The 69,938-nt window shown below is 40.8% G+C and overlaps 1 long non-coding RNA gene across 1 annotated transcript; it reads left to right on the forward strand.

Annotated features, from left to right (window-relative positions):
• Window positions 1–25,357: 25,357 nt before the first annotated feature.
• On the forward strand, window positions 25,358–55,039 carry LOC138744025 (uncharacterized). Its single transcript, XR_011345206.1, has 3 exons — window positions 25,358–25,532; window positions 53,111–53,184; window positions 54,990–55,039. It is a non-coding gene; the product is annotated as an uncharacterized lncRNA (long non-coding RNA).
• Window positions 55,040–69,938: the final 14,899 nt, after the last annotated feature.

Raw genomic sequence — 69,938 nt, forward strand, 5'->3', positions numbered from 1 at the left:
AAAACGTAAAGGAAGAGAAAGGCTAAAGGCGACTCAGCCCATTGATCAACAGTAAGAACATAAAAACATAACAGACAACCGAAGTCCACTTGGCCCTTCAAACCTGTCCCATCACAGAATTTCATCATGGTTAATCTGCCCCAGGCTTCATCACTGGTGTGCCATTTCCGTGCAGCCCTCAATTCCCTGATCTCCCTCCACTTTAAATTTTGCTAATATTCTGGACCCCCCTGCCCACCAGGGAAGAGAATTCCAGGTGTGTGATCACTTCACGTTCCAAACTTCCTGTTGCCCTCCCCCTTTAATTCCCGTCTCGCTCCCATTTTGACCTGTGCCCAGAGACAGTGAGGCCCAAAGCAAGTTCGAGAAACAGCACCTCACCTAGGTGCATTGTAGCCTTTTGGACTCAAAACTGAATTCTACACTTGATGTTTCGATCTATATCATTATGTAATATTTGCATATCTTGTTTTTTTTCTCTCTGGGAGTAAATGACTTGCCCAGTCTCTCCTGCTAGGCATATCTCCCTGGATACCTGCAAATTATCTCGGCAATGTCCAAACAGATGGGATTAATATTTATTTCTCAAGTTTCCATTAACCCCCTCATCCGTGTTTCTCTCTTTCCCTGCCTCTCTATCTCCTCTCTTGCACCTCTCTAACGCCTTCCCTTCACTCTCCAATCATAGAGCTATCCTTGACCCTCTCCCCCTCTCACTTCTCAGCTTTTTCATAATCTTAACAAGACACATTGGGATACATAGACCATACATTACATCCCAGTACAGGCCTTTCGGCCCACAATGTTGTGCAAACCTATATAAAGCTACTCCACCACAATCGAATACTTCCCTAGCTCACATTCATACTTCTTGATTTTTTAAAATCCCTGTGTCTACTCTAGAGACTTGAATGTCCCTCTTGTACCAGTCTCAGTCACCATCCACCCCTCTATGTAAAAAAAAAACTTAACTCTGACATTTCCCCTAAACTTTCCTCTCCTCACCTTATTCAGATGTCCTACAGTATTTGCTATTGTTGCCTTGGGAAAAAGATGCTGGCTGCCTGCCTATCTACTGTTCACCCAGAAGCAATTGTAATTCTTGTTATCACTTGCAACTTATTGACTTTGGTTTGGTCACATTTGGAGTATTGTGTGCAGTTCTGATCACTGCATTACAGGAAGGATGTGGAGGTTTTGCAGAGGGTAGAGAAAAGGTTTGCCAAGTTGCTGCCTGGATTTGAGAGTGTTAACTATAAAGAGAAGTCAGGTAAACTTGGATTGCTTTCTCTGGAGATTCAGGGGCCTGATGGGAGTATATAAAATTATGACAAGTATAGCTAGAGGAGCTAGTCATAGTTAGTTTTCCACTATGGAAATATCAAACACAAGAGGCATAGATTAAAGGCAAGAGGGGAAAGATTAGACGAGATTTTACGTGGTCAGTTTTTTTTACATGTAGATGCCTGGAAGACTCTACCTGGGAAAGTAGTGGAAGCAGATATAACAGCAGACTTTGAGAGGTATTTAGACAGGCACAGGACAGGCAGGGGATGGAGGGAAATGGATCATATGCAGGAAGATATGGTTTAAGTCTTGGCTTTGTAATTGATAATATTATATATTTAAGCATATACATCGAGTCGTAAAACCCTCAAAGATCACTCAAAAAATGTTGGTCAGCTTTGACGCCAGCTATACTTTTGAGTCCATAAATTCACCATAAAGAACAGATTGACATCGATTTGGCATATAAATCAATGTGGAAGCACCTCCCCACCACCGGCACCACCATTTCCTGACACCTCCCCACCACTGGGCACCACCATAACTGCTCCTACCTGGGACCCTGATGTTCCTGTCACTGCTCCTGCCTGGTAAGCTGAGGTTTTTTTTACTTACTTAATTTACAGCTTTTTTACTTGCGATTGGGATGTTTTTAAAAAAAATTGGGTTGTTCCTGGGAGGCCCAGACAGCCCGAAAAGTGGGGGTCGACTTGTACACCGGATATACCATAAAACCATTAAAATGAGGCTAAAAATGGAGGTTGACCTCTGATCCCACCCCTCCATTCAATTAACTCACCTGACCGTGGGCTTTAGCTCTCTGATTCCCATAACCCTTGATGGTCCAATCATAGATTTAGCCAAGGCTTTGTTCCTTGAACTACTGTACCATTGATCATCAAAAAAACTTTGCAAAAATCCTGTGAATTAAGCATTAGAAAATACTCTCCCTATGTTCATGCTGAATCAACAGTAAATTCCTTACAGTGTTTTTTTTTTCTTTTTAACTCCAGCAGTTGGACGCTAAGTGAAGTGTGACATTAGATTTTATTCCCCCCAAAACGAGCACACTTTCTGTGGATCCATGGTCATTTTAAGGAAATTGGTTTTGGCTGTCAATCCATAAACATGTCATTTTTATATTAGTTGTCAATACTCCTTCTGAAAGTACTGTTAAAATAAACAGTTTGGTCCATCAAATCAATTTCACTTCTTTCTAGCAGCCTTACATCCTGCAATTGCAATGCTTGCTCTTTCTACCTCTTGAATGAAGAAGACAATGAAGCCTTCAAATTAATTCTGATGTCACAGATATTAATTTTGATGTTTTTCATCTCTGGACAGAAAATAAACACTGAAGATAATGTTCAACAGGAAAGTCTGCATACGCTGGGATTGAGTGCTGTATATAAAAGTGCTGGAAAAATTCAGCAGGTCATGTAGCGTCAATAAAAAGCAAAGGAAGTAAAGTAATAGGAAGTAGAAGGGGTAAAACACAGGATTCTGTTGACATCGTGGTTAAGTGAAAAAAAAAAACCATACAAATGCTGGAGAAACTCAGCAGGTCAAACTGTGCCTTGTTGTAGCAAAGGTGAAGATACAAAGGCTCAAGCCCGAAACGTTAGTAAAGTATCTTTGCTACAACAAGGCACTGTTTGACCTACTGAGTTTCTCCAGCATTTATGGGTTTTTTCAATAGGACGTAAAGGGTAAATAACATTTCGGGCCTTAGCTTGTCAGCGAGGTAGGGTATCTTACCTCGACTCGGGCTCAGGGCAGAAATTTTGGTTCCAGTTTTCATCCTGTAGATGTTGAGTTTCTCCAGCACTTTTGTGTATTGTGCTACAGATAAAGGTAGTCAACCAGAAGAACACCATGTTATGAATACCAATTTTAATATTTTAAATCCACAAAACCATAGAAGTAGGGAATTGAATCACATCGAATGATTTGTTTGATACAAACTACATTGGTAGAACTAGAATGGGCTCATTCTACTGTTTGGAACTTTTGGTGTCTTTATCTTTACCTGTTATTTTTAGAGAGATCACTCAAGACTTGTTTGTGTGTAAAACTTTATAGATCATTAACCATACACTGACAGGTGTAATTCATATTGTTAATCATTGTTTTCAGAAGGTGTGGAAATGTCGGTAGCAATGAGGCAATTTGACCTTTTCATTATTGAGGCTCAATGATGGTTGTTGAAAGCCGTTTCGCTAACATTTCACAATCGTGGTCCTCATCCAGCTGAGTTTGAGAGCTTTCTGTGAACAGAATCATAACTTAGTCCCAGCATAGCCCTTTGCCCCCCCCCCCCCCCCCGCCCCATTGAGTCCTTACTGGCGTCTATGATTTTATTGAGTCAACACTCTGAATGTGGACATTGTGTTAGTTCCCTGGTTTATTATGTCTATTCGTCCACAGAGCTTTTGGATGTATTCTGATAAGAATTCAGTACAATATAATGTGGGGTACCTTGGATGAGATGATACGATTTAATTGTAATGCATCTTTTTGACTTTTAACATGTAATATGTATGTATTCTGTATTTTTGGATGTGAAATTTCATGTTAATAAAAATATTGAAAAATGATGTGTTTCTTTAAAGAAAGCAAACGAGAAACATTCAAGGCTCAAGGTTCCTTTATGAATACTCAAAGTTTGTTTACTCTTGTTTGCCCTGTAAAAGTGCACAGAGAGGTGCCACTCGCCCAGTGTCTATCAAGAAAAGCAATAGTCTTTTCAGAGACGTGGCGTCCCTGTGGATGTCACCACCTTCTCTGATACCACCTCCTGCCCCACAGCCTTCTGTTCATTCTGGCCCAGCAGTGAACCCAAGCTCCAGGCATCAAGTCAACCCCCTCAGCCCCAAAACTTCCAATCTACTTAGGGCCCATGATCGGTGGAAAAGCTTGTCCCTTGAAGTGAAATGGATTAGCTTTCTCTCATTTTAAATAAAACATGTTCTGGACTTGCCCTAATGTGGAAAAAAAATTTGTATAGACATCTTTCAAACTTTATCGGTGATTCTCAAGGTCAAATTAGAACCTTGCCCTTTAATTGCTTTATTCAATTCATTTCAAGGAGATGATGTTTTACTGACTCCAACACAAAACTGAATTTTATCGTTTACTTCATTGAAAGTTGGACGTGCAATTTTGATTAAATGGAAAGATGTTACTCAATCTACACACACGCAATGGTTCAGTGATATCATGCCTTATCTAAGTCTAGAGAAAAAAATTAGACGTGCTATTAAAGCCCATTTATGGACTGTTAAATTTAACCTAAAGAATTAGAGGTTGAGGTGCTCTGGTGCTGTGCTCTCTGGTTCCAGATTGGTGCCACCTGATTTCCATGTATCTTTTTTTTAAGTGGTCAGGGCTAAACTGAAAAAAATATGTATAAATAAAATAAAATTTTGATTTTTACTTACAATAAGACTTGAGTATGCTCTCAATAAAAAAATTGACCCCATAGACCACAAAGTCCTGCACGTTTTTTACTTAAATAATTACGCAATGCTTATTTGAACATCACAACTGGATGAGCATCCATCATAATGCATTCCAGATTGCAACTACCTTGCACAGTAAACTGTAGCTTTCCCTTTAGCACTATCCCCCTACTCATTTTCTGAACTTTTGCTTTATTGTTATATAATGTGTTTATTCTTGCACTACCCACTTGTATTATGCATTGAGTTGCCTGGATAACAAAGTTGTTTCTCTGTATCTTAGTCCAGATGGCAATAAACTATTCACTTTAATTCAATTCAATTCAGTTATTCAGTCATTCAATTGTATAGCAACTCGTTTGATCTAATTGAATCATTCACTCATCACATTCTGTGCCTCCTGCTCCTTGAACACTGCACACATTGGGGTTACTTATACCCTGTCAGTTCAGTTCCATTCAAGTTTATTGTCACCTGTGCCAAAGTGCAGTTAGTAGTCCAGGCATAGAACAGTAAGTAAAGTGCAGTGCAGAGTGCAGGTACAGAGTGGTACAGAGCAAAGGCAGCCTTATTTTCCAAGTGTAAAATTTGTTTTGGAGTATGATAATGGGAGGGAAGAAACAGTCCATGATCTGGTGGTGGTGAATCAGAAGTTAAAGGGAGTGTGACTGGGGTGAGATGAGTCTTTGAGGATGTTTGCTACTTTTCTGAGGAAGCAGGTAGATGGCAGTTGATGGAAGGGATCCTAAAAAAAATTCATGGAAAGAAATGAAAATACCTGTACATCAAACCTTTCTTTACTCGAGTTCAAATTCAAGTTTATTGTCACATTTATCATGTTACAAGAGGAAAGTTAATTTTGTGATCAATCCACCTGCTCAACCTATGCAGAGTACAATGTAAACATGGTAGGAGTGCAAAGTAACAGTTAAAGAGAGACATTAGTTTGACAGAACAAAGATAATATTATTTTACCTGTATGAGGTTCCTTTAGGAGTCTGATAACGGTGAAAAATAAACTATCATTGAATCTAGTGGTGCGTGACTTCGCACTCAAAAACATTTTCCCAATGGAAGGAGTGCAAAGACAGTATGTCTGAGAATGATGAGCCTTTCAATATGTTGGCTACTTTTCTAAGGCACTGCAAAGAGTGGCTGGTTGACGGAGAGTGAGTGGAGGGTTGTATGATGACCTGAGCCACGTTTGCAAATCTCTGTAGTTCCTCGTGGTCTTAGGAGGAGCAGTGCACATACCTCTTTCTTCAGACTCATCATGTTAAAGATCCCCCTGTACAACAGTGGTACCATGCCCAAATATATATTGGGAGTTTTTAGGCACACAGATGGAGAGAGTATATCATCGGGGACTGAGTTTGCTGCCTTGTGCAGCCAATTTCTTGATCTTGTCCAGCTCTGTGAAATCTCCACTCTTTTGTGCTCTACTCATCTTCAGGACACTGAATTGCTAAGAGAGCTGTAGGGTGAATTGGAGGAGCAGAGGAACTCTGAAGGGATCAAAGTCTTTGTAGTTAAAGCCATCTCCATGTTAGGTGGGTCTAGAAAATGAGAGGAAAGAGAAAATCTGAGGTGAAATTGTAAGGGAGTGAAAGAAGATGATAGGAGGATGTGATGAAGAACTCAGACCTGAAACATTGGTTGCCGTTTACCTCCCAGAGATGTTATATGACCTGTTCAGAGTCTCTAGCACTTTTGTGTATTGCCCTACAGAGTCTGCAAACATTCTGGATTTCAGATTGATAGGCACCTTCATGACATCTCATACAATCCTGAGATTCTTTTTCCTGTGGGCAAGACAAAATTATCACTTATTGGCAGTGCAAATAATAACTCACTCAACATACACATGTAAACAAATTAAGAGATGTAAACAAACTGTGCAATACAGAGAGAGGGGAAAAAATCAATAAAGTGCAAAAGTAAGAGTCCTTAAATGAGTCCCTGATTGAGTTTGTAGCAGCTGTTCATGGACCTGGTGGCGCGAGTATTGTGCACTTATACCTCTTACCTGATGGTAGCAGTAAGAACAGAGCGTGTGCTGGATGGTGTGGATCGTTGATGATTGATACTGCTCTCCGACAGCAGGTTTCCCTGTGATGTCCCAAGCTGTGTCCATTACCTTTTAACAGAGCTTTATGCTCAGGGGTATTGGTGTTCTCGTACCAGACCATGATGCAACTGGTCAGCACACTTTCCACGACAGATCTGTGGAAATTTGTCCGTGTTTCCGATGTCATACAAAACATCTGCACATTCCTGAGGAAGTAGAGGCACTGATATGCTTTCTTCATAATGCTATTTGTGTGGTGGGTCCAAGAAAGAACCTCTGAGATAGTGACTTGCAAGAATTTAAATTTGCTCACCCTCTCCACCTCTGATCTTGCAATGATCACTGGATCGTACACCTCTGGTTTTCCCTTCCTTATGCCAACAATCGGCTCCTTGGTTTTGGTGACATTGAGCGTATGGAGAACACAGAGAAGCAATTATAGTAGTGGATGATTGCTTCTCACACTGGAGGCCTATGATTGGTGGTGTGCCTCAGGGATTGATGGTGAAACCATTGTTGTTTGTTGTCTATATCAATAATCTGGATGATAATGTAGAACATTGGATCAGCAATTTTGCTGATGACACTAAGATTGGAGGCGTTGTGGACAGCAAAGAAGGCTTTCAAAGCTTGCAGAGGGTTCTGGACCAAATGGAAAAATGGCCAAAAAGTGGCAGATGAAATTTAATGCAATAAAGTGTGAGGTGTTGCATTTTGGAAGGACAAACCAAGGTAGAACATACACAGTAAATGATCGGGCACTGAGGAGTGTGGAAGAACAAAGGGATCTGGTAATACAGATACACAATTCCCTGAAAGTGGTGTCACAGGTAGACAGAGTTGTAAAGAAAGCTTTTGGCATCTTGGCCTTCATAAATCAAAGTATTGAGTACAAATCTTTGATGAGGCCAAATTTGGAGTATTGTTTGCAGTTCTGGTTGCCAAACCTCAGGAAGAATATCAATAAGATTGAAAGAGTGCAGAAAAGATTTACTAGGATATTGCCAGGTTATAGGGTAAGATTATTCCTTGGAGCATAGAAGAATGAGGGGAGATTTGATAGAGGTTTACAAAATTATGAGAGGTATAGACAGAATAAGTGTGACTAGGCTCTTTCTACTTAAATTAGGAGAGATAAATACAAGAGGACATGGCTTTCGAGTGAAAGGGGAAAATTTAAGGGGAACATTAGGGGGAACTTTTTCACTCAGAGAGTGGCAGGAGTTTGGAACGAGATTCCATCTGACGTGTTAAATGCAGACTCACTTTTAGGTTTTAAAAATAAACTGGATAGATACATGGACAGGAGAGGTCTGGAGGGTTACAGAATGGGTGCAGGTCAGTGGCATTATTGGTATGATGTTTTTGGCACAGACTTGAAGGGCCGAGTGGCCTGTTTTTTTTTTGTAATGTAGTGTTCTATGGAGTACATAAATTAGTGAACATAATTAAGGCAAAATAACTAAGAAAACAGTTATTTATTCATGTCATTTCCCCCCCATGGATTCTTCTTTATGGATTATTAAATGTTGCAGGAATTTACTTTGTACTTATGATGTTGGTGTATTTTGCGTACATATGTTGCTGCAGCAGTAAGTCTATCTGTGATTGTACTTTGGTCGATGACATTAACCCTCTTATTTTAAGAGAAACCAAAGTTTTATTTACAGAAGAAAGAACACTGAAACCTGGTACTAAAGAGCTTACAGCATTTCTTATTTTCAGCCTTCCCTCCCCCCCACACCCCCTCCCACTTCCACAATTCATTATTATGAGGGATCACAGCCCACTATTTGACTATTTATAAATCTTTTAATCTGTATTGTAAGTTGTAGAGTGACTGGCAACTCTGGCATGTATTGTCCATCCCCAGTTGCCCTTTGTCAACCATATTAATCAATGATGGTTTGAGTGTATATCATATTAGCATTGTTTTTCTGCCAAGTTTATATCTACAGGTATTTATTATTCATACTTCTGTTACATAGATGGGAGATGTTTGCTGAAAATTAACATGATATTAAGCCAATAAATACATTTGTCCTACTCTGCAATTAATTTTTGAAAGATTTATCATGTACAAGTACTTCATCCACCAAACAATACTTGTTAAAGATTTTTCACATTGACAAAAAAAGCCCTGAAGTGTTTGATATTACATTGACCAAAGCTTGTAAATCACAGATCTTGTCAGTTCATGCTCACTCAGGATTTTAATAATAACTGCAAGAAAAAAACTCCTCTTACACAGACATCAATAAACCCTAAAATTCATCAATTACTTTGCACTGCTTTGCAAATATTATCAACAGGAATCCTGAGGTCCTACATTTCCAATCCATTCTGATCATCCTTTAATCTGCTGTTGTGTACATTGGCTCCAGTTCATGCAAACTGTGTAATATCTCATCGGGAAGCTGCTGAAGTCTGATAATAAATATAGATCTGATTTACTGTTTATTGTAAAAGACCAGGAGTGAAAGCTGGTACACAATTGGGGGACTGATATTGAAGCCTCTCTTGCTTCCGTTTTAATTCTCTAATTCAAATAGAAAGTTGGAAATTTTTAAAGGGCACTTGTGAATCTGCCTCATTTTTAGCAGCCATTTCAAGTTGTACATATACAACCAGATGAAACAGCGATTCTCCGGACCACAGAGCACGCACATACAGGTACTTGCCAACTTACAAACTATTTGACTTACGTCCATCTGCACATATGACCGAATTTTTAAAATATACATAAGAAAAAGTATAAAGTTTATGCATTTTATGTTGCATTTGACAAACTATAACAGGGATAAAGGGCATGTAAGAGCCAATATGTGCGCACTTACTTTGTTAGTCAGCATCCCGGGGTCCAAAGGCTGGGCGTGGCCATCTTGATTCCTGTGTGCATGCACGAGTCTTCAGTTGATGCATCTGCAGCAAGTTTGTGTATTGGAGTTCGTTTGCCACGTGCATGAGAATTAAGGGTGCAAATTCAAGGGTTTTTAACTCTGGTGCATGTGCTAAATGAACTCCAATATGTAAACCCACCATGCTGTGCCACCCGAGGACTCCCGCAAGCGCACAGAAATCAATGTTGCCGTACCCAGCCTATAGACCCCAGGATGCCAATTATAAGGTAAGTACAAAGATTTTGGCTCTTAAATGCCCTGTATCACTGTTATAGTTTGTCAAATACAACAAAAATCTATGATGAAAACAGATTTGATTAAAAAGTTTGCTTTAAGACTTTGGTACTCCACACACATGGGCAAAATTCCGACTTAAGTCCATTCTGAGATACGGCCGATCCCTTGGTCCCAATTACAGTTGCAAGTCGGGGACTACCTGTAATACATTTACCACACAGCATATAACAATCTGATTTCAGATTTATCAATGTAGGTACATATATGTACCCTGAGGGTAAGGCTGATTCACCACTGTGCACAATGTACACATGTAAACAAATAAAGAACTGTCCATACATAATGAAATGTAAATAAATTGACTGTGCAATACAGAGAAAATAAAAATATCAGTACAGCGCAAAAGTAAGATTTCCTGACTGAGTTTGTTGTTGAGGAGTCTGATGGCAGAGGGGGAGCAGCTGTTCCTGAACCTGGTGGTGCAAGTCTTGTGGCCCCTATACCTCTTTCCTGATGGTAGCAGCAAGAACAGAATACGCATTGGGTGGTGCGGATCCTTGAAGATTGGTACTATTCTCCAATAGCAGTGTTCATGCAGATGTTCTTGATGGTAGGGAAGGTTTTGCCTGTGATGTCCTGAGCTGTGTCCACTACCTTTTGGAGGGCTTTACGCTCAGAGGTATTGGTGCCCCCCAACCAGACTGTGATGCAGCTGGTCAGTGCACTTTTCACCACACGTCTGCAGAAGTTTTCTGATATCATACCAAACTCCTGTGAAAGTAGAGGCACGGACGTGCTTTCTTCACGATGCCATTGGTGTGTTGGGTCCAGGAAAGATCCTCCGAGATTGTGACTACCAAGAACTTAAATTTCCTCACCTCTAGTTTTCAAATATACATACCTGAATACATACATACTGTACATACGTACATAAATAACAGTATATACCACTTAAAATAAATAAATATATTTGTTCATATAAAAATTCTCGAATAATTTACTCAGTATCATTCAGAGACCTTTTGCTCTGTTTTCTTATGAGCAAGTCTGTGCTCCCATTTCCTTTGTCAACTGCATGATTTTTCTCTCTTTCCCAGACCTTAGTAGAACTTCATTTAAATTTAAATTTAGACATTCAATGCGGTAGCAGGGCCTTCTGGCCCACGAGCCCATGTCAGCCTCAAACCCCAATTAACCTACAATGCTCGTACATTTTTGAAAGGTGGGAGGAAACTGGAGCACCCGGGGAAAACCCATGCAGACATGGGGAAAAGAGGAAGATGCACTCTGATAAGAGGAGGGGGCTGAGGAAACTGCACACTGATAGGAGAACGGCGAAGATTAGGGTAACATTTTATAGTAACATTGCATGAGGCCTTGTCAGTACAGGAGTAGGATAGAAAATTAGCATGGTGGGAAAACTAAGGGCCAAGCTTATTCATTTAGGGTCAGAGTGGAAATCAAAGCACATCATTGTATTTGTACATTGAATTGGCAATGGCTAAGTTTTTAATCAAAATTTGGACCAAAGTTTTGGACCCATAAGACCATTAAACAATAAGAAGTTAGGGCAGAGTTAATCTTAACTGCAAGATCATGTGATTTTGAATAGAGGAGAAACAGATTATAAGACGATGAGACCTAAGAGCTGAATGAGGCCATTCTCCTGTTGAATCTGCTTTACCATTCAAATCATTGTTGAAATATTTTTCCTCTCAACTTGTTCTCCTGCCTTCTCCCTGTAATCTTGGTCACTCTTTCTAATCAAGACTTACACTGATCCCACACTAATCCCATTTTTTAAAGTATACCTTAATTTTCATAAACAATACTTCCCCTCCATACCCCCCCTCTCCCCCCACCATCTGCATACTCAGGGGGATCTACAAGAACAAATCAGTCTACCAGCCCCTGGTTCAATGAGTGTGGGAGTAAACAGAAGTAGCTGGAGGAAATCCTTGGGGTCACAAGGAAAACAAGAAAACAGCATTCAAGTTCAGCGTCAAAGCTGGCTCTGAGCTGCTGAGAACCATGGAATGGCGAGCTGTGTCTTTATGCTACCCAGAATTATTTTCAATGAACAAATCCATTTTGAGAAGGGCAAGACTTGGATCCCATATTGTTGTTGAGCATCAAAAGAGTCATGGGACAGGTATGGCACAGACGGAGGCCATCATATTTCTAAAAGTTCTCTCAGTATTGCTGAAGAAGACGGCACCCACTACAATATTTAAATAAAATCACATTTAAGATAAATGATGGTATGAAAATGTTAAAACTGAGCAATCCTTGTTCTTCAGTGTTTAACTACTCTGGAATTGGGTGCTTTAAAGAGCAAAAAAAGTTTGATTCTAAGCTTAAGATTCTGACTCGACAGTGCAGAAAAATTCATTTCAAGCCCTTTGAGTGTTTGACCCTCCTGGAGCTGCCAGCTTAACTAAACATGATTAGTGCTCAATTAAGGAAATTGCACGCATTTGTGAAATATCATTTGGAGTTCAGTGTTTGGAAAGTGAGGGCAAGTATAAATAGAATCTGACGTTGGTGGGATTCCCATTGTTCTGACAAGGCCATGTGCAGCTGTGTCAAAACAATTGTGAAAATATAACTCATTGAGGTGGCACCTTAACTCAGAAAAGGTTAGACTTAACAATAGCCTAAAAGCATGGTTCATGCAAAATCTGCTGCAAACCTCAAAAGGCTGCGACAGTCCTCGATTGATTTCATTCCTTATGACAATAGCTTAAGCTGCTTTACCATAAATGTGCTAAGTTTCTGTCTGTAGACATGACCATTACACCCAGGGTTTATCATCAGGTCACCTGGAACAGGTGACACAAGTTAGTTTAAATACCTGCTCCTGACCAAAAGCTTTCAGACTTGGGAGATAAAGGCATGAACAATCTCCACTAGTTTTTTTTTTCTTCTGTGGGTTCTAATCCATGCTGCACTAAGTATTTGGCAGTACATTGAGCAACCCACTTCCACCTGAGACTTAAAGGGACATTGATGGGAAGCTGAAAGAAAAAAAATAGAAAATGCTGGAAAATCTCAACAGGTCAGGCAGCATCTGTGGAAAGAGAAGCATTTTGATCCATCATAAGAAATGAGAATGAGAAACAACTGAGTCAAGTTGTTCAAGTAGGGGGTCAAGGAATTATTGAGGAACCCTACCATCCATCATACAGTATCTTTAACCTACCATGATCAGGAAAGGGGTACAGGAGGATCAAAATCAGGGCAGTCAAGCTGGCAAATATGTAACTTCTACCAGCATGCTGTGAGATTGATGAACAGTATCGTGTAAACTTGGTTTTCTTATTAATTAAATTAAGTAGATTAGAATATTTGTAATCCAGAATATTTATATATTTATTTCATATTATATCTTTATGTATGTATGTGATTATTATGAAGAAAACTGAGGTCCTCCATCAGCCAGCTCCCCACCATGACTACCAGCCCCCCCACATCTCCATCGGGCACACAAAACTCAAAACGGTCAACCAGTTTACCTATCTCGGCTGCACCATTTCATCAGATGCAAGGATCGACAACGAGATAGACAACAGACTCGCCAAGGCAAATAGCGCCTTTGGAAGACTACACAAAAGAGTCTGGAAAAACAACCAACTGAAAAACCTCACAAAGATAAGCGTATACAGAGCCGTTGTCATACCCACACTCCTGTTCGGCTCCGAATCATGGGTCCTCTACCGGCACCACCTACGGCTCCTAGAACGCTTCCACCAGCGTTGTCTCCGCTCCATCCTCAACATCCATTGGAGCGCTCACACCCCTAACGTCGAGGTACTCGAGATGGCAGAGGTCGACAGCATCGAGTCCACGCTGCTGAAGATCCAGCTGCGCTGGATGGGTCACGTCTCCAGAATGGAGGACCATCGCCTTCCCAAGATCGTATTATATGGCGAGCTCTCCACTGGCCACCGTGACAGAGGTGCACCAAAGAAAAGGTACAAGGACTGCCTAAAGAAATCTCTTGGTGCCTGCCACATTGACCACCGCCAGTGGGCTGATAACGCCTCAAACCGTGCATCTTGGCGCCTCACAGTTTGGCGGGCAGCAGCCTCCTTTGAAGAAGACCGCAGAGCCCACCTCACTGACAAAAGGCAAAGGAGGAAAAACCCAACACCCAACCCCAACCAACCAATTTTCCCTTGCAACCGCTGCAATCGTGTCTGCCTGTCCCGCATCGGACTGGTCAGCCACAAACGAGCCTGCAGCTGACGTGGACTTTTTACCCCCTCCATAAATCTTCGTCCGCGAAGCCAAGCCAAAGAGAAGATAAGAAATGTATTATGTGTGTATGTGTGGACAAATGGTCTGGGGAAATGCTGTTTCATCAGGTTGTATATGTAGTGTCAGATAATAATAAATTTGAACTTGTATAGAGTCCACACAAACAGAAATGGGTGGCAGATGTTGAAGTTTTTGTTCTACATCTTGTATCATGTACATATACACCAAAATTCATACTTGCTGCATCAGCAGTTTACGTAAAAATTAAATTAAAAGGCACAATAAATATATGATAGATAATAAATATTCACACACAAAAAATGACTAGCAATACTGAAAACAGTCCTGTTCTGCTGTCAGAGCAATATATGGACAGAGGAATTAAGTCCAGTAGGGCCATTACAATGGAAGATAAAAGATGAAGTGGTGTTTATTTGAGCTAGTATTGAGCCTGAATGGAAATAGAGGGGAGCATATGTCCCACTATATATCAGTGGTGCTGAGGTAGAGATGGTGGAGAGCTTCAAGTTCTTCAGAATACACAATCACCAACAACTTGTCCTGGTCCCAACACTCTGATGTTGCAACCAAAAAATTGCACCAGAGACTCTACTTTCTTGAAAACCAGAGGAAATTTTCCATGTCCCAAGGTTTCTTGCTAACTTTCACAGATGCACTGTAGAAAGTACCCTGTCCTTTTCAGGTACAGGAACTACTCTGCCAAAGACTGCAACAAAATGCAGAGTCTTGAATGAAGTTCAGTCCATCACACAGAAAAAAAACAACCTCCCCTCTATGAGCTACACCTCTTGCTGTCTCAGGTGAGCCATTCCCCCCCCCCCCACCCCCCCTCCCCGTCCCTCCCCCAGTCACACTCTCTTCATCCCCTTCCATTTCTTAGAATATACATGTGCTAAAAATATGAACATCAACATCCAAGGACAGCTTCTATCCCTGCTGTTTTCTGACTCTTAAATGGATTACGCACTGGCAAAATATGATTTTTTTGGGTTGTCTTTTGTGACCATACTTTTCTCTATTCTCTCTAGTCAGTTTTTTTTAACTCTCTCCAAGCCTGTACTATTGGACGACTCGTAACACATCCCTACATTTATTTATTTGTGGTTTTATTTATTTTATTTATTTACCTGCTGTATGAGTTTACGTTCCTAGATAACTCAAAACAAACTCTCTTACCATATTACGGTACATATGACATATAAATTCAATTCAATTCAAAGTTGTCTGTGACTTGTGTTGTTATAATGAGGCCCAATACATGATTGAGGATCAAGCACATTAAGTCCAGGCAACTATCAAAAAGATATAATTCAAACATAGAACATTACAGTACAGGCTCTTCAACCCACAATGTTGTGATGACATAAAAACCCTCTCAACAAAGTAAACTTTCTCTAACTCACATCCAAACCCTCTATTTTTATTCCATCCATGTGCCTGTCGAAGAGTCTTATAAATGTATCAGCCTTCACTGCCACCCCTGGTAATGCCATTCAGGCACCCACTGTTCTCTGCGTAAAATAACATGCTCCTGATGTCTCTCTAAACTTTCCTCCCCTCACTTAGTACAGACATCCTCTGGTGTTTGCAACTCTCACCTGGGCAAAAGATGATGGCTTTCCACCCTATTTATGCCTCTCATAATTTTGTAGACCTCTATTAAGTCATTCTTCCACGCTCCAAAGAGAAAAGCCTTGCTTTTCTGTTATCCTTGCCTCACAAGACACATTCTCCAATCCATTCAACACCCTGGTAAATCTCCTCTGCACCCTCTTCATAGCTTACACATCCTTCCTGCAATGAGGTGACCAGAACTGAAAACAATATTCCAAGTAATTCCAAGGGTTTGCACCACCCTTTCCATGTTCAGTTGGAAAGAGTGGAAAAAGGATTCAAGGGAATGTTATTGGGACCGATAGGTATGAATTTCCAGGAGAAATTGGACATGCTGGGTCTTTACCCCTTGGGTCAAATGAAGCTGAAGAGAGATCTTATGGAGGTTTATAAGATTGTGAGTGACATAGATTTGAAAAATAGCCATAATCTTTTCTTTTTTAAAATTCCAGGATAAGGAAATCTAAAACTAGAGGGCATAGATTTGAGGTGAGAAGGGAAAGACTTAAAAAAGGCATCTTCACATAGAGGATGGTGGGTCTATGGAACAAACTGCCAGAGGAAGTGGTAGAGGAGGATGCAATTCTAATGTTTAATAGACATTTAGGTAGGTAGATAGATAAGAATGGTTTAGAGGGATAATGGGGAAACACAGCCACTAACTTGGCCGAAGGGCTGTTTGCATACCGGAGAACCCTATGACTCAATTTGCAGCTCGACTCAATATCGAATTCTCCAACTTTAGATTTCTGTTTCTGCTTTTTTTGAGAAACTGACATTTTTTTTTTCTTGCCATCCTTTTTTTTTCCATCTATTTTTCTGTATAGTCTGGCCAGCTGGATATACCCAGAGCAATTGCCCAGATATTCAGGGTTATTGCCAGGATATTGTCAGCCTTCTCCTGCTTCACGTTTGTATCACAATGGATGTCAACATTTGAGATGTTGGGCAATAATGAGACAAGGAGAATAAGGAGGCTCTCCTTTACAGTCACCACAATCCACGATGGCACATCCTTAGAACTGGTTGGAGCAGCAGTCGACTGAAGTGCCCGGGGTGGGAACTGTTCCTATTGCAAAGGGGAAGCGGGTGCAAATATTTTCTTTCTTTTTAACATGTTCAAGGGCTGTCTTTGGACAATCATCTCAACAGTTCCCCAAGTCTTGTGCTGTCCTGTGAAATTAAGGTTGCCATTTTAATATTTTGATAGAAATATGTCTTGCTTGTTCTATTCAGTGCAAGCTGTACAATCGTGCAGTGAATGTATATCCTATTGGATTTAAGACAGCATTGAATATAACCATCCCAATCTGTCCTTGCTCAAACAACATCACAGTTCTTGTCATTTTTAACTTGTGAAGCACCTTCTCTCTTAGATACAAAATGGTAATAATTGTCAAAGAAAACTTTGTATCCTGATCTTATTGCTTCATTAACCTCTTATCTATTGAAGGCATCCAAGTGAGACGCTGCTTCAAGAAGGCAGCCAACATTATAGAGGATCTCGTCATCCTGGTCACAAAATCTTCTCACTGATGCCTTCAGGCAGAAAGTACCATAGCCTGAAGCCCAGCACCTCAAGGTTCAAGAACACTTTCTTTCCAATGGCTATCAGGATCTCGAATCTGCCCTTTGTATATTAATCAGGGAATGTTCCAACACTATTATTGGAATGCCACTTTTTTCTTCCATCATGCTAACTATGAATATTATCTATCTGTCTTTTGTATTTTTTTAACCTCTTTTTAATTTAATTTCATGAATATTATTGCATTTATTTTTAGTGAGGTTCCTGTCTAGCTACAGCAAGTATCAATTTCACTGTACATGTCCCAGGTAAAATGCATTTAACAATAAATTCATAACCATTCATATTAAATTTAACTTTAATTTAGAGCTATAGCATGGTCACACAAGCTCACGAACCTGTGCTGTCTAAATGAAACCATGTGACCAATTAACTTATTATCCCTGTACATCTTTGGAATGTCTGAGGAAACCGGACCACCTGGAGGAAGCTGACAGGAAAGTTACAGGGAGAACGTACAAACCCCTCCAGACAGCGCCGGATTCGAAACTGGGTCGCTTGTGATGGAACAGTATTGTGTTAACTGCTCTATTTACTGTGTCGACCTCTCACTCAGCTCACTCGGCAGAGGGTGGATGTGTGAAACAACAGAGGAAGGCAAGGCACTGAACCTTAGCTCTGCATCTGAGCATCAAGACTATATGAGTACCAAGGCTACAGATAGGGACTCGTTGCTAAAAGACTCTCATAGCTAATAAGGGAAGGACTTCTAAGTTGCAGTATTTCAAGAAATTAATGGAAGACAGAAGTTCTGATGGAGGGTAACTGATGTGTAACGTTGATCTCCTCAGGGACATTGCCTGGCCTGTGGAGCGTTTTGCTCTTCACTGAGTTTGAGTTCCAACATCTTCAGTTTTTATGCTTCAAAGGCCTCAGTTAAACTGGTACTCCAGTGTGTAATGTAAAAGACTCTTATAGAAGAGAGGAACATATGTTAACATGCTTATAGATAACAATAAAGTTCAAAGAGATCAAGGGTTGATAGCTTAGTGGGCCCATGAAAACATTTTTGTTTCTGAACAGCAGAGCCTAAAGTAACTGAATAGCTTAAAGACAAAATATCTCCAATAATTAGAGCTCATCTTGAAATTTGTGGAGAAGCAGGTTGAATTAATTATCATTTAATGTAATCTTGCAAAGTTAAGAAAAGTGTTATTTTAAGTTCTATCATATGAAAGCTTATTTTTCAAAGTCACCTGGACCCAATCATATGTAAGGTATTGTTCCTAGTCGAAGAATCCTCTATTTGTGGCCAATGCAACCACATTTTGCTTTTATTTGTTCATCAGTTCCAAATGAGATCTTCCTCCTCATACTTATCTACCAGCAGGCAGACACTATTCATCCCTCTGCATGCAGAGATAAGATGAGAGGTCTTGATCCATGTGGTTCTGAGACAGGACCTCAATTTCTCACTGCCTGCATTTTAATCAGATTGCTATCTCGTTGCCACCAACCTCATTGCTCCCCCCTCCCCTGAGAGAACCTGTCAGCGGAGAGAAAATAAGCTTGCTCCATTTTCCACCAAAGGGTTATTTTCCAAAACACGCATAAATTCAGCCCACCTTGTGAGAGCTCATCTACCCTTTCCATCACACAAATTACTTCTGACTTTTAATTTATTTCTCAAGGAAATAGAAAGCTACAGTGTGACAACAGTCAATAGGTGATAATCAACAAAGCTATAATCACATTGTTCCTGCAGTTGTGGGCCACATTTCAGTCTGGTTTAATAGGTCCTCAGACCACACAATTTGTAGATAGCGTGACAGGTGCTATTTTCTTGGCTACAGCCACGTCTCGATTTGAAGCGTTCTGGTTAATAGCAATGGCAAATGACAGTAGATTTCATTTTCTCCCCGGAGCAGGAGATTAAACAATGAGCACTCCCCACCCCCCCCCCCTCAAAACCTATTCTCTTTCTCCTGTCTGACTTTGCACCATTAGAAGGGATAACAGAACTGAAGACTAGGGGAGGGAGGCATAATGTTGCTGAGGTGCTTTGAATCTAGTAATTTCTGACAGAAAGAATCAAAGGGTGCAAGAGGGTGGAACTAGGCCCTTTGGCCTATCAAGTCGATGCTGACCGCCAGACATCCATTTGCACCAAGCCCACTTTATTCTCCCTGCATTTCCTGATGAAGTTTCTCCCTGGGTTGGGAATATGACCACGGATTCTGGTGCCTAACTGTGCATTGCACTCCAGAATTCAATCAAACCAACCTTAATAGGTAAGCTGCAATGAGGATAATTCAAGAGAAAGTTTAACTTCAATTCGTTCCGTTTATGGGCAAAGTTCTTCCAATGGGTTTAAAACCTGCTAAATAGCTTGCAAATATATCACATAGTTTAAACTGACCAATTGGAATTACCCATGGCATCTTCGGCGGCCTTGATGTGTCCAACTGGTTGAGGCTACTTAGCATATTCCACTCAAGCACTGGTTTCATCCTGACCTGGTTTTGAACCGTGAGTGTTCTGAAATGCAGAAAGCCACATAAAATGGCAAACCCAGCCAAGTCCATTACAGCCACCGACCATTTGTCCATTATCACTGAACACACTGGATCAGATCCTTGATGTTCCTAACCACTGGCACCATTGCCCTTTTATGTGTGGAGCAGTTTCCTCACAGATCCAGTGACCTTAGTTCGATCCTGACCTTTATTCAAGCTACCTTTACACGTAGCTTGTATATTTTACTTGTGGCCATGTGGGATACCCCCGAGTGCTTCAGTTTCCTCCCATATCGCCAAGATGTGCTGGTCAATTGGTTGATTGGCTGCTGTAAATTACTACCAGTAGAGGGATTAGGAGGAATTTGATGGGTATTTAAGAGAGAAAAGTTCACAGAGAAGATTAATGGGATTGGTCTGAGAGTTGATACAGACTCTGAATGAACTTATTCTATGAATTGAATTGATTTTTTTTATTCTCATGTGTGCTGAGATATAATGAAAAGCCTTGTGTTGAGTGCTATCCAGGCAAGACAACCCACATGCACATGGGCAATGCAATAATAAAGCCAAATGCAGGGTGTTGTGTTACAGTAGCCCTTTTTCCACTGGCATCCCTGTTAATTGGCCATGCAGTGTCCTGGGATAGGAAGCCATTTATGCTATTTCCACTGGGCCGTCATTAACCAGGACACTGACTGCTTTTCCACTGAACACAACTCATCCCTGGGGATCGGAGAGTCAACCTTCGAATGGAATAGAATGGATGGAAGTTGTCCTTTTTCCACCAATCTAACCAGCACGCCTGCGTCAGCTGGTGATAGGGATATGAGTAGGGGTAGAGGCTATCAATTCCAGGTGTGATTTGACACCATTTGATGTCAGCATGCTGATTGTTTTCCTTTTCCACTGGACCCTTAACTGGTTAATTCCCCATTAATTCCTGGGACAAGGTACCAGTGGAAAGGGGGCTAGAGAGTCAAATAGTGCAGTGTTACAACAGCATCGAGTCCACGCTGCTGAAGATCCAGCTGCGCTGGGTGGGTCACGTCTCCAGAATGGAGGACCATTGCCTACCCAAGATCGTGTTATATGGCGAGCTCTCCACTGGCCACCGTGACAGAGGTGCACCAAAGAAAAGGTACAAGGACTGCCTAAAGAAATCTCTTGGTGCCTGCCACATTGACCACCGCCAGTGGGCTGATATCGCCTCAAACCGTGCATCTTGGCGCCTCACAGTTCGGCGGGCAGCAACCTCCTTTGAAGAAGACCGCAGAGCCCACCTCACTGACAAAAGGCAAAGGAGGAAAAACCCAACACCCAACCCCAACCAACCAATTTTCCCCTGCAACCGCTGCAACCGTGTCTGCCTGTCCCGAATCGGACTTGTCAGCCACAAATGAGCCTGCAGCTGACGTGGACATTTACCCCCTCCATAAATCTTTGTCCGCGAAGCCAAGCCAAAGAAAGAAGAAGACAAAGACAAAGTGCTGGGAATATAGAAAAATGCAGTGCAAACAGAGCAAGCATATATTTTATAAATCAGAAGTCCTTCGAGGATCTCTAAATATGGATCTTCTGGCTGCATTGCCCCTGCACCTGTTCTGTGGGAAGAAGAGTGACAAAGCTTCAAATAGTGAGAACAAAGACTCTTCCCATTCCCCCCATTTCCAGCTGGAGGCAAATGAAAGGCTAGTCACTGTTTCCTCTCACTCTCTCTCTCTCTCTCTCTCTCTCTCTCTCTCTCTCTCTCTCTCTCTCTCTCTCACTCACACACACACACACACACACACACACACACACACACACAAACACACACACACACACACACACACACACACACACACACACACACACACACACACACACATAAATGTACGACTGAAAACAAGCATTAAAAATTCATGGAATTTTTTTTTAAATTAAAAACAGGAATGAGTTAATGAACTGAAGACATAGAACATGATAAATTTATCATTTATCATTACTTTTCATTACATACTGTCAATTAATAAACTGTAAAATAAAGAAGCAGAGATGTTTACCTCAATTTGCCTATGAAATGAAGTTTGGAGATCTCATTAAAATATGTGAAGCTGCACGAAGATTCGAGATAAGGCAAGTGCGGAGCTGAGGGACCCGTTAACAAGTGTATCTCATGCCTCTGAGGATGGGCACCAGACTTGATCTTTTCACCAGAGACAGAAAGAGACATCATGTGAGTTCCTGCCTCTGGCCTTTGGCCCCTCAACTCTGACTTGTTCCCATCTTCACCGGGTCCATGCTTGAGCATAGAATACTGGAACATGCTGCCATGGAACATTGTCTAACCATCTGCATCTTCCACCAGGGAGGTTATAGATGAAGGGCTGATAAATGGGAGAGGTACAGATGGGATAGTTGATGGTCAGCACAGTCCTCATGTGTCAAAGGACCTGTCGGTGTGCTTGTATGTTCTAGGACCCCCATGACTCTGTGCCAGCAGTGCTGTTTCCAATTGCACTGCTTAATGTTAACAGCAAAACTCAAGTCTGCCCCCCCAAAAATAAACTCTATTCGCAATAAAACTATGTACAAATGAAAACTATTCTGATTTCGTATCCATAGTGGCATGTTCATACTTTTCATTACTCCTTATCTAATCATCTATGTCGCACAGTTGCCACATCCATATTCCTTGTAGTTACTCGCCCCTCTCTTGTTTGAGGGGTTTCCTTTCTCATCTCAGCCCTTTAATGTCCAGGATTCTAGACTGTGGTCTTTCCTTAAAAGCCTTCACTAAACCACAGTGCATCCCTCAGCGTCCCTGTGCCAGTCAGCAACATTACCTCAGCAACATCTCACTGCTGGAAAACAACATGTTTCGGACAGACCAAAGGGTGTCTTTCACTGAGCTGAGGATCTTCCAGGAACTCTTGATAGAAAAGCTCAAGTTGATTTGTCTGTCACAGAACACCAATCAAGCAAACACCTTTTTCATAAAAGTGAGTTGCTTGAGAGAGGAGGACAAATTGCAGGCAAGTGGGATGGAACCAATTATCTCAGTGGGGAAAGAAAGATGACTTAGATGTAGGGGAAAAGAAGACACTTGTAAATGTCTTTTAAATACAACGATCAACGGCAAAAGCTGCAAAAGTAAGCACATGAAGACAGATAAACCGATAGTGGAAGATGTCCTATGGTCATTCTCAGTCTCCCTGTGGTAGAGAGCTCTCATGTTGAGAAATTAAGAAGAGCTTTAATATTTAATGAGCTGGATGTATTTTGAAATGAATCAGTTTACCTACTCCTCCTTGTCATCAAACTCCTGTAAAATGATTTGCAGAAACCATGGAGCAATTGCATTCCACCAACCTAATTGATATCGAGCTCCATGTAATTGTAGAATTGAACAGGCAAGTGGCTAAGTCTCTTAATGGAGATACTCCAGTCAAGTCGAGCTAAATTCAATGTGAAAGTTGTAAGACTGAATTTCAGGATTTGAAAGTGAGGACGGAGCTGGTTGGAGCAGACGGGAGTCACCCGGGTGAGAGATGAGTTTTGCTCACAACCGTTTTGCCATAGTGGTTGGGCAGAATTTGTGACGACTGTCCAGGAAAGTTTTGTCAACTAATGTGTGGATAGCCTAAATAGAAATCAGAAGGGCAAAGTGAAGACAGGTGATAACTTTGGCAGATGATTAAAAAAAGTTCAATATTCAGTGTAAAGGTAGGGAGAGATTAAGGCCCCCTCAAGGATCAACGTGGTTTTTCATGTTTGGAACCCAGAAGATGGGCTAGATCTTGGATCAATATTTCTCAGTTGCATTACTGTTGAGAAGATTATGGAAGCTTGGGAACAAAATAGTGATGTCCCAAAACATACTAATATTGCAAAAGAGGGGATGCTGGCAGCTCAAAGCACATAATAGTGGATAGATCCCCTTGACCTGACTAAATGTATCCCAGGAGGTTGTGGAAAGCCAATAGGCTGGAATGCTTCTTTCTGGAGTGCAGAGTGATCTTGGAGAGGTGTATAAAATCATGAAGAGTGTAATTAAGGTGAGTGTTCACAGTCTTTGTACTGGGTTGGTGATCTAAAATTGGAGGGCATAGATTTAAAGGGAAAGAGGAAAACTTTAAAAGGGCATGAGGGGCAACATTCTCAGACAAAGGGTAGTGGTATATGGAATGAGCGGCTAGAAGTGGCAGAAGAGGCAACAATTCTAGTATTTGAAAAACCATCTGGATTAAGAGGGAAATGGGCCAAATGAAGACATGGGTCTTTCTCAGGGAGGCTTCAACATTGACAGGTTAGGTTGAAGGGTCTGTTTTGCAAGCTGTAGAACTCTTTTGTTTCTAATCACAACTGAGCTAAACTTTAGGAAAGGCCTTGTCCACTCTGTCAAGTAGAGGTGACAAAACCTGGGAATCTTCTGCAGAAAAGCAATGTTATTCTTTTCATTATGTATCTGTCAATTAACATCATGAGAAACACAGTATCTGGTTATAATTACATTGCTGTTTCTACAAAACTATTTGCAGTGTTTTCAGTGTTGCAATATTTAAGAATTAATTGTATGTGCTGTGAAACAATCTCAGTTTATGAAAGGCACTATGTAAATGCACATTTCTTGTCTTCATTGAATCCAGTGTGGTGTCCATTCTACTTTGGTAAAAGGATTGGGTATTATTCACTCATAATAAGAAAGGTCACTGGGTAAAGTTTACTTGATGAAGTTGATCACTAATAATGCCCCAATGACCCACATAGGGTTATTCAAGTTCAAGTTTATTATCATCTGACTGAACATATACAACCAGACGAAACAGCATTTCTCTGGAACACAGTGCATATGCATGCACACACACAATATAAAGTGCATAATAAACATATCTATGTATATATATAACCATATAACCATTTACGAAGCGGAAACAGGCCATGTTGGCCTTTCGAGTCCGCACCGGTTCACTGAATTTGTGCGCCCTCTAATGGTCCCGTTCTTCTTCTTCTTAACCAAGGTTCCATACACCTTCCGTACATCTTACCTGTAATTCAGCTCCTTTATATAAAAAAAGTTAGACAGAGTTTAATTAAACAACAGGTCTTAGATAACTTGCTCCTGTGCCTCCTTCTTGATGGTCGTGGGTCAAAGATACTGTGTGCTGGATGGAAAAAGTCTTTCATCATTCTTTGAGCCCAACTTTTTTATATTTTTTTTATTTTTCACACTATGAACCATAGTGACCAAAATACACACAAACATTTCCCTCTTGAATATACACAGTGTCATTTTCTCCCCTTTTCCCCCTCCCTCCTTCATCCCCCCTCCCCATCCACTCAACCTTCAACCTATATGATACATTAAACCCATTAAACAATGTCATCACACAATGAAAATAAACAAGAAATTTGTGTCTTCTACTTTTACATACTGGATCAGTTCATTTTGTCTTCTTCTCCATCTGTCATTTTAGGGGGTGGAGGTTCCTACTTGAAGCAACCAATCAATGTCGTCAATAGAGGAAAGGAGAACCCAGTAATCTTCTCGGCCATTGCGATGATCCTCTGTATTGACTTCCAGTCTGATGCTTTGCAGCTACCATACCATGCAGACAGACAGGACACTCAACTGCATTCCTATAAAATATTGCCAAGGTAGGTGCCGGTAACCTTGCCCTCCTCAACCTCTTTAGGAAGGGTAGGCACTGATGTGCCTTCCTGACTAATGGGAGGTGTTGTGGGTCCAGCATAGGTCATCCTTTACATGCACACAAAGGAACTTTGTGTCAAACTGTGAGATTGTTCAATTTATTCAGAGTTTCCTTAACATCACTCAGATATCGATTGAAAGGAAGGGTTCTTGAGAACCCCAAAGCATGTTCTATTTTTACTTCATAGCCTGAGGAACTACCCTGGGAATGAACATTGGCTGTTTATGACAGAATGATGTCATTATTACAATGACTGTCATTCACAGAGCGCTTCCACATATGCGTGGGGCAGGTTCTGGCCTGCATTTCCTGGTATGGTTCCCTGGCGTGGGGCAGGTTCCCTGGCGTGGGGCAGGTTCCCTGGCGTGGGGCAGGTTCCCTGGCGTGGGGCAGGTTTCCTGGCGTGGGGCAGGTTCCCTGGTGTGGGGCAGGTTCTGGCTTGCATTCCCTGGGTTGGTTCCCTGGCGTGGGGCAGGTTCGCTGGCGTGGGGCAGGTTCCCTGGCGTGGGGCAGGTTCTGGCCTGCATTCTCTGGTATGGACATACATTAACTTTTTATCATCTGATTAATGTGACCAAAATGCAAGCAGCAGGCTGATGTCAGGAAAGTGGATCATATTCAATTAATTACAGGTTTCAGAACCATCACAGATTACAATGAGAAGTTAAAGCAATTTATGTGAAGGAATTGAGAAGAATAAAGTGTGCAAATTTAACATTTTTTTTTGTTTTATTTCCACTTTCACTTCAATGTGGGTCAATCCTCACAGACCATGTTAAACAATGACATCGTTTTCCCTTTCAGATGTATGTAGAGAATCTTGCCCCTGATTATATCTTTGTTATTGGTGGGACCTTGCTGTGTGTGAACTGATTTTCTTTTCCTTGATTGTTCCATTGATTATATGTCATGCAAGCTTCATTGAGAAATCTCTCTCTCCTGATCTTGTGAAAGTCACTGCTTAACTGGATTGAAAAAAGAAAGTCTGAAAATGCTGTGATTTTAGTTAATGCATAAAAAGAGAAACTCAGCCAGTCCTGTGGCGTGTGTAGGAGGCAAAGACATACAACCCACATTGACTGTGCCAAAGTTATATTTTCAAGATTCAATTTTTGTTATAGAAACAAAACTGTCATATTACATGAAATTTCTTTTTGCCTACTGCAAGGCAGACAGGTTCGCCACCAGCAGGAATTGCCTAAGTGCCTCTTACAGTCAGAGAGATAGAGAGAGGAGCAAGAGAGATTCCCCAGAGTCACCGAGTGTCCATAGATTCGCCTCCAGCACTTCCGCAGCAGCCCCCGCAGCCACACAGAGTCAACTCCAAACCATTGGGAACCTGAGCTCCAGATCCAAACCCCTAATAAGGTCAGGGACACTTCAGCGCCCTGGGCACCTCCTCGCATCCTGGTTCCAATCCCTGGCACCCCTCCTGCCAGTCTTCAGCAGTCAGCAGCCCGGCACGAGCCTCCTGATAGCAGTCTCCAGCAGCCCACAGCTTCCGCAGCTTCCTTACCTCAAGTTGCCAGCAGCCCACCGCATGCGCTGGTCCATCAGCCGCAGTGTCCCCTCACTGGTCACCGTCCCCGCGGGTCGTCTCCTCCACTTCTCCCTCTCAGATGGAGGGAGGGGGTGGTAAGTGGTCTTCCCATTTGGAAACATTTACATTTTAGCTATGGCCCTTTTTGCCTGAGAATCATTCTTGATTGTACATTGTATAATGTACATGTGCACAGAGATTCTTACTTGCTGCAGCTGAACAACCATTTCATTCGTAAAACCACCATAATTGCATTAAATGAAATCGTATAATACAAAAGATCATGACATCTAATCTTACGTGTCGTGGTGTATGTGAATGTGGCTGATTAGACCAATTTGGACTCATAAATTTATTTTGCACAAACATCCAATGTGTAAAGTTACTGCAGTATCTGTGGTACTTGATTTTCGAGTCCCTGATATCCTCATTTGACCTAGGGATAAATTCTGTTTGATAATTATTCTTGAAAGCACCGTCCCGTGTTTTACCAAAGAGCAAATGTATTCACAAGTTGCAATTGTAATGAACAGACTGGACACTTTATTTAAATCTATAAGAAATGTAAAATCAAATTGTACGTCAAAAACAGAAATAAAGACCATTTAATCTTCAACCAGCACCATTTTTCCCCATAGTGTAATTTCTTATACAGAACCTAGAACAGTACATCACAGGAACAGACCCTTTCATCTATGTGTCTATGCTGAACATGATGTCCAAATTAAACTAAAAATTCTGCTGTTTGCATATAACACTAGTCATCGAAGAACACTTTTGAGAGTATTTTATGGATTTTAGGCTGCTGATCACGAAAATTAACTTCCTTTTTTTTAGATATGATCTATGTTTTGTGATTCCTTGTCATATTTTAAGTCTGCTAGTAAATTGCCCTCAAATTATAATTCATATCCCCCCCCCCCCTACTTTTCCCAGCATGGTAGCCTCTGAAGTTCTGCCTCTGTTTCTAGTTCTTCCACTTCTCCAGAAAGCCTGTTCCAGGCACCCACCACTCTCTATGAAACAAAACCTTCCCTCCCTCATCTTCAGCCCATTGCCTCCAGTTTGTTACATTTTCCCCCTCTGGAAAAAATATTCTGATTTCAATGCTTCTCATAATTTTTATTACCTTCTCTTCGATCGCCCTTCACCCCCTGACACTGCAGAGAACACCTCCCAAGTTTGTCCAGCCTCACACCTCTAATCCTGGTCAATCTCTTCTGCACTCTCCCCCAAACGTCTGCATTCTTCCTGTAATGGAGCAATCAGAATTCGACACAGTAAGTGCAGCCTAACCTTTATATAGAGCAGCAACTTGACTTCCTTACTTTTTTACTTAGAACTCTTCATTGCTGTAGACACACATTATGTTACTTAGAATGCAGGTGATTGCCCTGAAATTATAATAAAGAACGGCCTGAGAATTTAGTAAAAATGTTTGGTTTTCAGGCAGTCTTAAAATCTTAAATTTGACACCCGTTTCTGAGGACACCTGATTGATGGAGGCATTTAGGTTGACCTGCCTTACTTTGGCATATCCAGCAGATTTACAGTTCAAGGTAAAAATCCAAACTGAGAACTCTGGCACAGAAACTTCACCATAGTTAATCAGTTTCCCTATTATATTAAGTACAACTGCAGGAACATTTGGAACAGATATTTTCCAATTTTTACAGCATTGCCAATAACATAATTTAAAAGGTTCTTTTTGATGCATCTCATGGCATTTTACACACGTTAGAACCATAGAAAACTACAGCACAAAAACAGGCCCATCTCGTCTTGCAAACAATTATTCTGCATACTCCTAATGGCCAGACCATAGCCCTCCATTCCCCTCCCATCCATATACCTATCCAATTTTTTCTTAAAAATGTCAAAATCGAACCTGCATTTAACTAACAAAAATAAAGTGATCAATAGAGGATACAAAAGTTCGGTCAAAGAGAAATGTTGAGGAGTATAGAATGGAGATATAATGATTTAACTATATAACAATTACAGTACGGAAACAGGCCATCTCGGCCCCTCTAGTCCGCATTGATCTAAATGATCTCCCCTAGTCCCACCTACCCGTACCCTGTCCACCACCCTCCAATCCCCTCCCATCCATGCACTCATCCAACCTTCTCTTAAATGGCAAAATTGACCCTGGCGCAACCACCTCTTCCAGAAGGTCATTCCACTCAGCCACCACTTTCTGAGCGAAGAAGCCCCCTCTCATGATACTTCTAAACTTCTGTCCCCTAACCCTTATCTTAGGACCCCCTCGTTCCAATCTCACCTCCCCTCAAGGGGAAGTCTTTATGGAGGTAATCCAAAATCTGAGGCAAAAGCTACTGAAGAATATATTGTATAAAATGTAGCAATCTCAATGTCCAGAAATAGAGGAGAGCAGAGGCTCGGGGAGCTTACAGAGATTGGAGATAGACAGTGTGTCAGAGAAATTTAATAACGGGGTGAGAATTTTAAATGCAATATATAAAAGGGCTGGAGAAACTCAACAGGTCATGCAGCATCCACAGAACATAAAAGATAACCAACCTGGGCCCTTCGTCAAGCACCTGACCCCAGCATCTGCAGACTTCCTTGTTTAAAATTGGCATAATATTGGACTGGGTCTGAGTGAGTGCCAACAGGCAGAGATTTGATGAGTAAATGAAAATTGGGTGAGGTTTGAAACAGGAAGCAGAGAATGTGTACTGACCTCCCCCCTCTCTGTGTCTCCACCTCCCCCCCCCCCACCCCACACCCTTTAGAAGCCATCACAGCTCTAAACAATCTCCACACACTGTGGGAAACCATAATTCAAACATTTCAGAGATGAGAATGGGGGGGGTGGGGGAGGGGGCGGGGTTATAGGTTAATTGGGTGTATTAGGGCGGCATGGGTCGTGGTCTGAAAGGGCCTGTTATGGTGCTGTATGTCTAGAGTCGGCATCAGGAGAGATCTAATCGGGGCATTAGGGTAACCGTGGTGGGGAAGGGGTCACAAACAGCCATTCGAGAATTCACTCAATGGGGGGGAGGGGAGTGGGTGCCTTACCTGCCATGGACCCCCCTCCATCCGCCACGCCATCACACTTCCCACTCCCTCCAGCATTTCAGTCATTTTGGTGGCACCCGCTCTGATGGCATCACCCAGTGCAGTCCGCAACCCTGTTGTGATGCTAGTACAGCTAGGGGGGGTGGGGGGGGGGGGTCCACAATAACTCACTGGGGCCTCCCATGACGGCAAGCCTGTGTATTGCTAAATGAAAGTCTTTCCTGCACACATTTCACCTTGTTAAGTTCACATGCACATATCCTTTAATAGGAGTCAAATTTAAATTTCCGCACAGATTCCCAAAGGACAAAGATTTCAGGACCTCGTAATATTGTACCAAGCAAAATTATCTGTGTTCACAGAGCTTTGGGAATGACTGGGATGCTAAAGTTTTTATATTAAAATTAATTCACGAAGCAATGTGATTATTGGTGACTTCTGCTGCTACCAGAAAGTTCAATTTTCTCTAATTATAATTACAAAGCCGGTGAAATATAATTACTCTCCTTTTTTCTTGCGTTGGTCTCAATTGGACCTGGAAAAGGTCAGAAGTTGTTGTTGCTACATGCCTGTTTCAATTGCAGCCTCGTAAATAATGAGCTGCCACCTAAGGGAAAGGATGTTCCCTCTTGACATAAATTAAATAATTAAATACAAAGTGAAAGCACTTTTGGTGAGGAAAGTTTCCCCGCCTCCTATGGAATGGGATTGAAACATTTGCAACACAACGGTTTGTGAAGTGTAACCACCAGGTCTTCCAGCACACAGTTTTATTAAAGATTTCCAATATAAGTGCAGTAGCTTACAGACACTTGAGATTGACACCTTGTAAAATCATTCACACCAATTTTGATTGGTGTCTTACAAAACTTTTTAGTTTCCTCGTTAAAGGTTTTGATCCTTTGAAGGTTGTGGTGTATTAATTAACTTATTATCCCTTGTAAACCAGTGGGTTGGACGAACTATCCAGGAATTTGAATTCAAATGTTGGTCATCCTTCAGTTCAAAGAAGATACATTGTTGTGCAGTTCATCTGTGGACACGAAAGTGACTTTGCGGTCTCAGTCTGGAAGCGTAGAGTCTAGCACAATGGGAGCACCTGAAGTCCATTTTCGTAATAACTGTAGCTGCTGCTTTGTGACACCGTTCACGGTTTTCCATCAGTTTTTGTCTTCAGAACTGATGTGGTCTTCCTCTCTCAACCGCCGCAACTTCTAGTTCTCTTGACTGGATGCCACAGTAACGTAGGGTTTCCTTCACAGCATCTTTATTGCATGGACGACCTTGAGGTCTCCTTCAGTTCACTATCGAGCAGCTGCAAGGCATATGGTGGTCATCTAATGACGTGTCCCACCTACCTCATCTGGGCTCTGATGATCAGGAATTCAGTGCTGGTGGACTTCACGTGACCCAAGACCTCCAGGTTGGAGACACTATCTTGCCAATGGATTTCAAGGATGGAACAAAGGACAAGCATGTTGAATTTCTCCAGTTGTTTGATGTGATGTCGGTTCAGAGTCCAGGTCTCACATCAATATAGGAGAGAAGGGATGACCACAACTCTCTAGACTTTCAATTTTGTGGAGATGTGGACATTGTGTTGATTGAGCACTCTGGCATGCAGCCTCCACAGTGCCTGGCTGGCCTTGCTGATCCTGGAGTCATGAGTTGGGTTAACTGAGATGAATCTCACAACAGAAATCTGTGCATGTAGGAATTTTAAGTTTCTGATTGCTTATGTAAGGCTGGCCTTCCCAGTCATGGCTCAGATCCTGAAAAGTGAATTTGTTGCATTTTGGTGGTTTGCTTTCAGAAACACTGGAAGAAGGAAAGATTGTAACTCAAGATCTCCCAAAGGCTCAACAGCAAATGAAACATTTGGTTTTGAAATTCAATCACTGTAATGTAGGGAAAGTAGCAGCCATGTTGTGTAGCAATCTGTTAAAGACTAGGGCATCTGAAATGTTGATGAGGGATGAATTTTGAAAAAAAATAATTGATTAACCAATCACTTATCATTCTGCATTCTGGGACCTTACTGTGCAGAAACAGATGCCTTCTGCTTGAAGGCAGCGGTGAGAGTAGAACGTGGTCAGTGATGAAAAATTTGCATGGAAAGAATATGAGAAAGAACTGATGGAATTGCTGAAGGAAAGTGGAGCAGTCTTAATGGGCTTAATGACCTTTTTCTAACAATTCTCTCATCCAAGCATTCGTTAACATACAAGGCAAAGAAAATCATATTCCGAATATAGGTGATGAATTTCAGAAATAGAGGAAATGCAGCTGGATTTTCACACTGAGGATAAATCCCAAACTTCTAGGTAAAGTGCCTGGTGCCTGTGCTCGTGTTTGTTTCCCTGTTGTCTTTCTTCCCTCAACGGGTTGGATCACAAGCAGCGAAAAACTGCTGTTACTGTGTTTGGATGAGAGGTGAGTTAATAGATGTCTACAAAATTATGAGAACCATAAAGAAGGTAGACAGATAGCATTTTTTTTTCCCAGGGTGGGAGTAGCAAACACCAGAAGACATCTGTACAAAATGAAGGGAGGAAAATTCTGGGGTGACATCAGGGGTAAGTTCTTTACACTGTTGTTAGCGCCTGGAATGCATTGCCAGGAGGGGTTCTGGAGGCTGGAACTATAGAGGCATTTAAAATAGACCTAGATAGACACATGGATGAAAGAAAAGTAGAGTCTTATGAGGTAGGAAAGTTTGGTTTTGGTAGGTACATTTGGATCAGCACAACATGTGGGCTGAAGGGCCTGTACTGTGGTGTATTGTTCTATGTTTGAAGGCATCAAATAGGGAGATGGTGGCTGGATATAAAAGTAGCAATTACAGGGAAGGAGAGCCTGTTAGCATCAACGTGTTCCTAATTACTGATCTTAATTGTTCAGAATTATGTCGGTGGCAAACCCCACCTGTTTCCAAGTGACAACTGGGCATCCGGGAACTACTCCTGGACACCACAGATCAAGGAAAATGCCCAGAGATTTGAAGACGGCTCTCAGAGATGAGGAGGGACTGATTCACATGGATCAGTGGATATGTGGAATCTGTGGAATAACTTGCAAATGAACCTGTAGAGGCTGCCTCAATAAATGTATTTAAGATGCAGATAAGTAGATTTTTAAACTGTGGGGAATTAATGGATTGGGGAACAGGTGGATAGGTGGATCTGAATCTGTGTTGAGATAAACCATTATCTTATTGAATGGTGGAGCTTCTCTTTTCTGATATGCACTGAGGGTAAGCGAGATACAAACCAGAGGACATGGGGAAAGGTTTAGGGGGAACTTCTTCACACAGAGAGTAAGTAGTGGGGGTGTGGAACGAGCTTCCTGCTGAAGTGGTAAATGCGGGCTCAATTTTAATATTTAAGATGAATCTGGACAGGAATATGGATGGAGAGGTTTGGAGGGCTATGGACTGGGTGAAGGCCAATGGGACTAGGCAAACAAAATGATTCCTCACAGACTAGAGGGGCTGAGATGGCCTGTTTCTTCGCTCCAAAGAGAAAAGTTCTAGCTCTGCTAACCTTGCCTCATAAGACATATTTTTCAATGCAGGGAATATTCTGATATATCTCCTCAGCATCCTCTCCATATCTTCCACATCTTTCCTCTAATAAGGTGACCAGAACTTATTTTAAGTATGGTCTCACCACAACTCCTGAACCCAATCCTCTGATTAATGAAACCCAGCATATCATAGGTATTCTTAACTGTCCCATCAACCTACATGGTGACTTTAAGGGATCTATTGATTTGGACCCCAAGATCCCTCTGTTTTTCCACACTGCTAGTATCCTAACATTAACCATGTATTCTGCCTTCAAGTTTCACCTACCAAAATGCATCAACTCACACTTATCCAGATTAAAATACATCTGCCACTTCTCTGCCCAACTCTGCATCATGTCTCTATCCCCTTGTTACCTTCAATATTATTCATAATATCTCCAACCTGCAAATTTACTGACCCATCCCTCTACTTCTTCATCCAGTTAATTTATAATAATCTCAAAGAACAGGAGTCCCAGAACAGATCCCTGTGGAATTCCACCAATCACTGGCCTCCAAGCAGGATACTTTCCATCCACAACTACTCTCTGGTTTCTACAAGCAATACATACAGCTCTACAGTCAAAGTTCCCTGGATTCCATACCTCATGACTTTCTGACTGAGTCTCCCATGGGGGAACCTTGTCAAATGCCAAATAAAATCCAAATACCCCTCATATACTGCCCTACCTTTATCGATTTATTTTGTTACTTCCTCAAAAAGCTCAATTAGGCTCATGAGGCATGATCTACCCTCACAAAGTCACGCTGACTATCCCTAAGAACAGTGGACTGCTCTAAATGCTCATAAGTCCTGTCCATAAGAATCCTCTCCATTAGTTTTCCCATGGAATTATACATTGTACTGATGTATTTGAAAATAAATTCTCATTTATTCATTCATTCGTTCATTGGTTACTTCATTCTTCCTCTCACAAACCCCATCTAATTCTCTATTGACTCACTGGTCTATAATTCCTTGGATTCTCCCCATTACCTTTTTGTAAACAAGGGAACCACATTTGCCATTCCCCAATCGATTGTTGTCACTCTGTTTAATGTAACTTGTAAACTGCTACAAGCAAGACTTTCGTGGAATTATACTTTGTACTGATCTATTTGAAAATAAATTCTCATTTATTCATTCATTCATTCGTTAATTAATTACTTCATTCTTACTTTCTCTCAAACACCCATCTAATTCCCTATTGATCACTCTGGTTGGGTCTGTTTCAATTACTTCACACAGATACCATGGTGACCTCTCCAACCAACTCAATTCCTGAGGCATGGATTATCCAGCAGTTAGGTTTCCCACTACTATACCAGGGTTAGCAATATGAGCAATTTGCTGCAGGCCTCTCCAGTCTAGACAATTAAGGACCTTAATTGCAGGATACATCACTGTGTGGTACAGGACCTGCTCTGCCCAAGACTGCAGAAAACTGCAGAGAGTGGTGAATGCAGCTTAGACCACCACTTTCCCCTTCATTGACTCCATCAACACTTCCCATTGTTTCTTAAAAGCAGCCAACATATTAAAGGTCTCATCTCACCACAGCCACATTCTTTCCACCCCCCTTTGGGAAGAAGATTGATGAATGTGAGACCATACACCACCAAATATAGGGTCAGTTTCTTTCTTATCGTTAGCAGACTCCTGACTAAACCTCACACACCAGTAAAGTAATGTTGTCTTTTTTCTGATCTAACTGATCCATATCCATATCTGTTACTCTTTAATTTGTAAGTGTACTCTGTACCATACCTTGACGAAGGGCTCAGGCCCGAAATGTCGGTAATATATCTGTACCTCCTATGGTCGCTGCAAGACCGGCTGAGTTCCTCCAGCATCTCTGTGTTTTGACTCCAATCACACCACCTGGAGACTTTTGAGTTTCACTCTGTACCATGTTCATGCACTCTATGTTGGTTGACCAGCTTGATTGCTCTCATAATGAACTTTCTCACTGTAGCTTGACACATGCGACATTAAACTTGAATTTGAACTCAAGAAGAAAGAGAATTTGTGTATAACTGTAAATTAATGTTTATTTTCTCTGTAACAAAACTTTTTGTTACTCAAAATTTTTTATGATATTTTTTTGCGATTACATTTCTGTGAAATTGATTGAGATGACATTCTCTGCCAAAATTGAAATGTAAATTCAAGGATGTAGAAATATTAGCTCCTGCAATCTCAGCTAATCAAGCACTAACTCATGGATTAAGTCTCAAAATTGCACAGAATATATTTTGGATTTGGATGTGAGCTCACTGGCCATAAGGGATAGACTGACTGGTTAAAATGTTGAACCCAATTCTTCTCTAGAGATACTTCTTCCACTTTTGAGAGTGCCACTGGTCATGTTTTGCACTCACAACGTGCCATGAGGCACTAACCGGGAGGAAGACAACCTAACAGAGAGACAAAATATTGTCAGTGGAGAGACAATGCAATATGCTGTATATAGAGGGACACAGGTGTCCCCACACAAGAAACATTGAAGATTAGCATGCTTATGTAGAAATAGGTAGGAAGGCCACTATTGCAATTGAGATGGAGTTCACATGTAGGGAAGACAGGTCTACAGCAGATGCTATCTCTCTGCGCCCCCCCCCCCCCCCACTTGACCCGATAACTCCTGGGCACCAATGTCAGACTACTATGAATTGACTACAGCTCTACTTCTAAGACCAGAGTTCCCAGTAAACTCATCCTCAAATTGTGAATCCTTCAGTACTCTTCTCTGCAATTGGATCCTGACAGACTTCAATCAGAGAAGATATGTAGCAACATCTCCACGCGATTGCACTCAGCACTAGTGTCCTGCAAGGATACATTTACAGGCTCCTACCACTTACCGTTCTTCCTCTACAGCCATGAATTTAAAGGCAAATAAAGGTTCAAATCCAATCTCGAACTCATTGATGACACCGGAGTGGCAGGCCAAACAGCAAATAATGATGTCACAGGAAACAGAAAGCAGATTGGTCCAAGGAAACATTCTTATTCACCCTCAGCTGATCATAAATTTCAGGAGACCACATCAAAGGAGCTGAAGTGAAAGAACAGATAGCTTCAAGTTCCCAGGAGTAAAACTTCCAATGACTTGACCTGGACTTGGCAGTCAAGAAGCCACATCAGTGCCTCGACTCTCTAGAAGACTAAGGATGTTCGACATGTCCCGCTTGTCCCTCAACACAGGTGCACCATCGAAAGCAGACTTGCTGGATGCATCACAGCGTGGGATGGGAGCTGCTCTGCTCAAAATCGCAAGAAACTACAGAAGCTGATGAGTGCAGCTCAGAACATCACATAAACCTCCATCAACTCCATTTACCCCCAGTGCTGCCTCTGTAGGGCAGCCAACATACAGCAGGACCCAACACAATCTGGGCACATCCTCCTTTTATTCCTCCTATTACAGAGAATGTTCAAGAGTGTGAAATCCTGCAGCATCAGGTTTCTTGCCCACTGCCATTAGGCCCAATGAACAAAGCCCTCAACAGAATTAGATTCAGAAACAGAATTAGGTTTGTTGTCATGAACGTGTCATAAAATTTATTGTTTTAAGGCAGCAATATTGTGCAGGACAAGGTGCAAAATTACTATAGATTACAATTCTATAAATACAAGATTTGAAACAATAAAAAATACTAATGCAAAAAACAAAAAAGTGAGATATTATTCATAGGTTCATTGTCTGTTCAGAAATCTGATGGCAGAGGGGAAGAAGGTGTTTTTGTAATGTTGAATGTGTGTCTTCAGGCTCTTGTACCTCCTTCCTGATGGCAGCCATAAGAAAAGGCCATGGCTTAGCTGGTGAGTGTCCTTGATGATAGAAGTGCTCTGACACTGCCAACACCTTCTATTAATTGATCCTTTTCATTTTAACACTATGTAACTATACTCTTGTCCTGTTACTTTGCACTGTCGTATTAACATCAGTCTCCTCACAGAAGAACCCTTCTCACGGTACTAGGCATAATGTGACCATAAACTTGAAACAAACTTGAAAAATATTGCAAATTCAAAAGACTTTTAGACAGGTGCATGGAGAGGAAAGGTTGAGAGGGATTTGGGTAAATGTAGGAAAGTGGGACTTGCTTAGGAAGAAGACTTGGTTGGTGGGCTGAAGGATTTGTTTCTGGGCTGTAAGGGTCTTTGACTCTAACCAAGGAAGTGGACACGACCAATAGTTTGTGATGCTCTAGAACTTTTACAGGAAGGTTTGAGAAAAACAAAAAATAAACCTGGAAACTTGAGAAGAAAGAATTAGGAGTTAAGATTTGGGGGCTGGGCTAAAAGAGATGGGATAGGATATTGGCATGAAAGTTAAGGCTGTGAAGGTTGGGATCAAGGTGAGATAAGCTTTGTCACTCTGAATGAAATGGAAGAAGATTTTGAAGGATTGTATTTGTTGACGGATACGGAAGCATTAACCCCTTCCAGCATTGATTATACATCCCTCAAGTCAGTCTATTTGTTTTCAGATGGCCGTTGAGATTTCACCAATTTGGTGGGTCTCAAAACACATACAGACAAGACTGGGTAAAGCCAAAACATTTCCTTCGATGAAGGTAAATGTGAACAATTTGAATTTTTGTGGTAGTCTGGTAATTTCATTATTGAGATATACTACTTTTATTCCAGATTTATTCAACAATGTGTCACAAATAATTGGTAAATAACAAAGTTTTCATTTTCTATCACTTTCAAGACTAAAGAGGGTATGTAGACCTGAATTGTAATCACCAAGGAAAAGAAATAAGCCTAATGCGAAAATAATATAACCTTTTAATGACAGCGACTCTATTATAAATATTGTCTGATTCAAATTTCCTAATTACTCTTGACGTGGTCTCATTGGATCTTTCATGGACCCCGAAAATGGACTTGGCTCAGATTTAAGGGTTGCCTAATAGGGCAGCACTCCTGCAGTTGTACATTGATATGATTTGATCTCTCCAACAAACAAGTTTCTTCACAATCTGATGACAGATTATTGACGTGAATACTTTTACTGAAGTTTGTGCAATTTTGCATTGGTCCTAATTGTTTGTTTTCTCCAACAAAATCCAATTAATGAATTCAGACTCAGTCAGATCAAATGAAGCTCATTGCTAATACTAACTTCTGATTAAATACAGCAGCCAGCAGTGACCCAGGATTGCACAGGGCTCACAGGCATGTGGTTTCCTGAAAGCAAAAGAAATTCACAGGTTTGATTCATGTGGGAAACAATGTTTACTACTGGCTCCTCTGGGAGACATTAAAACCTCCTCACTTGAAGTGTAAACTCCCAGTGATATTTCAGGTATCGAGGGAAGAATGAGAGAGCGTGAAAAGGAGGCAGAATGAGGTATGGAACAGACATGCACGTGCACACATGCAAATGTACATGTGCGCGCTCACACACACACGCGTGCACGCAAGCGCTGGCTATATGACTTGTCGATTCAATATGATCCTGGCTGATCTGACCATGAACTCAGTTCCACTCACCTACGAATCCTCTTTAACTCTTAATTCCCCACCTATTCAAAAATCTATCTGTGTCTCAAGTATATTTAGCGAGGCAACCACTATTGCTTCTTTGACAGAGAATCCACAGATTCACCAGCCTCTAGGTGGTATGGTTGGCGCAGCATGTTTACAGCGCCAGCAATTGGGATCGGATGTGGGTTCGAATCCAGCACTGTCTGTAAGGAGTTTGTACGTTCTCCCCGTGTCTGCGTGGGATTTCCCCGGGGACTCCAGTTTCTTCCCACCCTTCAAAATGTACCGGGGTGTAGGTTAATGGGGTGTAAAATTGGATGGCACAGACCTGTAGGGCCGAATTGGCCTTGTTATCATGCTGTATGTCTAAATTTAAATTAATTTTTTTTAAAAACTAGTTCCTTCTTATCTCTGCTTAAATCTGCTTCTCTGAACCTTGAACTTATGTCCCCTAGTTCTTCTCTCTCCTGTGTCAGTGGAAACAACCTTCCTGTTTATACCTTATCTATTCCTTTCATAATTTGATATGTTTCTATCAGATCCCCCTCAATTACAATGGGTATCACCCTAGGTGACTCAGTCTTTCCCCATAGGATAGCCATCTTATTTCCAGAATTAATTTACATAACCTCCTCTGCACCAAGTCCGTATTTCTTTTCTCAAGTAAGGAGACAAAAACTGCATGTAGTACTTCAGGAGCGGCCTCACCAAAACCTGTACAGTTGCAGCAGAACCTCCTTCCTCTCAGATTTGTTCCCTCTTACAAATAAGGGCAACATACCACGTTCCTTCTTGATGACTTGCTGCACCTGCAAACAAATATATTGTGATTAATGTATTAGTGATCCCAAATCCCTCTCCATAATACTATGCAGCAATTTTTAACCATTTAAGAGGACTTGATTATGAATCTGAAGTCATGGGTTCAAATCCCTTCAAGGCAGCTGGGGATTCAAGTTATTAAATAATTCTCAAGTATTTTAAGGGTGGCGTGATTAACGTATTAAAGCACCAGTGACGAGAGTTCGAATCCAGCGCTGTTTGTCAGGAGTTTGTACATTCTCCTCAAATCAGCGTAGGTTTCCTCCAAGTGCTCCGATTTCCACCCTTCAAATCATACAGGAATTGTGGGTTAATTGGTGTATTTGGGTGGCACGGGCTCAAGGGATGGAAGGCCTACTACCCTGCTGTATCTCTGGATTAAAAAATTTAAATTTATGGTTTTAATAGCAGTAACCATAAAACAAGTGAATAGTCAAAAAATCCATCTGGTTCATTACTGTTCTACAGAAAAGGAAATATAGCATCTATATTTTGGTATTGAAACGTTTTTCCAGATCCAGGACTATATTGAGCAATAAATAAATAATCTGCTGGAGGAACTCAATGGGTCCAACAACATCAGTGGGAGAAAACGAATGAGTCGATGTTTTAGGCTGGAAACCTTCACCAAGGTTGACCATTCTTTATCTTCCACTGGTGTTGTTCATCCCACTGAGTTCCTCCAGTAGATAGTTTTATTGCTCCAGATTTCAGTATCTCCAGCAAGTCTACATGGCAAGCTGCCTCCCCTGTTCAAGAGTTCGTTGGAAATGGACAATAAATGCAGAGGTTGTTCGTAAATGCCCTCATCCGATGAACAAATGGGTTAAAAAATAGGCACACATTTCATTTGTGACAGCAGCACTAATCTTAGGTATATTTTGATTATTTGTGGGATTCATTTCTCTAAGTATTCTCTCAACACTTTTTCTGTCCCTATCTGAAGTAATCCATTTCAGCCAAATTATCGTCTCCTCTTGCTTCTTAATTCCTCCCTAATGAAATGAAATTTCCTTTCAATAGGTGCTTGCACAAAACCAGATTATTTCAGTCCTTTACAGTGGTTAACAATTACATTTACATATACATTTAGACATACAACATAGTAACAGGCCCTTTCGGCCCACAAGGCAGTGGCGTCCAATTGCACTCTATTGACCTACAACCCCCGGTACATCTTGAATGGTGGGAGGAAACTGGAGCATCCGTGGAAAACCCACACAGACATGGGGAGAATGTACAAATTCCTTATAGACAGCACGGAATTCGGACCCCAGTCGCTGACACTGTAGCAGTGTTGCATTAACTGCTATGCTTACTGTGTTATGTGTGTATAATAAAGAACTATATTGTCCAATAGGCAATGTACGCGGTTGATACGGAAACAAAATGGAGACTACAATGGAAGTTGAGTGCATTGTTGGTTGAAGCAGGTTGAAAAATAAAGTTGTTTCAGTGTTAAAGCCATGCAAGTTTGTTCTTCTTCAAGGAACAAACATAACAGTTTGTACATCTTTGTACAGCAAACTCCCATTATATAACAACCATTTATTTTTTTCAGAATCTTGGAATCCCTTGAAAAGACTAGAATTTTTACAAGCTTAATAACCTTGAGATAATAGCCATGGGCAGCCTTCTCAGACAATAGCGTTCTTATGGAGATTCTGAACGAGAGATGAATGGAATTTTTTGAAAAATCTGAGTCTCTATTTGCTCCACATAAAGGGCATGTCAACGACTTTCCTATCATTGAACCAGTCTAAATGCCTTTTAAACATAGTTTTATCCACTTCAACTACTTCCTCCGACAACTCATTCCATGAACTCACTTCCCACTCTATGAAAAAGTTGCCCCTCTGATCCAATTTAAATCTATATCCTTTAATTTTATACTCCCCTCCCCTGAGGTAAAGATCATGACCATTCTTACCTCTGCCCCCCACCTCCCTCCATATTCTATGATGTCACTTTTCAGCCTCTTTCACTGCAGGGAAAACTGTTTGTTTATTTTTACCTAATTGTACATAAACACAGCTCCTTCATCCCAGTTTGTCCAGTTAAATAAGAAAATCTGCTGATCCAGGAGTCTGGTGTAGCACACAAAAGTGATGGAGAAACCCAGCAGGCCATGCTACATCCATAGAAAGTAAAAGGCTTCAACCCAGCCTATTCAGTTTTTCTATCCCCAAATAACTCAAGCCCCAGCAACATACTTGTGAAACTTTGCTGCATCTTCTCCAGCTTAATTCCATCCTAATAGTATGGTGACCAGAGCTGCACTCACTATTCCAGAGATGTCCTCACCAATGTTCAAGGCTCCTTTTATTGTCACATAATAATATAAAAAAATGTATAATATACTTTATATACTCCAACCTTAGCCTGCTATGAGGCAGACAAACAGTCATCATGAACATTCCTCAATGCCCCTATCTATAAGAGAAAGAGAACCAAGAGGTTCCCTTCATGGACACTGAGTGTCCATGGATTTGCCTCTAGAACTCCCACAATCTTAGCAGCCTCACAGCCTCGTGTTCCATCCACTGGCAACCTGAGCTCCAGGTTGGAAGTTCTCATGTGGTTGTAAAATGCCTCGTCTTTTTCACTGCCTTGTCCCCACACTTTCATGGAACTAAGTTCTGGCACCCTGATGTCTCTCTGTTCTACAACACTTCCCATGGTGCAGTCATTTACTGTGCCAATCCTGTCCTGGTTCAATTTGCCAAATGGCATCACTTTGCATTTGTCTGGGTTCAATTCTACCTGATATTCCTTACATAATTATTTTGTATTATATTGTATGCATATAGGTGATTATTATGCGCTGTGTGAGAAATGTATTATGTATTTTTGTGTGCGCACTGTGGTCCAGAGAAATGCTGGTGTATGACCGCAGGCGCTGAAGGCTTCCTGATCATATCAGAGGTTTGGATCTAGAGTTCGGGTGGCCAACGGACAGAACAGAAGTCTGTGCGACTGCAGAAGCTGCGGGAGGGCTGGAAGCACATCCACGGACACTCAGTGACTCTGAAGGGGCCCTCTTTTGCTTCTCTTTCTCTTGCACTGTAAGGGGTGCCAGGTAACCCCAATGGTGACTCCTTATGGTAGGCAGAAGGCAATTTCCTGTAACATGACAATAAAAGAACCTTGATTCCTGAATATGTATAGTCAAACGATAATAACTTGAATTTGAACTTTACTTACTATCCTAGTGAATCTCGATCCTGTTGTACCTTAGATGATTTTCTTCATTATTCTCCACACCCTTAATGCTGGTGCCATCTGTAGCTTATAAATGATCCCATCATAAATATTGTAGGAGACATGTATTATATAACTCCTTTAAAAGTTTTGTAATATTCATTAAAATTACCAATAGAATCATATAAATACAAGTCCACAAATAACTTCTAGCAAGAAAATAGCAAAGAATATAAGACATGAAATAGGTATAAAAAATACTCCAAAATATTGTGCTCAGTTACGAATTCTACACCCTAATAATGTTACAATGCTTTATCTCCCAATGGTAACTGTGAATTCAACACAGTTCTAACTCAGAGCTCATTCCGACATTTGCTCACCCTCAGGTGGTCACAGCATCTTTGAAAGTTGTTAAAATGTATCCCACACTCATGACTACAAAAATCATACCCACAGTGACTCAGTTCACACAATTACCCCAACTAAATCTTTATCCTCATCTTGTCTGTTTGTAATTAAAGTTCATGAAATTGGCTCCTTCTCAGTCCTGTGTCAGTAAATTGTCATCTTCAGGGAACACCATACTGTTTAACACTTTGAATATAATCACACAAAGATATTTTAATATGGAGTTATCACCAAGAATAATTCGCTAGTGAACATTTCCAAAGACATTTTAATATTTTAATTTGAGGTACAGCACAGTAAAAGGTACTTCCACTCATAAATCCACACTGTCGAAATACACCCATGTCAGCAATTAACCTACTAACCCCATACATCTTTGGAACTTGAGCTCAAACCAGAGCACCCAGACATGGGAACAATGTACAAACTGCTTACAGATAGCAGTGGATTTGAAATCTGCTTGCTGGTTCTGCAGTTTTGTTATGTTAACTGCTATACTAATTGTGCTGCTCCATTAGGAATGTTCTGGACAGGCTGAAACCAAAGTTGATATGATAGTATGGCATCATATCATCATGCCATGGACTGTCCATGGCAATGGACAGCTGATCACCTTCAGCTCACAGCCTTCAAATTCAACTGTTGTGCTTGTTCTTTCAAGAAGAATGACTTTACATGTGTTTAACACTTAACCAATTTTATTTTTCTTGAGCTGGTTCAACCAACCTATAGTGACTTCCAGCTGACAACCAGCCATATGTCACTTCCAGCTTCTGGCAAACTGCATGCATTAAAAAACCCAATAACACAAACACAACACTATGTCTACAACAAAAGTATCTACACGGTCAGTCTCTTTCCACCAATTGCATCTGTGACTTCTGGCTTCATGAAGCTGTTCAAGTTCATTCAGGGCATTCTCAAGATTTGGCTGAATTTCAGAAATCCATGAAGAAGCTCCTGTTTATCAGCAAGTTCACGAACAGTTACCAGTAGCTGTTGATCTTGTTGCAATTTCTGTTCCAGATGTTCCTGTAACTATTTTTTTTGTCTTCTAGCTAGCATAAGAAGGCATCCTTATTTTCCAACTCGTTTTCCAGTTTGTCATTCATGCCATGCAATGATACATTGAGGTATCATTTCTCTAATGTAGTTATCCTTTCTTTCATTAGTGTCGTGTGTTTATCTTCAGTCTGTGAAGCCACCATGAAAGCTCTTTTGACCACGTCAAGCTCTTCACGTGCACGCAGGGTTGATAGTGGCTGTACCGTCCTTTCTAAAATCAGTAGCTGTGACTTTAGATACCGCCCTTTATGTTTGACGCTCACCATACAGCTCCCTTTAATTCTCTCCAGTATAGCCTGTCACTTTTAATTTCACAGGATAAATCTTGCTCTTTATGGCGAGAGTCTTGTAATTTCCATAGGTAGCAGATTTACCTGGCCTCCAGTGTTGAGCTTAAATGGAATTTACTGTCTCATTCACAGTTGCTGGAACGATCCGTTCTGTTTTGCCAGCATCATTCTGTAGTGAATCCATGAAGAATTCCTCCATTTCTTCATCCACTGTGTGCACCTTTCTCTTGGTATCTCCTGATTTGCAGCACTTTGCAAAATGATTCTTCTTCCACATTTATTGCAGGACTTTCCATAGGCAGGACACATCTTTCGAATATGTCGACTTCCGTATCTGTTGCATTTGGCATTTGAGCTGACCTATTTGTTGTTGCTCTGGGAAACTCCTGGTGCTCTGCTTCTCTGTTTTCATTGCATGCACTGTTGTGTCTATCCTGTGCAGCTCCTTAGCTTGTGCTGGTGTGGTCTCTGCTGCCCTACACATATTCACAGCTTTTTTCCAGAGTCAATTTTTTTTCAAGCAACAGTCTTTCTCCAAGTCCATGATCTGAGATCCTGCATATAGTTCTGTCTTTAATGAGTGAATTTTTCAAATCTCCAAATTTACAAGACTTGCTCAGTGTGTAAACCTCAGCTAAGTATTGGTCGAAGTTCATACCCCGTTTCCGGTCACAGGAGAAAAACCTGAATCTCTGAAACATGATGTTTTTACTTGGAACAAAATGCTCCTCAAATTTTGTCATCAGAATGTCCAACGTGAAAGCCACCTCATCAATTTGAAAACTGTTATAGATGTCCAAGGCATCTTCACCCATCTCTTGCAGAAATATAGATGCTTTCCGGTTTCCATCAGTCTCTCCATTCCACCAATTTCTAAAACAATGTCGAATGTTGTTTAAAGCATTTCCAATGATCAGCTAGATTGCTGGTAAACTGCACTGATGTGGGAGGAATGAACTTAACCAGGTTTACAAACTATTGTTTTCTCTTACTCTCTCAGACACTTCTGACACCTTGCTCTTTCAAGAAGAATGACTTCACATGGGTTTAAAACTTAACTGACTTTATTTCCCTTGAGCTGCTTCAACTGACTGAGAGCGACTTCCAACCGACAACCAACTGACCGCCAACCATATGTCACTTCCGGTTTCTGGCCAACCACGTGCATTACATGCTGGGAAATGTAGTTTTAATTTACATGCATAATAATACATGTACCAAGTGAAAAAGTATACTTGGCATGTTATGCAGCATCTCAATCTATCCATAAGAATGGTAAATAAAACACCGTACAAAATTCATAGTTACACAAAGAGATAATTTAAAATAGAGTATGGCTACATTATTTTTGAACACTTGGGGTGAGTTGCATTCTGAATTAGCGTTAAACAGGAAAGTCTGAAGATACTGAGATTGTAGTGCAATGCACAAAATGCTGATGGAACTCAGCTGTTCATGCAGCATCTACAAGAAGTAAATGGTAATCAACAATTTTGGGCTTGAGCCCATCTTCATGGTATGAGCTAAAAGCAGGCAGGTGCCTGAATGGAACATTATTTTCATGATGTGAGGTTCCTCGAGAGTCTGACAGCAGGAAAGAAACTGTCCGTGAACCTTGTAGTGCGTGATTTCACACTCGTGAATCTTCTTCCCCAAGGGGACGAGGGAGAAGAGACTGTGGCTGGGATGGGTTGAATCCCTGAATGTGCTGAGCTGCTTTTCTGAGGCAGTGGTAGGTATAGACAGAGTCGATGGAGGGGAAGGAGCGTTTTTTGTGATGATCAAAGCTCCATTCACAACTCATTTAAAAGCCATGAATTTCCAGGCAGCATGGTTCATTTTAAGCTGGCATTGGTTCATTTTAAGCTGGCATTGGTTCATTTTAAGCTGGTATTGGTTCATTTTAAGCTGGTGTTGGTTTATTTTAAGCTGGTATTGGTTCATTTTAAGCTGGTATTGGTTCATTTTAAGCTGGTATTGGTTCATTTTAAGCTGGTATTGGTTCATTTCAAGCTGGTATTGGTTCATTTCAAGCTGGTATTGGTTCATTTCAAGCTGGTATTGGTTCATTTTAAGCTGGTATTGGTTCATTTTAAGCTGGTATTGGTTCATTTCAAGCTGGTATTGGTTCATTTCAAGCTGGTATTGGTTCATTTCAAGCTGGTATTGGTTCATTTCAAGCTGGTATTGGTTCATTTTAAGCTGGTATTGGTTCATTTCAAGCTGGATGGTTCATTTTAAGCTGGTATTGGTTCATTTCAAGCTGGTATTGGTTAATTTTAAGCTGGTATTGGTTCATTTTAAGCTGGTATTGGTTCATTTTAAGCTGGTATTGGTTCATTTCAAGCTGGTATTGGTTCATTTTAAGCTGGTATTGGTTCATTTTAAGCTGGTATTGGTTCATTTTAAGCTGGTATTGGTTAGCCATAGGTTAAATGCATTCTCATTGCAGATTTAATTGCAGAGTTACCTCAGTTTGTAAACAGCGGAGTGAGAATTCAGGCGTGTTTAATTTAAAGTTTGCTCTTTTTATTTCCCTCCAGTCACTTGTGCATTGTATTCTTTAGAAATGATGACATGGAAAGTTCTGTAACCTGTGCACAACTCAGGTATATCTGATGTATCTGACTATAATTTGAAGTGCTCAATGTTCCATTTTCAATTTGAATTGTGCAAATGCTAAATGATGTCTGTCGGGGAATGTAAATAAACATCCGTCTACAATTATGGAAATGTGAAGCAAAGCAGCAGTACATTTGAAAAACCTCCACCTCAAACATTGCCGTTAATTTGGCAAACAATTAATTCCTTCTTTTGTTAATGCATGAGAGTGTTAGTGATACTGGAGCAAACCTAAGCCAAAATCAACTGCGAGCAACATTGTGTAACTTTTCTTTTAATAGAAGTCAATTCTATCTCTGCATGTTCAATCACCCATTGTAAATAACAAGGTCAGCTTCCTTCAAATGAGCTGTTCTTTCCTAGTTCAGCTCACTGCAGCTAAAATCTGCACATGCGCACACACACACACACACACACACACACACACACACACACACACACACACACACACACACACACACACACACACACACACACACACACACACACACACACACACACACACAGGCATCTTTCTGCATGTAGGCTCATAATATCGGGGAAGAATACACATGGATGAAGAGATAAAGATGGTGGCAGGAGACAGTGTTAGGGATGGGGATAGAGAATTATAGGTAGGAAGGAGGAAAAGTGGGTGTGGGGAAGAGAAAGTGGTGGGGGAACAGAGGATGTTGGAGAGAGAAAAAGTATGGGGAAAGTAGGAGAGGAAGTAGTTCACATAATCTTCTGCAAGGTAAATCATTTTTACAAATTCTCTTGAACTCTTTAGCGATATAAGAGAGAGAGTTGATAGAACATAGCACATTATGTTCTGTGTTTACAATATGTATATGACATAGCAGTTAGTACAATAGTTTTCAAACTGCCCCCAAATGCACCTCCCCAAGCTCTGTGATTGGTGAGAGATTGCTTAAGGTGGTATGTGAGTCAGAAGGGACCACTGCTGTAGTGTCAATTCCTTAAGAAAAGTTGTCATTGGCCTAATTTCCTTTGGAATCATGAAACCGTGCACATAACAAGTCAATGAGGTACGATTAAAACAGTGCTTTTCATATTTTTTCTTTCCACTCACATTCCATCTGAAGCAATCCCTTACTAATCATAGAGCACCTATGGCATTGGGATTGCTTAATGTGGAATGTGGGTTTAGGGGGGGGAAGTTTGTAATCCACTGGGTTAGTGCAACGCTATGAAAGTCCCAGCGACCCAAGTACAAATCTTGTGCTGTCTGTAAGGAGTTTTACATTCTCCCCTTGTCTACATGCTACATGGGTTTCCTCTGGGTTCTCTGGTTTTCTTCCACCCTTCGAAACTTACAAAAGTTGTAGGTTAATTAGAGATTTTGGTCAGCATGGGCTACAAGGTCACTGGAACACCTGGACAGCAAAGACGCATACATCAAGATGCTCTTTTTGACTACAGTTCAGCATTCCACACCATCATCCCCTCAAAACTGATCAGCAAACTCCAAGATCAGGGCCTCAATACCCCACTTTGGAATTAGATCATGGATTTCCTCAACACAAGACCATAATCTGTGAGGAATGGTAAGAACATCTCCTCCACAATCTCCATCAGTGCCGTTGCGCCATAGAGCTGCGTTCTTAGCCTCTGCTCTTCTCACTTTACACTTATGACTGGTGTTGTAAGTTTTTTACAGAGCAAGTGGTAGAGCCTGGCACAATAAGGATATGCAAAAATGTCTTAGATAGGCACATGGATGTAAGAAAATAGAGATTCGTGGATATGAGGCAGGAAAGGATAGAATGATGTGGAATAAGTTTGTATAGGTTGGCACAAGATTGTGGCTGAAGGGCATGCAGTAACTACAAAGTTTAAGTTTAGATTTATTTTCAGGGTACATACGGTACATGACATCATATATAACCCTGAGATTCTTTTTCCTGTTGGCCAAGCAGAATTTCTACTTATCGGTCATGAAAAAGATACATATATAAAGGAGACATGTGTAAACAAGGAGGGAGTGCAAACCAACTGTGCAATACCAAAAACAAATACTCAATAATAAATAACGTCCAAAGTCAGAGTCCTTAAATGAGTCTCTCATTGAGTTTATTGTTTGAGAGTCTGATGGTGGAGGGGTAGCAACTGTTTCCAAACCTGGTGGTGTGAGTCTTGTGGAACCTATCCTACACCCCTTTCCAGATGGAAGCAGCAAGAACAGAGCATGTATTGGGTGTTGTGGATCCTTGACATTTGTTGCTGCTGTCCGATGGCAGCGATCCATGAATATTTTCTCGAAGATGGGGAGAATTTTGCCTGCGATGTGTCCGCTACCATTTGCAGGGCTTTCCACTCAAAGGTATGGGAGCCTCCATACCAGGCTGTGATACAGCTGGTCAGCACACTTTCTACTATGCATTTGTAGGTTTGCCATGGTTTCTGATGTGCTTCCTTCATGCTGTCATTTATGTGTTGGGTCCAGGAAAGGACCTCCAAAAGAGTGACTCCCAGGAATTTTTCCCTCCTGAAAGCCACAATCAGCCCCTTGATTTTGGTGATAATGAGTGCCAGGATGTTGTTAGTGCACCATCAAGTTTTCAATCTCCCTCCTGAATGCATCACCCCCTTTTAGATACCCCACTACCGTGGTATCATCGGCAAATTTTTAGGTGGTGTTGCTGTTACTGTGCCAGGCTCCACCACTTGCTCTGTAAAAAACTTATATCTGGCATCTCCCCTAAATGTTCCTCCACCATCGTTAAACAGAAGTCCTCTGGTATTTGCTATTGTGGCCCATCCGGGTCGGCAGCTGAACATTGAGCTTTGTCGTGTGAGCATAACACGGGGCTTTGTGCTCAGCCTGCTCCTGTTTCATGTTACCAACCCACGACTGCATCGCCAGATTCAGCCCCAACAGAGTCATCAAGTTTGCAGATGGTGCAACAGTAGTCAGCCTCATCAACAACAACAATGAGCTGCACGACAAATAACCTGAGTCTCGACGAAGGAGATGATCATGGACTTCAGAAGAACCATGAATGGCCACTCTCCACTATACATCATTAACTCAATTAGAGGAGAAAGTAGCCCCAAGTTAGTTGGAGTCCACTAAAATAATGACCTGTCATAGACGCACCACATCTCCTCACTTGTCAGGAAGAAGCAACAGCGACTTCATTTCCTGAGAAATTTGAAGCAGGCAAGACTACCGGCCACCATCATGTCAACCTTCTATAGGAGCTCTATTGAGATCATCCTGGCCAGCTACATCATAGTGTGGGATGGTTACTTTGGAGAATTGGATGGAAGTCTATCCACAGATCCATAAGAGCGGCAGAGTATCACTGGGGTCTCCGTCCCTGCCATTGATGTGATCTACTGATATCATTATCTGAAGAGGGTGCTTAAAATTGTAGAGAGACCCCTACCATCCCATACACAGCATCTTTCAACTCCTCCCATCGACAAAGAGGTAGAAGCATATCAGAGCCAGAACCACCAGGCTGAGAAACAGCGTCTTCCCACGTGCAGTGAGAATGCTGAATGACCAAAGGGACTGCTCTCACTCACCATCTGGAGCTCTAATATTTACTGAACAACATTTATCGATTTATTTATTTATGTATGTATATTTTGTGTCTGTATGTTTATTATGCCTGGTTGTGTGCTGGCACGTTTTGCACTGAAGCCGGGAGAAAGCAGTTTCATTGGGTTATAGATGTGCAATTGGTTGACAATAAATTTGAACATGAACTTGATAAAGGAATCACATTCTTCCTGCCGTGTGGTCACCATGAATGTGTTTACCATCATCAGTGTTCACAGATCACCGCAAGAGTGGGTGAATTCCACAATTTCCCTGCTCACTCGATGAATAAATTCCTTCTGAGATTCATTCCAAGATAGAGGAGAACCTGCAGAAATGTATTTACATTTCCAAAAGGCATTTGGAATAAAGTGTCACATAACAGGCTGGGGCATGAATTAAAAACCTATGTATGGTATTGGAGGTTGTGTGCTGGAATGAATTAAAAACTGTCTGTTTCATAGATAACGGAAATGGATAACAGGGAATAAATGGATTCTTTTCAGAGTGGGACAAGGTAACTAGTGGAGTGCTGCAGGGATATTGGCCTGAAGTTGCTCACTGTTTACATCAATGGTTCTCAACATTTTTATTGCCACTTACATACCACTTTAAGTATTCCCTACGCCATAGGTGTTCTGTGATTAGTAAGGGATTGCTTAAGGTGGTATGCGAGTGAAAGACAAATTTGAATACTGTTTTAATCATGCCTAATTGACTCATTATGTGCACGGTTTCAGATCTCCAAAGGAAATGGACCAATGACAATTTTTTTTCAAGCAAAATATTTCAGTAACAATTGGGTCTAGAGCAGTGATTCTCAACCTTCCCTTCCCCCTCACATCCCACTTTAAGCAATCCCTTACTAATCACAGCGCACCGATGGGATAGGGATTACTTAAAGTGGGATGTAAGTGGAAAGAAAAAGGTTGAGAACCATTGGTTTACATCAATGGCCTGGAGGAAGGAACAGTGTGTAAAGTTCCAAATTTTTCTTGTAGGCAGGTAACTAAAATTGCATGCAATACTCCAAGTTTGGCCTCACCGATTTTATATCAGCACAAGTCTTGTACATTGATGAAGGCCAATGTGCCACTTTCTTTATGACCCTATTGGCCTGTGATGCCACTTCCAAAGAATTATATGCCTGTATTTCTAGATCCCTCTATTCTGCTACACTCTTTCACTGTATATGTCCTACCATGGCTTGTCCTCCTTAAGTGCAGCACCTCACATTAAATACCATCTGCCATTTTAGAGCACAGTTTTTTCCACCTGTTCCAGATCCTGCTGCAAGCATTGAGAGCCTTCATCTCAGTCCATTACGCCCCACAATCCTATTGTCATGGATGAAGCATTGAAGGGATTGATGACTCCATTCAATGCTGGGAGAGAATTTCAACACCACCCGTCCTACCGTCAGCAGATCAGGACAATGAGTGTGAGGAGCTGCCTCTATTTGAGGACAGAAATGTTCCTTCAGTTTGCCAGATTTCCTCAAACCTGGTTCAATTCTCAAGTATGTGGGCAAAAATATTGTGTCTTTCTTTGAAATGATAGTCCAGCAGGTTGTGTGTTAAACACACTGCTATGTATCCGGATTCATATAAATGCTAGCCCATGAAAGGTGGAGGGATTTCCCACCTGAGTGACATCTACACACCAGATTGATTTTGCAATTATCCTGTTGTTCCATGGTCACTATTGCAGTATTCTCCTGTTACAGAATTACTTAATTGAATTTAAATTCCCCTGTTGCCATAGAGTGATTCAGGCTTATGTTTCCTAATCAATAGTCAAGGCCCCCCAGACACTAGTCCACTATTAGTATGTTCTGTTAAAGTGTACAAGTATATTCATGTAGACCCAGAGCAATACATGAACACATACCCTGCTATGCTTTCAGGGCAAGGCAACAGTTACAAGAAAAATGGACGGTTATTGAAAGATGAGGTCTGAAGGAAGTTCTCCTCACAACAGGTGGTGAATCTCTGGAATTGTCTTCCTTCCTTAGTGTGTGTGTGTGTGTGTGTGTGTGTGTGTGTGTGTGTGTGTGTGTGTGTGTGTGTGTGTGTGTGTGTGTGTGTGTGTGTGTGTGTGTGTGTGTGTGTGTGTGTGTGTGTGTGTGTGTGTGTGTGTGTGTGTGTGTGTGTGTGTGTGTGCACGCGCGCACTCCAGACAAAATATTTGTCAAGAGGAAAACAGAGTAATTTTATCAGTTAAGGTTTTGGTCTGATGTAAAGTCATTAATCTGAAACTTTAATTTTGCTTCTTTTCCATGGAAGCTGACTGACAACCTATATCTGAATGTTTAAACAAAAAAGAGCTGGTTGTCAACTTCAAGAGGGCCCGGGGAGGCGGGGAGAGGGGGTGGTAGGGGGAATGGAGACCACAATCCGCTCTCCATAGCCAAAAAAGCCAAGCAGTGCCTCTACTTCCTGCGAAGGCTGAAGAAAGTTCATCCTCACTACATTCTACAGAGGATGTATCAAGAGCATCCTGTGCAACTGTATCCCCACCTGGTTTGGAAGCTGTACTTCCTTGGACCGCAAGACCCTGCAGAGGATAGTTAAGTCAGCGGAAAAGATCATCGGGGGTCTCTTCCTGCCATCAAGGACATTTACAACACTTGATGCAGGCAAAAGGCAATAAACATTGTGAAGGACTCCACACACCCCTCATGTAAACTGTTCTCCCTTTTCCCAACTGGTGCAAGATACTGCAGCACTCGGGCCCTTACATTCAGATTGGGCAAAAGCTTTTTCCCCCTAACTATCAGACTCCTGAACTCCCAAAACATTTGGGGATAGGGTACCGTGAACTATTAATGAATAAGCCATCATATTTTAAACATGTTGAACTTCTATTCTAACCTTATTTATGTAAATAAGCTCCATGGTCCTGGAGAAACACTATCTCATCTATGGTATGAACAAAAAAATAAAGGTTGCTTGACTTGACTCCCTGAATGTTTCCAGAGGTCGCTGATTCATTTCCAATTTCCAGCATCTAAAGTTTCATATTTATTTTCAGAAATTGCTGTTAATACCCCTGAGGTCAGTGTCTATAAATTCACTGTCAGTGGGAAGTGACTGTGGGAAAATTCACAGCAGGACTTTACACAGAGTCATAATGGGGGCATATGGGGTAGAACACAAACAATATTTTTGGGGGGGGGGAATATTCGGACATCACCTTGGACACTCTAGGCAGACTATGTATGAATATTTCAGACCTTGAAAAAGTCATTCAAAACTGTTCATTTTTAATACTTTAAATTTGACTAAATTAGAGAAAGGTTATAAAAGGAAATGTTTTAATAGTTGTTGCATTTTACCTGGTATAATGAGGGGTTCTTCTGCAAGTAGTCTAATAATCTAACAGGGTAAATCGGACATTCATTTGAAGAGAACAATTGACAAGAGTATGTAAGGTTAGAATGAAAAGAAAGATCAATGACCACCAAGTGAGTAAAGCACTCATAGGTTTCTTTCAGGAACCCAATGGTTGTTGGAGAAGAAACTGAACTTAATCCTGATGGTGCTTTCAGACTTTTGAGCCAAGATTCATTATTAAACAACTGTCTCTGTTCCTTACAGCTCTTTCTCCATTCAATAAATATGAACAGCTCCCTGCAATGCCTTCAACTACTTTGGGATTTAAATCTTTGCAAACACATGTATAGAAGTCCCACAAGCTGACATTTGCACCACAGAATTTCTCCTGCCTCAAAGATATTTCCCTGTAAGACCTTTTTTGCTAATTATCTTTTTATTCTGTGGAAGGTGCGTTGATGTGAAATCTTAACTGTACCAGCACAGATGCTGCCTGACCTGTGAGTATTTCCAGCAAAAATAGCAGATAATGGAAATCTTATGTCAGGTTTCCAGTGCTTTATTGTCAGAGTTGCTTTGAATCACCTTCTACTACATAGCCAAGGTTCGCCAGCCTCTACACCGAGGTAACATTTGTTATGTTTGTGTTTACATACCCTATAAAGAACTTGTTGGGTTATCAAAGGGCCCCTATCTGCAACATCGACTGTTTCTCCCCATGGATGCTGCCTGACCTGTTGTTCCTCCTGCTTGAAATTCCGTCAGCTGTTGTTTTTGTGGGAATGGATGAAAGATGCAAGAATCTGGGGCAAAAAAAACAATCTAAAGGAGAAACACAGTAAGTCAAGCAGCGTCAGGGGTAGGTAAAGAATAGTAAGTCTTCTTGGCCAGAACTCTTCATCAATTGGTTGATTGTCCAGTTTAACTGCTCTGGTATATATTCCATGCTCTAATTATAATTTGGATTGGAATTGCAAATAGTGGAGTATGTTTAAAAACAGGGTGGCGACTCTGTCTGCCTTACATTAGACAAAAGTTTCATGTATGTTACAGTCTAAATATAGTATGTGGCAATAATGGCATCTTTACCTTTACCTTTTCTGAGTCGATCTTGAGCAGCTTCTTCCTTGACGCCATCAGACCCTGATTTAATTTCATTCACAATTTTTGTTTATTTTTTGTAAGGTGGTTTATGTGACTGTTTTCTCCCACAAAATAATGAATTTCATGACTTGTTCATGACAATAAATTCTGATTCTGTTTTGCACTGTGAGCAGAACCCAGAGGTAGTCAAGGCACATGCAGAATCCATTTACAGCTTTGGCAAAATCTGGAGACAATCTGTGCCTTAATCCCAGGACCCACATTCCAAGCATGACAAAATGAGCTCAGTGAAATCTCTGCAGTCAGTAGGGACTCTAACAGAATTTGGTTCTGTTCCATGGGGCTGTACCACATTCTAAATGTCAGCCTTAAATAACACGGAACGTTTAGCAGTCAAGTGAAACCCAATTACAACAATAGTTATTTACTAAAGATAATAATAATGTTCCAGTTAGCATGTGTACTCAGCATGTAAAAACACATTAATTAATAACAATTAGCACTTGATTATATTTTTTCTTTATTCTCTCTTTGGGTTGTTTTATCATTCAGGGGATCTGTCCCATAACTAGACACTGCCCCCTGGGTCTTTGTCACTGTGCCTACTCTTCAGTTGTGAGCTGAGAGAGTTTATTACATTCCATTAGACAGTGGCTGCATCACTGGTTCACAGAAGAAGATATCAGAAGTAAAGGGTGATTTTAATGTAACTGCATGGAGTTGCCTGAGCTTGCAGACTGAAGATTAGAGGAGTAATTGTGACGCAGGCCAAGTTATCACTGCACAAACGGGACTGCTGGAGATGGGCACTTGATGGCAGGCATGGACACGGGTGGGGGGGCAAAGGCTATGTTTCCGTGCAATATGATGTTTAGACTCAACGAGATGTTAGTGTAGCAGTTAGCAGTACACTATTTCAGCACCAGGAACCCAGACTCAAATCCAGTACTTTCTGTAGTTTATACATTCTTCCCGTGAGTCTGTGGGTTTCCTCCAGGTGCTCCAGTTTTCTCCCTCATTCCAAAGACATACAGGATTAATAGGTTGTGGCCTATTTGATGTGGAGGGTTGGTGGGCCGGAAGGGCCTGTTACCATGCTGTACATCTAAAATTAAAAAAATAATTGTACATTGAACATTCCTTGAAGAAAGACTCAGGCCTGAAACATCGGCAATATATCTTTATCTTTATCTCCTATGAACGCTGCAAGACTGGCTGAGTTCCTCCAGCATTTACCCTGGAATATGAGCACAGCATCTTAAAATCAGAGATGGACAACTGAAAAATGCAAGAACTGCAGGCATTGGAATCTTGAGCACACAATGAGAAGCTGGAGGGACTGAGTTTGGTCAGGCAGCTTCTGTGGGTATAAACACTGTCAATCTGGCACTGAGAGCTGAAATTCTGTGGGCTTCTGTGTGCTCCCAAATCATCCCATGGAGGATCTCAATACCATTCAGAGAGGTCATGAATCAGAGTTGCTGGAGTCAGTGGGAATGTTGCATCCCTTCAAGAAGGAATGTGGACCCTGGCCCATTTTTTCACAATTTAAGTGTTTAATAAAAAATAGAATCGCTGGTGTAGCTGCAGTAAGTGCAACACTGCTGATGGCGTGGATCTGCAGGGAAGGGGAGCGGCATCTTCCAGCACTCCTCTCCGGGGTCCTATTGCCCAGTCGTTCAGGTGTTGGTCCCGTACAGGTTTAAATTGCACATAGAACTGGACTTTTTTAGCATCAGCATACCCATGGATGTCCTCGTCCACGTCCAAGATGGTGGCACTCACACTTGACAGTCCAGGCCCTTTTACTTCCTATGGATTCTGCATGACCTGCTGAGTTTCTCCAGCGCGTTTGTGCGTTGTTCAGAGAATGAGCTGCAGGAGGTAGGAAGGGGAAATGCAAAGTTGAAAAAGTTTTTTGGGGGGCAAATACATCCTGTTTATCTTCACTGGCCTTGGCTATTCTGTCGACGTGTTGGTTCCATCGTATGCATGATGCAGACACAAGATGAAGACAAAACACTGTGGGCTAAAAACTGAAGAGTGAATAAAGTTTGAAGTTTGTCCTAAACACAAATTTACCGGCTGTAGCTTCCCAGATAAATAAAACATAGAAGACCTAAGAAAAAATAGAAAATAAAGATATTAAATAGAAAAGGAAGGGAATAAATAAACATACAAGCAAACAAATAGATAAGTAGACAAATAAATAAACAGATAGATAGATAAATGAGCATAAATGATAGATAAATACATCCATAGATTGATTAAAAAAAATAATAAGTACATAAATGGATAGATAAGTATAAAATATTTGAAGATTTAATAAAAAGTTGGAAGAGCTCTATATGTGCAATCTTCTATCTTGGTGAGATCACCACCCATCATTAGAAAGTTAGGGGATGATGCTATTGCAACAAAAAACACTTGTTACTTATTTCCCATTCTGTGATCAAGATAATTCAACTTTTAAGGACAAAGAGATTCACTCGCCTCGTAGAAAAAATATTTCCAGATAGAATACTGCTACCTTTAGGTGCTCCTGTGAGGGACATTTGCTATTACAGTTGCTTTGAGGATAAGGATGGAGAAAACAGATATCCTGCCAGAATCCCAGATGACTGAGCTGATCCATCTCAGAGGAGAGTGAAGAGCCATCCCAATCAGTGGGTTTGGAACCCTGTCACCAAATCAGATCAATGATCTCCTTCCTGAAAAATCATGAGTGAAGCAGTTGAAGGTAAAAGAACTCACACACATTTGCGTGCATGCACACACTCACACACACACACACACACACACACACACACACACACACACACACACACACACACACACACACACACACACACACACACACACACACACACACACACACACACACACACAAGCAAAATCAACTATCAGCAATCAAAGAGTCATGGAGATATGTAGGCTGGAAACAAGCCCTTCACCCTTTTGGCTCCATGGCAACCATTGCTATATATTCATATCAGGATGTGGAAGGAAACTAGAGCGCCATAGGAAACCAATGCAGTCACAGACAGAATGGGCAAGCTCCACACAGACAGCCACAGACTTCAGGATTGAACGCAGGTCTCTACTGTAGCACGACTCTGCTACTAGAAGAATGTACAATAAATGCCAGCATTGCCAGTGGGTTCTTTATCTTAACAACGAACAATATTTTTTTAAAATTGACATTTCAGTAAAGCATCTCCAATGACATAATGTTTTGCAGAATCTTTCATCTCCTGACCACTTCACAAAATGCTTCTGAAATGCAGTAACAATTTCAGCCCATAGGCAATACAGACCCTTCAGCCCATCAAGGCTGTGCTAGCCTTCAATCATTCATTCCTTCACATGAATCCTACAATAATCCCGTTTTAATCTTCCCACAGGTCCGGTAATTTTCCAACCAGATGATGTTCAACAAGAAACATTTTAGTTACAATCATGTGGATTGCTGGGCAGTTAGGCATGTATCAATACCTTGTGGGTGGTGATACTGGGTTTTGGCAAAACTAATAACAAGATGGTTATTTAACTCTACCTTCGAGCCACCAAACATCCAGACTGCAAAATAATGATGGCCACCTGCTTGGGGCTGTTTATTGGACACTTAAATAGTGTGCTGTCAGTTTGCAATGATTTAAAGACTCTCTTAATTTCACATACACACTCATTGCCCAGTGACATTGCTAATGTCACAACAATAAATCAGAATTATACATGAATTCCAATAAAGGTACAATTGCTTAGATGGTGGAATATTCCTAAATGATTCATAGCTGGTATTTATCACACATTAATAGTGCATGTATTTGCACCTTACCACATGTTTTTACAAGCTGGTTACCATTCCATAGTTAAAACTTCAATAAAATATTACCATACTAATTATTTATGAGATTTGTGTTTATATAGCTGCCTTTGTAAAGAAGCAAATATTCCCAAGGTTACCTCAAAAAAATGCTTGGCTGTCAAGGGGAAAGGTGAAGGATGAGAAGTGTTTGCAAATAGAATTTCTAAGCTATGTAGAGTTAGAGGCTTTTGAGTTCTTATCAGAAATTCCAGGGCACTATTTCAAAGAAGATTTCCAGATGATATTCTTTTCCCTCAACGCTGAAGCAGATTGCCAAGTCGTTATTTAATTTGTGGTTTGTGGGATCTCACAGTGGGCAAATCGCCTGGCACATTTTCCACAGTGATCACCCTTCAAAAATATTTCCTTGTCTGCGGAGTACTTTGGGACATACTGAGATTAAACTGCTGTTTAAATGCAAACCCTGGGCGCTTTGCAGAGCATTTCACAGTTTCGATCACTGTCTAAGACAGCCAGCTGGCTAATTTGTACAAACTACTGACTGTTATGCTCTAAATTTTGGCTCTCTGGAGCAGAACGAAGGTAGGACCCTCAGTTCAAGGAGAGCAGCTCTTACGGACTGTTTGGGGATGCTCTGTGCACAGATCTGAGGACAGGACAGAGCTTTGCCATCATCTTAAATGTTTCAATCAAACAGTGGGAGATTGATTTTCAAGTCTTTTTTTCCAAGGCTCATTACTAAACCCATAGTCCCCCACAGGGAGACACATAAAGTCTTTTCATTGCCTTCTAATATATCCGGTGCTTCTCAATAGATTTTTATATTGCAAAGAGTTGCTAAGGCTTTTTAACTCCTACGTTTGATGTACACATTTATGTGCTTCCATAATCAGCAAAATAATCAGTGGGAGAAATATTCATCACCTCTTCATCACTTGGCCTTTCATCTGGAGCTCAGCGCAGGTGTCCTAACAAAGAAAATCTGTGGTGTGTTTGGGTTTAAAGATGTTTTACTTTTACTAATTTTGTGAGGTGGGACGGCCCCACTTCTTTTTATTCATGCTTTTTTGTTATCACCTCCGGGCTGTACTATTGCTGTATCATCTTCCATAACACATCAAATACTTCTCCATCTGAAACTAAGGCACCAAGTTCGAATTCACCATCATCTTTCTCATTGTTCCATGTTGCCTGTTGATCCACCAGATATCCACCACTGCTACTTTATAGCCAGAGGTTTTGAATATATAGAGATCCCCCTGCTGTTGCATAGGACCTTGGTGGCACCACATCTTGAGTATTGTGTTCAGTTTTGGTCTCCTAATCATGGGAAATACGTTTATGCTATTGAGGGAGTGCAGCAAAATGTCACAAAACTGACCACTGGGATGGCAGGACTGACCGATAGATGAAGAAAGATCAGATAGACTAAACTCATTCTCGTTGGAAGTTAGAAGAATGAGAGAGGGTCACATTGAGACATAAAATTCTGACAGGACTAGGCAGGTTAGAAGCAGGAAGAATGTTCCCAATGTTGGAGAGGTACAGAACAAAGGTCTAGATGTCTGTAAAAATGAAACCTTTGATTATAGTCAAGGTGAAGCTAAACTACAAGGAAGTCAAAGGGTATGAGGAGAAAGGCATAGAGTTTTAAAATAGGGGAACAAGCCCTTCGGCCCAACTTGTCAATGCCAACCAAATAGTCTACCCAAACTAGTCTTATTTGCCTGTATTAGACCCATAAGCCTCAAACATTTCCTATCCTTGAACCTATTTTTTTTTAAATGTTAGTATTATACACACCTCTATTATTTCCTTTGGCAACTTGTTCCACATACCCACTATCCTCTGTGTGAAAAAGGTAGCCTTTTTAAATATTTCTCTACTTACGTTTAATCTATGCCCTCTAGTTTTAGATTCCCCTAATGGGCACAATTTAGAAAATTCTTGGAATCAATAGTTTCTCTCTGGCCAGTCTATAATACCTAATCATCTTTTTTTTAACCTTCTTTGTCAGATGCTGGTTTTAGGAAGTGGTATAGACTGGGAATCAACAGCTTTAAAGATCTTTTCATTTGAGATAATTTTGAACAATTGAGGACAAAATTAAAATTACCCAATTGTCATTTTTTCAGATATCTGCAAGACAGATATTTTGTTCAGTCCAAGCTCTCTTATTTTCCAAGGATTTCTGAAACAAATATTCTTGATTTACTTTTTTGACTTAAAATGTCCTCAGAAGCTCAATATCAATTATTTATAGTTATTTGATGGATTTGAGAACAGTTTCGCTTGTTAAAATGGGATATTGTTCTAAATTTCATTAATGAATCTCCTTTTGTGCACGACATTGTTCATTGTAATTTAAAGTGGTGCATAGAGCACATATTTCAAAAGTTAAATTATCTCACTTCTATTCTGATATTGATCCATATGTGTAAAATTTTCAAGGCTTTATTGATCCATATGTTTTGGACTTAGCCCAGTTTAGAAAATTTTTAGAAAAATTACTCTCAAACTTTATCAATCATTTTTAGGGTCAAATTAGAAACATACCTCTTATTTGCCATATTTGGTATTTTCCAAGAAGAGAAAATATTATTGGCTTCATTTCAGAAGTGAATTTTAGCATTTACTTCCTTGACAGCCAGATAGCAAATTTGATGGAAAGACAGTACTCCACCCACTCATACTCAATGGTTACATGGGGGCATGTCCTTCCTAAAGTTTAGAGAAAATCAGATATAATGTTAAAGATGTAAAGGTGATTTTTTTTTTTTTTACAAGGTGTGAGGCCCATTCATGGAGTGTTACCATAATTTAAAAATTAGTGTGTTCGGATGCTCCTGCGCAGCGTTGTCTGGTTTCCGAATGTCATAGTTTGTTTCCTATGCGAGTTAACCTTGTTTAGAGGGAGTGATTTGATTAATAGGGGAAGGGGTTCCATTTGTTTCTATTTTTCTTTTTTTTTCATTTGAAATGTTTTGAAAATGGATTTGATTGAGAAGGGTACACACTGTATGTTCAAGGTATTAGTTGAGAAGTACAAATGATCTGTCTTTTCTTATATTTCACCCATGTATTGGATTAATATGTGTGTATTTTTTAAAGATAATTAAAGATATTTTGAAAAGAAAAGAAAAATTCCCCTAGGTGGAAAAGTAGTAAAACCAAGATTGGATAAGTCATAATCTTAATAAATAGGGGAGCAGACTTGTGAAGCCAGAAAGTCAACTCATACCTCTGATTCCTTTGTTTCAATTTTCCAATCTATTCTCTGTAGGTGTCAACTGTGCATTAAGTTGAAAATCAGTCTATCTCGACCTAAATGTACCCAATAGTGCTACCTCCAGTGGATGAGAGAATTCCCAAAAAGTCCCCCTCACCTCCTCAGTATTCTCTCCCTTCTTCTGAAAGTACATCCTCTTTGTTTTAGCTCCAGTTATTGACATTTTGACTTCGCCATCAGGAGTGGAAAATGCTCTCGACTGGTTTGCATTTGATTGTACATGGAAATTGCATTTGTTTCAAATATGGTACCCACTCTTCTTTCAAACTCAGCTCTGAATTATTCAACCCTTCCAAATAATAATAATCTTAAATTTTATTCTTACTGTTGGTGATATGCACTTATTAATTCCAGATTAACTATTTTGAATCTAAATCCCCCAATTGCTGTGTTGGGATTTGAATTTTTGTTTCCTGATCAATAGTCTGGGTGTGGAGAACCTTAAGGCCTGATTAGACCTCATTAATCAATATGTGAGATAAAAGTGAGGGGAATGAATGAGGCACTTGGGAAGTATATAGAAAGCTGGAGAGAGCTTGACAAGGCAAATGGCAAAGAGGTCAGAGAGATGTCTGAAAGAAAATCAGAAATGTGGAGGGACATTACTAATGATCATGTAACAAAACAGGAAAATATTCTACAGGTGGATAAGTTTTTAAAAAAGGGATGTCTAGAAAAAACAGATTGCGTAATTGAAATGGCAGAAAATTTAAATAATTTATTTTCTTCACTGATCTGTCATGAGATGGGTATGACATTGGAAGATGAGATTAGAAATGACATCATTGCATTCAAAGAAAAAGGAAAATATTAAAAACTCATCAAACAAAATCAAACCATGTTCTGCATCCCAAAAGATTACACCTCATGAATTTTGAAATAATCTTGGGATAAAATAACAGAGGCAAAATACATATTTTTTGAAAGATTCATTACCATAGCACAGCAAATGGGCGATGTCATACTATTGTTGATAAAGAGAGATAGAAGGGGTCCAAGCAATTTTTAATCATTCTGCTTAACACTGATGGTAGGAAAGATCATGGAAAGTAAGTGAAGAAAAGTGCAGGGGAGATGTCAGAGGCAAGTTTTTGTCTACTCAGAGAGTGGTAGGAGCCTGGAATGCATTGCTGGGGGTGGTGGTGGAGGCTGGTACAATAGGAACATTCAAAAGACTCTAAGATAGCCACATGGCTGTAGGAAAAATAAAGAGTTATGGCTGTAAGATTGCAAAAAATTAGATTGTGGTGGAATAGGTTATGACATTCAGTAATGTTCTACATTCTACTTGCTCATTTATTCTTACCAATAAGTTTGAAGTTTCAAGATTCAAGTTTATTGTCACATTCTATATGGTAAAAAATGAAATGGGTTAATATCACCAGTAGAGCAGCAAGTCAACTCTGTCATGCATACAAATGTATAAAATGGTAGAGCAAGGTCACATGACCGTGTATAATGCAACAGTGAAAGGACCAATTAGTATATTGCAAAGGCAGCATGGCATCACTGTCGTGAGGTTCATTCATGAGCCTGATGACAGCGGGAAGAAACCATATTATAAACTTGGTGCATGATATCATCCACCTATTTCTGTCTTATCATTATTTCTTCTCTGGCCTATGACTGTCATGTTGTCATTGAACTTAATGGTGGAGCTGGAGAGATATTTATGAATTGCACTTCCTGAGAAGACAGATGGGCAAGGCTACTGGCCACCAACCTGTCAACATTCTACAGGAGCTCTATTGATAGTGTCCTGGTCTGGTGCATCACAGTGTGGTACAGTTGCTGTAGAACTCTGGATCGAAAGTCAATGCATGTCCATAAGAGCAGCAGAGAGGATCACTAGACTCTCCCCCCCCACCACCCCCTCCTTTGAGATGATCTACCGGTATCATTGTCTGAAAAGAGCTCACAAAATAGTTAAGGACCCCTTCCACCCTCCACGTAGCCTCTTCCAGCTACTCCCATCAGGAAAGTGATACAGGAGTATCAAAGCCAGACATTCACTTGTCCCATGGGCAGTGAGACTGCTGGATGACTGATGAACTATTCATACAATTGTTCTGAGACTCTACTATTTATTTAACAGTATTTATTTATTTTTATATGTGTACTGCATTTCATATATATATATATATATATATATATAATATATATAACAATTACAGCACGGAAACAGGCCATTAGGCCCTTCTAGTCCGCACCGAACCAAACACCCCTTTCGAGTCCCACTTCCCTGCACAATGCCCATAACCCTCCATCTTCTTCTCATCCATATACCTGTCCAACCTTCTCTTAAATAATACAATTGACTCTCCCGGAAGATCATTCCACATGGCTACCACTCTCTGAGTAAAGAAGTTCCCCCTCATGTTACCTCTAAACCTCTGCCCCTTAATTCTTAACTCATGTCCTCTTGTTTTAATCTTTCCTCCTCTTAACGGAAATAGTCTATCCACATCCATTCTGTCTATCCCTTTCATAATCTTAAATACTTCTATCAAATCCCCTCTCAACCTTCTACGCTTCAAAGAATAAAGACCCAATCTGTCCAATCTCTCCCCATACTCCAGATGCTTAAACCCAGGCAACATTCTGGTAAACCTTCTCTGCGCTCTCTCCACTCTGTTTATATCCTTCCTATAATTAGGCGACCAGAACTGCACACAGAACTCCAAATTAGGCCACACCAACGTCTTATACAATCTCAACATTACCTCCCAACTCCTATATTCCATGCAATGATTGATAAAGGCCAGCATACTAAAAGCCTTCTTCACCACCCTATTCACGTGAGTTTCTACCTTCAGGGAACGATGTACCGTTACTCCTAAATCTTTCTGCTCTTCTGTATTCCTCAATGCTCTCCCATTTACCACGTATGTCCTATTCTGATTCTTCTTACCAAAATGAAGCACCTCACACTTATCAGCATTAAATTCCATCTGCCATTTTTCAGCCCACTTTTCTAAGCAGCCCAAATCCCTCTGCAATCCTTGAAAACCTTCTTCATTATCCACTATTCCACCTATCTTAGTATCGTCTGCATATTTACTAATCCAATTCACCACCCCATCATCTAGATCATTTCTTAATTGCTTGCAAATATGTGTGCAATGTCTATATATGTATTTTCATGTTTTTACACTGAGGACCGAAGAAGGCTGTTTCGTCCAGTTGTACTTTACTATATGATATATGATAATAAACTTGGATTATTTGACTATGCAGTTGCAGGTGTAGAGGGAGTATGGTAAGGGGTTGAGCGCACATCTGTGTGGGTACTGGTGTAGAGAATAATGATGGGCGAGGTTGCTTCACTGATTGTGGTCTGTTAAGGTTGGAGCTCAAATGAATATAATTTGAGAAAATAGCTGCAAAAAGTTTAGAGTTTCCACTTTTTCATAGAAATTCCAAAGTTTCTGCCATGTACACAGGGCAAGACATTATCATGTATTGGTGGAAATATGGACAGGCAATAACAATCTTGTACAAGGAGCAATTCAATGGATATTTCATGTCAGTCTTAAATCGTCTGTAACATTGTGCATACTCCAGAACTAGAAGCTCATTATCTGTGTACATCTTTCAGCATGTGGCTGAGAGCTTCAGGTCTGTCTTTTTGATAAAATGCTGAACTCAAGTTCTACACCTGTTAAAAATCTGATAAAATGACTGTGAAGTGTCGATGAGTTTGCTGCATGGAAGTGGGATCTTCAACCTAACTCGCCTTTGCTGAATAAGTTGCCTCCCTGAGCTACTCCCATTTGTCTGATGTCAAAAAGAATTAATTTGAGCATACTGACCAGCATTCCCTTAAAAATCTGTCCTCATCAAGTCATTTACCCCACTGCTGAAGATGGAAATTTCCTGGCTCCAGAATTTTCAATTCCATTGGTAGTACAATAAAATCCCCTTTATCTGGGACTCGATCAACCAAAAACTCAAACAAATGGCAAAAAAAAAAGAGGAAATTTTTAAAAAGTTAAAATAAATAAGAATAAAGTTTTAAATAAAAGTATCAATAAAAGTTTAAAATGTAAAAGTAAATGTACTCCGAAGCAACACACAACCCTTTGGGGGTGAACATTCAGCCAGCGGAGCACCACAGTCGTGCCCTGCCTGCAGCAGATAAAGTTTCAATAAAGTTGAGTTTGAATAAAATGGTGGCACCCAGGATGAAGAGCCGGCCGATGCTACTCACTGCTGGGACGACTCTTCCAAAATGTCTCCTATCCCTGCCTGGTAAGAGTCTTTTTCTTTGTTAGTATATTAGTAAGGTTTTATCCGCACATTGAAGGAGGAGGGGTTAGTTATGATGGTGCCACAATTAATGTAGTGTAGCGCAATGCTGTTACAGTGTCAGTGACCAGGGTTTGAATTTAAAGGGAGATGCACTGACACTTGCATGGAGGTGACTCAGGTTGCACCAAGTGCCGAGGGCCTGACCAGGGCACTTGCATGGAGGTGAGTTGGAAATGTGCTGAGGGCCTGACCAGGGCACTTGCGTGGAGGTGAGTTGGAAATATGCTGAGGGCCTGACCAAGGCACTTGCATGGAGGTGAATCGGTTGTGCCAAGTGTCCAACTGGGGCATCAGGATGAAAAGCCGGTTGATGCCTTTTGCCATTGGGGTGATTCTCCCAAAGTATCTCCCTAACCCTGCTTAGTAATAGTCTATATCTTTATTAGTATTCGGTATATTAGTAAGGTATTATCTGTAACCTTGGGTGTGGATGGGGGGTTGGTGGGGTTAATTATGACGGTGGTATGGTTAGCATAGTAGCTACTGCAACACACAGTGCCAGTGTCTGGCATTCGCATTTAAATTTAACGTTTGTAAGTAACGGGAATGACTTGATTAAAGTGAACTTTACAAAATAAAAGACAATACTGATTGTTTTTTTCCAAATTACTTTACATTTTGCACTGTCTTTTGTCTTTTAAACGGTGTATTCTTAAAGCAGGTGTACTAGTTAGGCATTGGAAGACTGGGCCTCAGTCAACCGGAAAATTCACATTGTCCAGAACCCGCAATATCCATGGGTGCTGGACAATGGGGATCTTTCTGAAATTCTGAACTATTTTCTTTTTGAGGCAAGTTGAATACTATAAACACAAAGTTCAGGCCAGCAGTTCCCTCTGAAAATGCTCTTTGAATCTTTGGAATTCTTTACTGTGGTGAGGTTTGAAGGTTCAGTCAATGAGTTCAATGTACAGAGTCAATGCAATTAAAGGAAAATAGGGATATACAGGGAATCAGATCTCAGGAAATCGGGTTGTCACAGAGTAAGTTTTAAAGGCCAAATGTTCCCTCTTGCTCCTTTCTATTATGATGTTAAGGTTCCTGGTGTGAGGTATGATAAGAAGAAAATAAGAATGAAGAAACACAAGATGCTGGAATCTTGAGCAAACTAATCCAAGCTGGAAGAACTCGCCAGGTCAGTCAGCCTCCATGGAAAGAAACTGACTCAAATAAGGATCCCATCCTGATGCATCGACAGTCGTATTCTCTTCATCAATGCTGCCTGTCCTGAATCCTTTCAGCTCTTCTTTGCTTTCTTGCACTAATTCTGGTTATTTCGATATGAACATCTGAAATGCAAAGGAATGAAAATTTGAGGAATTTAAATTAACACAAAATAAATTGTAAAAATGTCAGTGGCAATGTCAAATAATAACTTAAAATGACTCCAACATCGTCTTCTTGATTTTTATCACAGAGAAATCAAATACAGTTCTCACAAGAAAATGTTCATCTCCTTCTGTCAAACCTGCCCCAAGAAAAACGGAGCCAGTCCTCACATATTTAATCGCATCCTAAATCTCCTTTTCTCTCAGGTCAAACACATGAAAGGAATGTTATGTAAGTACATGAGCTACATAATAAATATCCTGCAGCCTTCAAGCAAAATTGTCAGTTGTGAATAATCAGCTTGGTAAGTAAGTGAACTGTTTCCACTTGATCAAAGCGATTATCCAACATGTTCTGGCCAAGTTGAGTGTAAAGTAAAAGACAAACTTCGATCTTCAAAAATCAATCCCTTTTTTTTTATCAGCAAAGAAAGTCTTTGCTTCTTGTCAATTGTACGGATTTTTGGCAGGGGATTTAATGAGTGATGACTTCAACGAATCATGCCTTGCTCTTGCTAAATCTCCATTCCCCCTCCTCCCAGAGAAAAGGAGCATGAACCCATCAGGGAGAAACACAAAAGGTTTCAGATGCTGGATTCTCGAGCAAAAAGGTGCTGGAGGAGTTCAACGGGTAGAAATAGCCAGTCATCATGGCCAGTTGGGATCATTTATCGAGTCAGGAGTGAAAAAGGGGTGGTATTATGCCTATGAAGAGGAAAAAAAAGCTGGGGAGAGGCCAGGAGGTGATAGCATATTGTATAGAAGGTGGAGATACTGAAAGGACATTTGAGGTGGGGGGGGGGAGTTAGAGAGAAAAGTAACAATAGGAGAGGGTAATGAAGAGATGGAAAGAGTGGATGTAGATGGAGAATCCATCTGTGCTTGAAATCATTTTTTTATATCAGCTCTGTGTTATGCCCAACTTGGAATATATTCTCCTCTTGTGTCAGAAGGCCATCAATTAAAATCACACTCCAGAGACTTTTCACAAACATCCTTGCCTGATGCTTCATTGAATCATTTTATACTGAGAGGAGGATGTTAAGAGTATCACAATTAGAAGTTTGAGTAATTTCTGTATAAGAATATTAGACATATAATACCACAAGCCTGTATGATATTTAATGCCATTACAGATCCTGCAAATCATTTCTATGGAGTTTCCAATATGGTAGTGATTATGTTTAAGGATTTGCAGGCATTGTTCTGAATCATTGATCTGGAAACACGAGTTTGAATCCCACCATGGCACCCAGGGAATTACATTTAAATAACAAAATTAAAATCTAGAAGTTTAAAAGTACTCTTTGAAGGAACAATAACTGAAATTACCTGCTTGCCATAAAAACAATTTAGTTTATGAAAAATCTGACATCCACTCCCAGTACTGTTAATACGTAATTTCAGACCCACCGATGGAGTTGTGTCTTAACTTCCCCTCAGTTCAAGGGCAATTAGGGATGGACAATAGATGCCAGTAACAAAACTGACTGTGAACAATTTAAAATGTAAATCTTCTCTTTCATTCTATTCAACTA

Source organism: Narcine bancroftii, chromosome 10 (genome assembly GCF_036971445.1).
Source record: "Narcine bancroftii isolate sNarBan1 chromosome 10, sNarBan1.hap1, whole genome shotgun sequence".
NCBI lineage: Eukaryota > Metazoa > Chordata > Chondrichthyes > Torpediniformes > Narcinidae > Narcine > Narcine bancroftii.